The sequence below is a fragment of the Gouania willdenowi genome, chromosome 3 (assembly GCF_900634775.1).
Source record: "Gouania willdenowi chromosome 3, fGouWil2.1, whole genome shotgun sequence".
NCBI lineage: Eukaryota > Metazoa > Chordata > Actinopteri > Blenniiformes > Gobiesocidae > Gouania > Gouania willdenowi.
The window spans coordinates 6,629,502-6,693,239 of record NC_041046.1 but is presented as its reverse complement, the minus strand read 5'-3'; the positions used below and the strand labels follow the sequence as shown (position 1 = coordinate 6,693,239).

The window sequence follows — 63,738 nt, the reverse complement described above, 5'->3', positions numbered from 1 at the left end:
CGATTTACAATAATACTGCTGCAAATTTATTTATTTATTTCATTTAGTTTAGTTTATTTTATTTAGTTTAATTAAGGACCTGAAAATAATTTATTTAAAGTAAAAGGCTTATTGTGATGCCCCGTTTGCTCTGAAGACACTTGATGTCATTGACTCACTAAAAAATAATAAATCTCCTGGCACAGATGGCCTAACTGCTGTATTTTACAAATGTTTCTCCAGTCATTTCGCTCCATTTTTACTACAGGTGTTCAGAGAAAGTTTTGAAAATAATACACTTCTACCAAGCCTCACCCAAGGTATCACTGCTGATTCCTAAACCGAATAAAGATGTGCTTTTTATAGATATTTGGACACCCATGTGTCTGCTTAGTAATGATTACAAGAATTCTTGTTAGATTTCTACAAGGCCTTTGATACTGTACAACGGTGATTCTCAACTGGTGGGTCGGGACCCAAAAGTGGGTTGCGAACCTATGCTTGGTGGGTCGCAGACAGCTGGTCAAAAATAAATAAATACTTAATGTCTCATGTTGGACTTGTCTTTTAATTTGAAAGAAGCTTTACTTTTGACAGACATGCTGTGAAATGCATGTTGCACAGGAAAATGTATGATTTACATACATTTTACAAAATGTGGGTCCCAGGATGAGACCAGTTGAGAACCCCTGCTATAGAACATCAATTAATTTTTTATTATCTAGAAATATTGGGATTTGGTAATTATTTCTGCAAGGCTATTAAAACTCTATATGCTAATGGTTAATAACTCAATCAAATAAAAAAAAAAATGGCACAACCTCTTGATTTGACCTTAAACGAGGTATCCGATAGGGTTGTCCAATCTCACTCTACTTGTTTTTACTCTATACACAATTTTTTTCCACACACATTATTCACCGTAATTTAAAAGGAATCTTCATAGCTAATAAATATATTTTTATTAGTCAGCTGGCTGATGATACTACACTTTTTCTAAAGGATGCTCTTAATATTGTTCATGACTTTTCTAAAGCTTCTGGTTTATGCCTAAATATTAATACATGTGAGCTGTTAAAGGGCTCGACCCTGAGACCAAATTGGTCGCATATGCAAGTTTTTTTTCCTTGTGTGCGAGTGAAAAGTGTGTAGGATGACCTTATTTTGGACGGAGCAGCTGAGCGCTTCGTCACATCCCACAGAGTGCACTTCTCTCTCTCTCACTCCGCGCTGCGGGTGAGGAGACAGCGCGCACTCACGCAACTTGGCTGTGGGTAATGCAACGGTGAATGCGCCGAGTATAAACACCAATATGCTCCAGCGATAGCGCGTACACGTACATCAGAATCAGCATGGAGGGGCCAGAACTGATGGACAATGATGCCAGGCCAGATGTTCAGCTGTGTTTTTTCTGGGGGAAGAGGGTTAGGAAACCCCACTATAAAAGCTGGACCCTCTGAATTGAATTCCATGGGGTGAAGCAATGCAGATGTTGAGTTGGTTATGCTACTGTTAAGTTAATTTAAGTACAGCAATTCTGCAAAATAAAAAAAACAGAATACATGTAACCTGTTGTTATGCTTTACTGTTATTTAAAAAAAAAAAAAATGTTACCTGTTGTTATTGCAATTTTATATATTCATCATCATATTGTCAAATGTATGTTCATGTGTACAATTTGTCATGTTTTAATACATGATGACTCCATTACTCTTTGCACTTTTGAACAGCTGAATCATGTTTAATCTACAGATCGTATTGTACTCAGTGCAACACAGAGTCTCTGCTGAAGGCCAAAACTCAAACTCACATGCAGATCTACACGAACGCACACACTATCAAGGATAGATAAGAGTGGCGCCCAATCTTCCTCATAATATACACGTCTTCATCATCCTCAAATGTTTCCACTGTTGGGCATCTGACTCCCCCTTCTCCTTACCTCAGGGTGGAACTTTTTCTGTTATCTATATAAAAGCTTAAGCTGTGAAACTGTTAGTTAAAGCGGGTCTCGGTCCTCGGATCGCCTGGCCGGGCGGTCACTAATTTTGTCCGTCTTTGTACTCTTTTTTACTTAGTTTTATAATAAACCTTTTTTATAAAATCATCAATGCCTCGCCTGGACTCCATCACTCAACCAGAGCAATAAATCATGTCTCCAAATGAGGTCAACCGCAAATTTGCCGTGACAAATTGGCAATCACGAACAGGATCCATCTTCTACTCTGGGGGGCTTCTGCCGTGGACCAGCACCGGAGAGTGGACGCACTTAAAACCCCAAAGCTGCCCCACGGTGGTCTGCCCCTCGGACAGAGACTGGACCACAAACCATCGGTTGAACCTCAAACACCAATTCGGACTATTAAGGTAAAGCTGCCTTTATATATATATATATATATATATATATATATATATAAATTTTAATTTACATATATATATTCCCTCTGTGTTGATAGAAAGGCAACCAGTCGAGCACTGTATTGATTTTCATCATTCTGGAGGTTCTCTCCTCCTTCAGCTGTTCTGTGTTTTGACGCAGTGAATAGACTGCCATGAGAGAGGGTCAAATGGTTGAAGTTCTTTGCTTTTTAATATTATAAGTTCCCTATATTTTTCTTTGGGCTCGGATATTTTTGTTCAGGCATCTAGTATGGCTGGTCATTATTTACTTTGGTTTTGTCCAGGCACCTCCACGGACAGCCTGTGAGGTCCTGACCATAGGATAGGCAGGCAACCAAAGTTTCCAAAACACCCCGGTACCATGTACTGAGTTCACCTCTGTACCGATATAAAAATAGATTAAAACCCCAACCCTAACCTAAACTGTAGTGAAAACTACAGGGAGTAAAACACTAATAAACACCAACAATCTTGGTATGATGTAAACTCAGATTATGCTTTCGGTGAGTTTTACTTCTTTTTTATCTTTGTTTTTATTTTGTTTAAACGTGTGAATGGAATCAGATTTCTCCCTTTGGTTGTTTGGCTTTAATGTTTTCATTTTGGACGAGAGTCAGCTGCTGTGTTTTCTGTGCGTTTTTTTTGTTTTGTTTTTTTTCTCTCAGCTGAACGTACGTGTGGCACGGGGCACAACGACACACACACACACACACACACACACACACACACACACACACACACACACACACACACACACACACACACACACACACACACACACACACACACAGAGACAAAGAGACAGCCACACCCACACACACAGAGAGAGAGAGAGCCACACCCACACACACACAGAGAGAGAGAGGGAGGCACACACACACAGAGAGAGAGCTAAGCCATTACAACACAGACACTATTTTTATTTTTATTTTAAATTTTATTTGATTTCATGTTTGATATAACTGGGGTCCACTCTAAGACTATGAGCAACACACACTCAAACACACACACAGATGAATACAGTATTTCATTTTATTTTATTTTAATATTACTGTTATCATCATTATCATTTTTTATTATTTTATTGTTATTTTCTGTTGGCTTTGCGGTTGTCCCTGAAGAAACAACATCTTCAATGAAAACTCTTAATGAATGAAATCACCTCCAACCCTTATGCTAATGAAATGTCAACATCATACAAAGGACCAAGCTTCAGAAGGAAATCGACTATCAAGGGACTCAACTCTCCCATTCAGCAAAGCAATGCTGCAACGAAATAACTCGCTCAGTCGCAAGTCAACTCTTCATCGTCTATGGAATGGGCCGCAATCCAATGCTGGGATTAACACATCCTGCCCCATCATCAAAGACTGAGAACCTGTGGGCGTCGGAGTTGGTTGGACACTCCCCCACCAATGAGTTGCGGGTTAAATGCCACGATTACTGCCTGAATGATGGGCAGCAACTGCAGACTGATCACACGTCTGCTGGAACATCTTCACCAAAAAAGACTGTTTCAAAAGCCACGAGGATACCAAGCCATAAGAAGTCCACCACAGCCTTTGGTGGTAGTGCTATATCACTTTAGCCTTGAACTTTGGCATGGGGGGGGGGGACAACTAGCAAATAGCCAACAAGCTTTTCCTTCGATAGGACAATACTAACCCCTCTTTTTTCTGACTGTATGCTAGATTGTTTTGTTTTCATTTATTCTCTCACACGCTTTGAGATGCACTTAAAAGAAGGTGCTCTAAGCAGACAGACCAGACATGCCAGTCACACACTCACGTTCATAACTATGAGCTGAAACACAGGACCACCATAACTTCACACAGAACCCTTCTGTTTGCCACATGAGACCATGTGTGCCCATCATTTATCTTTGCTTTTATTCATTATGTTGCTCATTTATTTACACTGCTTGTGCCTTTATGAAAAAAAAAAAAAAACAAACAAACAAAAGGGAAGAAAATAGTGTTACTGATAGGTTTGTTTTTGTTTGCTTTTCTTTCCTTTTATTTTCTTGTTGAGGGGAGAACCCCCCCACAATGCAAGATATGGTTACATCCGTTGAAAAAAGAGCCCTCTGTTGCCTCAGCTTTTGGAGCTGAAGTTTTAATTTTTTATTCTTTTATTGGCCATGATTTTTTTTGAGCTCACAGGTTTTTTCTCCTTTGTTATTTCTGAACGATTCTTCTTTTACTCTTTTGGTTTTTACTCAATTTCAGGAAATTGAGACAGAGATTGAGGACTGCAGCCTCAACCAAGTTTACATTTTGACATTTTTTGACCGATACCCTCGTAAACAATCTGTACCTTACCCTTTTGAAGCTGCTTGCGACAGACAGCCGAGTTCAACATTCATCGTTTTCATTTTGCGCGCCTCCTCCTTACCGCGTCGGACTGTCTTGCCGGCCCGAAGCCACTGGACAGCAGGGGGGGTACCAAATTTTTCCTGAGAAAACTGTCCCATTAGTTGCTATGAGTACATAGGCAATTACTTTTCAAACAAGAAGTCCTGGTTTAATGTGCAGAAAAAAAAGGATAAACATTGCTAGGGGAAGCGCTCTTTGGGGGATACTGGTCCACCTGATTTGATACATGCTTGGTAACCAAATACTGTTCTGAACAAATTTCTACGTTCTCTTAGAGTGAGGGTGATTAGAGGTGGCTCCGGTCCAGTTAAAGTTGAATAATATTAGAGGTGCCCAATAAAGTCCTGACAGTTGTGCGAAATTTTCCCTCGGTAGGGGACCGAGGTTGAGTTATTCCCAAGCCCCTCATTCTTTAGGGGTGGCGGTTGAGTTCCTGCTGATTCGGAGGTTTTTCTTAACTTTCTGGAGACGAACGGCGGTTGAGTTTTCCCTCGGTAGGGGACCGAGGTTGAGTTATTCCCAAGCCCCTCATTCTTTAGGGGTGGCGGTTGAGTTCCTGCTGATTCAGAGTTTTTCTTAAATTTCTGGAGACGGACAGCGGTTGAGTTTCCCCCGGTTGCAGACCGGGGTTGAGTTTGGTTATTAGTGCACGGCCGTGCCAATTCTGCCTGATCAGCAGCTAGGAGACTGTCAGTACTACCATGGGCAATAATCTAAGTGTAGACTCTGCCAAGACGGAAGTAAAAAGGAGCGTACCTCTTATTAATCAGATGATACCAGTGAAAAAGCAATTAATTAACGCTAAAAGGTTGCCAAGCATGGGGGGCAATAAGAGCTCATTGACCCCGAGAGAGGAGGTGGACTGGCTATCACCACTGGTGGGGTAGATGAGGCCTGTATTCTACTTAGACACTATGCAGCAAAACCTTGTGAATGCATGGACGTGAAAATTGAGGCATGAACGTGTGCGGTGCATGAATGACTGAATGATGACACGTTACGTATGCCTGAGAGAACCGCGTTGTGAGTGCGAATGTGCCGTGGACGTGTCATTGAGTGATTGACCGATGAATGGCTGTTTGACTACACATGTTCCTCTGTTTCACCTTCCTTTCCTCCTGGGTTTTGATGCACTAGATCTTCTCCCTGTTTTTGCCAATTATGTAGTGGGGTGTTCGGATCTCACTGCTGCTTGCTAAAAGAATTATGGTTTTAGGCCTTGGGCCTTCTAAAAAGTTTACCAGGTTTTAAAGGTTATTTTTCTGGGTGTTTAAAAACACCAAACGACATTTTTAATATATAATACCACTTTCAGTGGAATGATTGGCTTTGACCTTGACTGACCTTACTGTTCATGTTCAGTGTCCATGTTTTTGTTGTTGTATGTGTATACTCGTTGTTGTGTACACTTGTCTATGTCTTCATCTTAGTTGTTGTTATTGTGTTGTTTTTTCCAATATACAGGTCGCTGGCTGTATACTCAAAGGAGACGAATCAAATCCAACTAAAGAAAAGGGATATTTTAAATTATTCATTTAAGTCTTAATGTTTTCCTCTCTTTCTGTTTTTGAGTGTTTCCTAACAGAAAATGCCACCGCCTTTTCGACTCCGATCCTGCCTCCTTCAGCCGTCATGCCTGGTCACTGCTTCTTATGATGAAGGATGAGAATTAAAGGGAAGTATTGTCCATAACTATAACTGGGAAGCAAAGGGGAAATAGATTGAAATAGACACGTGACAATATGACATATTGTGGATGTTCTAACATAATATCTATTGTTACGGCTGAATTTACGGTTGACCTCATTTGGAGACATGATTTATTGCTCTGGTTGAATGATGGAGTCCAGGAGAAGCATTGATGGTTTTATAAAAAAAGTTTATTCTAAAACTAAGAAAAAAGGTACAAGATGGAACAAAAGAAGTGACCGTCCCGGCCGGAGGTCCGATGATTGAGTGAGACACAGTTCTGATCCAATACGTATATTCCCCTCAGTCCCCCTCCCTCCTCCCCCCAGGAGATTGAGATAGAGGCAGAGGGAGGAGGTGAGGACAGAGGGTGAAAAGGAAAGACAGTTTGTTCTTTTGGGTCTAAACAACCAGTTCTGTTATCTGTCGGTTGTCATAGAGACGGAGGAGTGTGTGTTTGTGTTTGTGTGTGTGAATGAATGTGTATGGCGTGTGTGTGTGACATGTGACTGTGTGAGCATGTGAGTGCGCACACAGAGTGCCTATGCGTCCTTGTGCGTTTATTGTTTTGGGGAGATAAGGTGGTGGCTTTTGACAAGGCAGTTTGACCCAGCAAAGCTGAAGACATGAAAATCACACAATGGAAAGTTACCCAAGGCTTAAGGATTAAAATATATGAACTAATAATTTCGCCCCCCACAATCCACTCTTTTTGGACAAAGTCCAACACAAAAAAACGAAATTAGTTAGTAAATTGTTTAACTTTAGCACAGCCCAAAACACATAAAACATTAATCAAAATTAGTGTAATTCTAGCGCAACCTCATGGTCCGTAGGACTAATGATATTGACACCGTTATAACACTATGGATATAAGCATTATTTTTTTTCCCAGGGGACACAGGCATCCCTCAAAGTCGGAGCAAGAAAAAGGAGGAGAAGGCATAGAACCTCATGAACACATAATGAATATTACGTGAGACAAGACCATCTGCACAATAAAATCAAATATCCTTAGCAACTAACATCATTGGTAATCAATGAATATGGAATATATATCACTAGTAGCAAAAACACACATGGTATAAATGTCAGCACAGCACAGCAACAAAAACATATGTAGGTGTCCTCAGTAAGCAGAGTCATCATCTGAGACATCAAAAACACTCATCATAAACACTTCAGGCTGGGCTTCCGGCGGCGGAAGGGTTATAGGACGTGGCGGTCTTTGTTCATGGCGTCGCGTGGCAAGATGCACCTACCATTGCGCAAACGCCTCTTTTGGCCACGGTCTGTAGGTCTAGGACCATTCTACTTTGTGGAACCATTAAGCATATATTTGTGATTTCCCCCCTCCGAGAGGCCAGTAAGGGCCAAAAATGACGTGTTAACAAAGGACTTAAACCTGTATTCTAAGGTTTCGACGCGCAGCCGTACCCCAAATTGTCGTGTGGATTAAAGTCCAAAGGAGTGTAGGATTTGCATTTACTTCGTGACAAAAGGGGAATAGTTGAGCATAGTCAAAACCGTTCGCTAAATTAAACGTGCTATTAGTCCCGGGTGTATGAACGTGGGCACATGTGTGCGAATTATGTGCGGTGTCGCATTCAGGACTAAGTAAAATTGCAATTATGACCGAGAATCTGGCCTAGTTTGCGAGTTCCGTTTCTGGCGAAACAGAAGGGAAAAAAGTGTGGATCGCGTGTAATCTACATACATAGCGGAGGATGTGTCATCGCGTAGTGTAGTCAGTTTTTTTACTGGCGGTTTAGAACAACGGTTGGGGTCCCCCATGCCAAAGTTAGAGTGAGACAAATAACAAAAGGAGTCGGAAGCATCCATTGGTATCGCGGTTAAGCGGGGGTGTGTTGATGACACAGGCATGTAAGAACAAAAACAGTTGGATAGGCCCCTACTTTTAGCTTGATAGAGCGCGTATCGGTACCAGGTGTTTGTGAAAAACGGATGAGTAACATTGGTCGCAGCTAAAGTGTCGTGCAGGACGATATCGTTTATCCAGCGTCTATTTCTGCTTGCATTAGTCACCCTGTAAAAAGAATCATTCACATGAGGAACAACACTTGCATTCATTGGTTCAAGTCCAGTGTCCTCGATTGTCCCCCTGGAGGCCAGGAGCCAGAGGAGTACTGGAACCGCGGACAGGACCATCGCGCCAATCGATGACCAGAACACGAGTGACATGAAACGACAGAATAGTGGCATAATTCCAGCCTGCTCCTGGGGCATAAACAGAGGGGCTCGTGACCTCTTCATCACAGCGAGAAAATGCTTGTGATCTCCCACGATGTCCTCAAGGTTGGATTTCAAAGGTTTCAACAGACCATATGCCCCGTTAGAAAGATTAGCTTGTAACCCCGGGGGCTTTTCTTCTGCCTTTCGTTGCAACTTTCAAGGCAAACAAAGGCTCCTCAAAACACTGCTCCTAATCCAGAAAAGAGGAAACGCTCCTTACTGCGGTTCCACGATCAGTGGTGTTGTTGGCACCTTCCTGGAGTGTGATGCGTGAATCCACGTGGCTCGCTCCGCGACCTTCACTGCCGTGTGGGTCGTAAGTTGAATTCGGAAAGTGTCGGTCCACCTTCGGTCGTTCATTTCTAGGTCGGCGTTGTAGATGAGGGGTGTTAGGGTTAGTTAACTAACTAAATGAATAGTTAGTATGGCCAGGAATGCAGAGACAGGTCAGAGGTCAGAGGTCAGGATCTGAGAGCTTTTCAGATCCTGAAAGGTGCTGCTGCACAATCACACAATGGTTAGGTGTGGGTTAGTGAGCTAGCTCAATGTTATCTGTAGCATTCGCACGCGAGTGGGAAAATATGAGGCTGAAAGGAAAGCAGGAAGTATTAATTCAATTCTCTTTTCCTGGAGCAAGAAGAAGCATAGCTGGAGTTGCAGTGATTATCTGTGGTACGTCTACTTACCTGGTGAGAAGCAACAATTTGAGAACCACTGTTTACAAGGACATGCAAGTCGGACGGAGAAGGACATGCAAGTCGGACAGAGAAGTGTGGAGTGTGATTACATGTCTTCTCAAGATGAATACATACAATTGAGAGACATGGAGATGTGAGAAAGCCAAATAAATAAATAATGTTATTTATTTATTTAAATTGTTTGTTTATTTTTTCTTTGCTATCTCTTATTTGTGAAGGAGAAATCTTATTCTATCCTTTATTTATTCTGAATAATGTTAACACTCCACACCTAATTACATAGCCTAATTCTTTTATAGAGCTGAATTTGTCAGTTCATTTATTTCATTATTTTCCCTCATAATTATTATTTGAGATGTAATTTACTTAATTTTGAAGGTCAATTGGTGGCAAAAGTGTCTCCTATTCTGTGTCTGAGTTAGAGTTAAGCAAGATTATTGGCCCTTTAAGGTTAGACAGAATTAAAGTTAAGTTGAGTCGAACAATCATATTGTCTTTTGCTCTCTGTATTTATCCCATTCGTAGGGGTGACGAGCCCCAGCACGGTTTGGAGAGCTTCCTTAAATGCTTGGAAGTTACTTAACTTTAAACTATCTCTTATTTCAATCAATTATCAAGAATTTCAGGAGGACCCTTTTTAAATCTCAGGCGACCCAGATTGGGCCGCCAACCCAATGTTGAGAACACTTAATTTTTCCCTTAAACGTGTCTAAACCCAGTGAAGGTGTTTTATGGTCTTGCACGCTAAGTGCTGTTGGAACAAGAAGAAAATGGTTGGAGGGTTTTGGGGTATATTATTTTCCTATGATAAAATATAAATCAAAAAATCAGAGGGACGTTGGCCCGCTCCCTTCCCTTTTTTACATAAGAATACATTTGGATTCTTAAAACCATATGATAAATATCATTGGAAAATCACTTATCTGATCATTTTGGATGTGTCTCCGTTTTCCTCTCTCTTGTGTCTGCCTGCCTTTGTGCCCTCCAACCTCCTCGACCTCCTCCTCCTCAGCCTTAAAAGGTCAAAGCCAGGGTCAACTGTACGCTCCTTTTGGAAATTTGAAGATCTGTCCCCACTTTCGCAGTTGGATTGGAAGTCTCTGTAGTCTCTGGAATAGATATTATGTTAGAACATCCACAATATGTCATATTGTCACGTGTCTATTTCAATCTATTTCCCCTTTGTTTCCCAGTTACAGTTATGGACAATACTTCCCTTTAATTCTCATCCTTCATCATAAGAGCAGTGACCAGGCATGGCGGCTGGGGGAGGCAGGATCGGAGTCGAGAAGGCGGTGGCATTGTCTGTTAGGAAACACTCAGAAACAGAAAGAGAGGAAAACATTAAGACTTAAATGAATAATTTAAAATATCTCTTTTCTTTAGTTGGATCTGATTCGTCTCCTTTGAGTATACAGCCAGCGACCTGTATTTTGGAAAAAGCTACACAATAACAACATCTAAGACGAAGACATAGACAAGTGCACACAACAACGAGTATACACGTATAACAACAAAAACATGGACACTGAACATGAACAGTAAGGTCAGTCAAGGTCAAAGCCAGTCATTCCACTGAAAGTGGTATCATATATAAAAAACGTTGTTTGGTGTTTTTAAACACCCAGAAAAAACCTTTAAAACCTGGTAAACTTTTTAGAAGGCCCAAGGCCTAAAACCATAATTTTTTAACAAGCAGCAGTGTTTTCTGAACACCCCACTACATAATTGGCAAAAACAGGGAGAAGATCTAGTGCATCAAAACCCAGGAGGAAAGGAAGGTGAAACAGAGGAACATGTGTAGTCAAACAGCCATTCATCGGTCAATCACTCAATGACACGTCCACGGCACATTCGCACTCACAACGCGGTTCTCTCAGGCATACGTAACGTGTCATCATTCAGTCACTCATGCACCGCACACGTTCATGCCTCAATTTTCACGTCCATGCATTCACAAGGTTTTGCTGCAGTGTCTAAGTGGAATATAGGTCTCATCTAACCCACCAGCGGCGATAGCCAGTCCACCTCCTCTCTCGGGGTCAATGAGCTCTTATTGTCCCCCCATGCTTGGCAACCTTTTAGTGTTAATTAATTGCTTTTTACTGGTATCATCTGATTACTAAGAGGTACGCTCCTTTTTACTTCCGCCTTTGCGGAGTCTACACTTAGATTATTGCCCCTGGTAGTACTGACAGTCTGCTCATCTGCTGATCAGGCAGGAATCGCATGGCCATGCCTAACAACAAACTCAACCCCGGTCTGCAACCAGGGGAAACTCTCAACAGCTGCAAATTCCAGAAACTTAAAACAAATATCTGAATTAGCCGGAGACCCTCTCAACCTGGCCTTATGAAAATATAAAGTAGGGAGAATTTCCAGGGGAACCTTCCAACTTCTGACTTTATGAAAAATATAAAGTTGGGAGGAGTATGGGGGAAGGGTAACCTCTCGACCTGTGTCTTTATGCAAATATAAAGCTAGGGAGAATTTCAAACTCGACCACTCGTTACTCCGGAGATTAAAAAAAAACCCTCCGAATTAGCAGGAGAATTATAAACAACACCAACGCAGACTGTCAGGACTTTTTTTGGGCACCTCTAAGATTGAACGGAGCACGCAACCTCTAATAACCCTCACTCTAAGGGAACGTAGAAATTTGTTCAGAACGGTCTTCGGTTACCAAGCATGTATCAAATCAGGTGGACCACTATCCCCCGAAGAGCGCTTTCTCTAGCAAGGTTTATCCTTTTTCTGCACATTAAAACAGGACTTCTTGTTTGAAAAGTAATTGCCTATGTACTCATAGCAACTAATGGGACATTTTTTCTCAGGAAAAATTTGGTATCCCCCCCTGCTGTCGAGTGGCTTTGGGCCGGCCAGACAGTCCGACGCGGTAAGGGGGAGGCACGCAAAATGAAAACAATGAATGTTGAACTAGGCTGTCTGTCGCAAGCAGCTTCAAAAAGGGTAAGGTACAGATTGTTTACGAGGGTATCGGTCAAAAAATGTCAAAATGTAAACTTGGTTGAGGCTGCAGTCCTCAATCTCTCTCAATTTTCCTGAAATTGAGTAAAAACTAAAGAGAAAAAGAAGAATCGTTCAGAAATAACAAAGGAGAAAAACGTGTGAGCTCAAAAAAAATCATGGCCAATAAAATAATAAAAAATTAAAACTTCAGCTCCAAAAGCTGAGGCAACAGAGGGCTCTTTCTTCAGCGGATGTAACCATATCTTGCATTGTGGGGGCCTCCCCTCAACAAGAGAATAAATGAAAGAAAAGCAAACAAAAACAACCTTATCAGTAACACTATTTTCTTCCCCTTTGTTTGTTCTTTTCTCATAAAGGCAAAAGCAGTGTAAATAAATGAGCAACATAATGAATAAAAGCAAAGATAAATGATGGGCACACTTGATCTCATGTGGCAAACAGAAGGGTTCTGTGTGAAGTTCTGGTGGTCCTGTGTTTCTCATAGTTATGAATGTGGGTGTGTGACTGTATGTCTGGTCTGTCTGCGTGTGAGAGAATAAATGAAAACAAAATAATCTAGTGCACAGTCAGAAGATAGAGGGGTTAGTATTGTGCGAAGGAGAAGCTTGTTGGCTATTTGCTAGTTGTCCCCCTCCATGCCAACGTTCAAGGCTAAAGTGATTTAGCACTACCACCAAAGGCTGTGGTGGACTTCTTGTGGCTTTTGAAACAGTGTCTTTTTTGGTGAAGATTTCCAGCAGACGTGTGACCAGTCTGCAGTTGCTGCCCGTCATTCAGGCAGTAGTCGTGGCGTTTAACTCGCAACTCATTGGTGGGGGAGTGTCCACTCCGACGCCCACAGGTTCTCAGTCTTTGATGATGGGGCAGGATGTGTTAATCCCAGCATTGGCATGCGGCCCATTTATAGACGATGAAGAGTTGACTTGGGACTGAGCGAGTTATTTCAGCATTGCTTTGCTGAATGGGAGTTGAGTCCTTGAGTCCTGAAAGGTCACAGACCTTTGATTGTCCATTTCCTTCTGATGCTTGGTCCTTTGAATGATGTTGACATTTCATTAGCATAAGAGTTGAAGGTGATTTCATTCTTTCATTGAAGATGTCGTTTCTTCAGGGGGCAACCACAAAGCCAACAGAAACTAACAATTTAAATAATAAAAAATGATAATGATGGTAACAGTAATATTAAAATAAAATAAAATGAAATACTGTATTCATCTGTGTGTGTGTTTGAGTGTGTGTTGCTCATATTCATTTTAGAGTGAACCCATCAAACATGAAATCAAAATAAAATTTAAAATTAAAATAAAAATAGTGTCTGTGTGTAATGGCACTATTCTGTAGGCAGGGGGAGAAGTGAGAAATCACAATGTTGTGTCACAAGTGTGTAGTGCACTAAACTGGCCAGTGAAGGGCGCCACCTCTCTCTCTTGTGTGTGTGTGTGTCTTTTCCCTCCCTCTCTGTGCGTGGGTGTGGCTGTGCGTGTGCGTGTGCGCCCGTGCGCGTGTTTCCCTCTCTCTCTCTGTGCGTGGGTGCGTGGGTGCGTGTTTGTCTCTCTCTCTGTACGTGTGTGTGTGTGTGTGTGTGTGTGTGTGTGTGTGTGTGTGTGTGTGTGTGTGTGTGTGTGTGTGTTCACACGTCTGTTCTGAGAGAAAAAAAAAAACAGAAACACAGCAGTCGACGTGTGTGTGTTTCTCACTGCGAGAGAAAAACAAAACAAAAAAAAACCCAAAGCCGGCTCTCTCCAAAATGAGAGCCTTAAAGCCAAACAACTACAAAAAAAAAAGAAGTAAAACTCACCGAAAGCATGATCTGAGTTCACATCATACCAAGATTGTATATGCGTATGCATATATTATTTGTTTATTGGATTCTTCATCTGTTTGATTCACAGAAACACTATTTTGCTTTCGGTACAGAGGTGAACTCAGATCATGGCACCGCTGGGATGTTTTGGAAACTTTGGTTGCCCGTCTATCTATGGTCAGGACCTCACAGGCTGTGGGTGTCCGAACAAAACCAAAGTAAATAATGACCAGCCGTATTTTATGCCTAAACAAAATATCCGAGCCCGAAGAAAACCAGAGGGAACCTACAGCATTAAAAAACAAAGAACCTCAACCATTTGAGCCTTTCTCATGGCACAGTTCACTGCATCAAAACACAGAACAGCTGAGGATCAAAATCAAAGGTCAAAGCTGAAAATCAATACAATGCTTGACTGGTTCCAAAAAAATCAACACAGAGCGAATATATATGTAAATGAAAATTTATATATATATGTTTATAAAGGCAGCTTTACCTTAGTCCGAATTGGTGTTTGAGGTTCAACCGATGGTTCGTGCTCCAGTCTCTGTCCGAGGGCGGACCACCGCGGGCCAGCCCTGGGGCTTCAAGTGTGTCGACCCAGTGCTGGTCCACGGTCGACGCCCCACAGAGCAGAAGATGGATTCAGTTCGTCGACGCCAATTGTTACGGCTGAATTTACGGTTAACCTCATTTGGAGACATGATTTATTGCTCTGGTTGAATGATGGAGTCCAGGAGAAGCATTGATGGTTTTATAAAAAAAGTTTATTCTAAAACTAAGAAAAAAGGTACAAGATGGAACAAAAGAAGTGACCGTCCCGGCCGGAGGTCCGATGATTGAGTGAGACACAGTTCTGATCCAATACGTATATTCCCCTCAGTCCCCCTCCCTCCTCCCCCCAGGAGATTGAGATAGAGGCAGAGGGAGGAGGTGAGGACAGAGGGTGAAAAGGAAAGACAGTTTGTTCTTTTGGGTCTAAACAACCAGTTCTGTTATCTGTCGGTTGTCATAGAGACGGAGGAGTGTGCGTTTGTGTTTGTGTGTGTGAATGAATGTGTATGGCGTGTGTGTGTGACATGTGACTGTGTGAGCATGTGAGTGCGCACACAGAGTGCCTATGCGTCCTTGTGCGTTTATTGTTTTGGGGAGATAAGGTGGTGGCTTTTGACAAGGCAGTTTGACCCAGCAAAGTTGAAGACATGAAAATCACACAATGGAAAGTTACCCAAGGCTTAAGGATTAAAATATATGAACTAATAATTTCGCCCCCCACACTATTCCAGAGACTACAGAGACTTCCAATCCAACTGCGAAAGTGGGGACAGATCTTCAAATTTCCAAAGGGAGTGTACAGTTGACCCTGGCTTTGACCTTTATGGCTGAGGAGGAGGAGGTCGAGGAGGCTGGAGGGCACAAAAGCAGGCGGACACAAGAGAGAGGAAAACGGAGACACATCCAAAATGATCAGATAAGTGATTTTCCAATGATATTTATCATATGGTTTTAAGAATCCAAATGCATTCTTATGTAAAAAAGGGAAGGGAGGGGCCAACGTCCCTCTGATTTTTGATTTATATTTTATCATGGGAAAATAATATACCTCAAAACCCTCCAACCATTTTCTTCTTGTTCCACCAGCACTTAACGTGCAAGACCATAAAACACCTTCACTGGGTTTAGACACTTTTAAGGGAAAAATTAAGTGTTCTCAACATTGGGTTGGTGGCCCAATCTGGGTCGCCTGAGATTTAAAAAGGGTCCTCCTGAAATTCTTGATAATTGATTGATATAAGAGATAGTTTAAAGTTAAGTAACTTCCAAGCATTTAAGGAAGCTCTCCAAACCGTGCTGGGGCCCGTGACTCCTACGAATGGGATAAACACAGAGAGCAAAACACAATATGATTGTTCGCCTTAACTTAACTTTAATTCTGTCTAACCTTGAAGGGCCAATAATCTTGCTTAACTCTGGTTCAGACACAGAATAGGAGACACTTTTGCCACCAATTTACCTTCAAAATTAAGTAAATTACATCTCAAATAATAATTATGAGGGAAAATAATGAAATAAATGAACTGACAAATTCAGCTCTATAAAAGAATTAGGCTATGTAATTAGGGGTGGAGTGTTAACATTATTCAGAATAAATAAAGGATAGAATAAGATTTCTCCTTCACAAATAAGAGATAGCAAAGAAAAATAAAACAAACAATTTAAATAAATAAATAACATTATTTATTTATTTGGTTAAACTTATTTAGCTTTCTCACATCTCCATGTCTCCCAGTTGTATGTATTCATCTTGAGAAGACATGTAGTCACACTCCACACTTCTCCGTCCGACTTGCATGTCCTTCTCCGTCCGACTTGCACTTGTAAACAGTGGTTCTCAAATTGTTGCTTCTCACCAGGTATCAGCGTACCACTGGTAGTAGACGTACCACAGTTTGAGAATCACTGCAACTCCAGCTATGCTTCTCCTTGCTCCAGGAAAGGAGAATCGAATTAATACTTCCTGCTTTTCTTTCAGCCTCATATTTTCCCACTCACGTGTGAATGGGCTACAGATAACATTGAGCTAGGCATGGCTAAAAGCTCACTAACCCACACCTAACCATTGTGTGATTGTGCAGCAGCACCTTTTAGGATCTGAAAAGCTCTCAGATCCTGACCTCTGACCTGCCTCTGCCTTCCTGGAAGCTATAACTGAGCACCAGAGCCACACTAACTATTGATTTAGTTAGTTAACTAACCCTAACACCCCTACTCTTTAAACTTTTTATTTTATTTTATTTTATTTTATTTTATTTTATTTTATTTTATTTTATTTTATTTTATTTTATTTTATTTTATTTCATTTCATTTCATTTCATTTCATTTCTTTTGTTTTGTTTTGTTTTGTTTTTTTCCCCCCCTCTTTTCTTCTGTTCAGGTACCAACCGATCCCAAGAGAGGTTGCCAGGTGTGTGGAGACTACCCTTCCTCAGACAACAACCGATCATCTACACGCCGACCGGAAATGAACGACCGAAGGTGGACCAACACTTTCCGAATTCAGCTGACGACCCACACAGCAGTGAAGGTCGCGGACACCAGCTGATGCTGAGACGGAGGCTGACCGAACAACGAAGGGGGAACCGACAAGGCCACAGAGTGAGGCGGCGTAATAGCAACTACACCGTCTAAGCTGGCTTCTCAGGTGCGGTGCACAAAGAAGCGTTCCTTTGCCTTGTGGGATCACAGGAGCTGATTTTCTTTTTCACGAGACACACACTCTGTTGAAAAAAAACGCTCCAGAACAAGAGCCTAGACCAAGCCCTGAGGACCCCGCCGACGTGGGATTTTGTTCTTCCTTTGCTTTGTTTATAAGCCACACCAAAGGCTTATAGCTAGGTGGAGGGTGTACAACCTCACACCTAGCTGCAGGAATACAGTCATAAACCCTTCTGCTGCGATTGAGGAAAACACTCAAGGTTCTTCACTCATGATGCCGCCAATCAAGTGCGGTGATTCTAACCATGGTTTCACTATTCTTCTAGCTGTTGGTGACCCCAGTTACCACTGAACTCAGTCAATGAGGACGAGTAATGTCTTTGATGCAAATGATGATTTTTGCTTATCTAGATAGTAATAAAGGATGATTTTTGATGATTCATGCCATTGATAATAATGATGAAGTTTTTTTTAAGGTTTATTTCCACATTTTTTTTGATATATCTGTGCCTCACAAAAGAAGAATATATCCAATGTATGACAATAACGATGATAATGGTTAACCCTGACAGACAGCAAAGGTGGAATAAAATAATTTTGTTTTGTTTTGGGGAATGTTATGGCAATTTTTATATTCATCATCATATTGTCAAATGTATGTTCATGTGTACAATTTGTCATGTTTTAATACATGATGACTCCATTACTCTTTGCACTTTTGAACAGCTGAATCATGTACAGATCGTATTATACTCAGTGCAACACAGAGTCTCTGCTGAAGGCCAAAACTCAAACTCACATGCAGATATACACGAACGCACACACTATCAAGGATAGATAAGAGTGGCGCCCAATCTTCCTCATAATATACACGTCTTCATCATCCTCAAATGTTTCCACTGTTGGGCATCTGACTCCCCCCTTCTCCTTACCTCAGGGTGGAACTTTTTCTGTTATCTATATAAAAGCTTAAGCTGTGAAACTGTTAGTTAGAGCGGGTCTCGGTCCTCGGATTGCCTGGCCGGGCGGTCACTAATTTTGTCCATCTTTGTACTCTTTTTTACTTAGTTTTATAATAAATCTTTTTTATAAAATCATCAATGCCTCGCCTGGACTCCATCACTCAACCAGAGCAATAAATCATGTCTCCAAATGAGGTCAACCGCAAATTTGCCGTGACACTGTTCTTTTAAAATTATATAAAAGAAATGACCTGGTATTTCAGCCACTGCTTGTTGCAGAAAAACTTAATATTGACACCTCTGTAAAATCTGAAAACATTGAGCAAATATATCTCGAGGCATTGGCAGTCTTTACTTCATACAAAACTACGGTAAGCCAGTTAAGTCAACTAACCATCAGCATGCAACCCCCACTCCCCCCGAAAAAAAGGAAAAAAGGGTGCAACCAAACTCTGTGCTGGTCGCACCAGTGCCACCACTGAAAAAGTTAGTGTAGAGCCCTGTCTTGGCCCACACCATTCATCACGCTGACTCCAACCACCTCTGCTGTTATAGATGCCAAAAGCATAGTAAACCTCCAAAACTTGTCTTGGGGTTTTCCTTTAAATTAGCTCCCAAAAGTCTCTGGGTTTATGGGAATTGCCCAATGTATATATTGTATATTTTATCTGTACATAACTGGTGTTTGATTTATATTGCATTCTGTCTTCTTTTGCATGTTTTGTATTTTGTTTAGGTTTGAGTTTATTTTGTTTAGTCTATCTACACCATTTTAAAGAAATCTGTTCAATAAAAACTATACTTGTTATCAGTGACGTGCCGTCAGGGTAGGCAAGGTAGGCAGTGCCTACCCAAGGCTGAATTGATATTTTGATTATTTGTTTTAATTATAATATAATTATAAATAATTTATTTTTCCATTTCCAATAGCCTACAGTACCTATAAGTTAGAAAGTGTCAGCATTTTGTGCGTTTCATAGCCTAAATTACTAAACAGCGCTATTTCCTGGAACAGCTGCACAGTCTCAATCCGCTGTAAGGCAGAGGGAGCCCACGCCCCCTCCCAAAGGCACGTTGCTCCTCCACCTCCGTTCCCATTGCATGTATTTACGTGTGTTATGGTCATTTTTATATTCATCATCATATCCTCAAATGTATGTTCATGTGTACAATTTGTCATGTTTTAATACATGACGACTCCATTACACTTTACACTTTTGAACAGCTGAATCATCATTAAACAGTACAGAGCGTACTCAGTGCAGCACAGTCTCTGCCAAGGCCAGAATCTCTGCTCGCATGCAGCACACACTATCAAGGAGATAAGAGTGGCGACACATCTTCTTCATAACATACGTCTTCATCATCCTCAAATCTTTCCACTATTGGGCATCTGACTCTCCCCTCCTCCTTACCCCAGAGTGGAACTTTGCTCTTATCTGTATAAAAAGCTTAAGCTTTGAAACTGTTGAGCGGGGCGCGGCACTTCCTTCGGACGTCCGCCTGGACGGACGCTAATTTTGTTTCACTTTGTTCCATTTTGTACCTTTTTTCTTAGTTTTGAATAAACATTTTTTATATAAAATCATCAATGCTTCTCCTGGACTCCATCATTCAACCAGAGCAATGAATCATGTCTCCAAATAAGGTCAACCGTAAATTCAGCCGTAACAATTGGCGATCACGAACAGGACCATCTTCTGTCCACCCCTCGGACAGAGACTGGATCACGAACCATCGGTTGAACCTCAACACCAATTCGGACTAAGGTAAAGCTGCCTTTATATATATATTCGCTCTGTGTTGATTTTTTTTGGAACCAGTCAAGCATTGTATTGATTTTCAGCTTTGAGCTTTGATTTTGATCCTCAGCTGTTCTGTGTTTTGACGCAGTGAACTGCCATGAGAAAGGCTCAAATGGTTGAGGTTCTGTGCTTTTTAATGCTGTAGGTTCCCTCTGTTTTTCTTCGGGCTCGGATATTTTGTTTCGGCATAAAATACGGCTGGTCATTATTTACTTTGGTTTTGTTCGGACACCCACAGACAGCCTGTGAGGTCCTGACCATAGATAGACGGGCAACCAAAGTTTCCAAAACATCCCAGCGGTGCCATGATCTGAGTTCACCTCTGTACCGAAAGCAAAATAGATTAAAACCCCGAATCTAACCTAAATTGTGTTTCTGTGAATCAAACAGATGAAGAATCCAATAAACAAATAATATATGCATACGCATATACAATCTTGGTATGATGTGAACTCAGATCATGCTTTCAGGTGAGTTTTACTTTTTTTTATCTTTGTTTTTATTTTGTTTAAACGTGGAATCAGATTTCTCCCTTTGGCTTGGCTTTAATGCTTTCATTTGGACGCGTGTCAGCTTTTGAGAAAGGGAGAGAAAGACAGAGAGCCAAACACACACACACGTCGCTGCTGTGTTTTTCTTTTTTTTTGGACGTGTGAACACACACACACACACACACACACACACACACACACACACACACACACACACACACGTACAGAGAGAGAGAGGGAAAAGACACACACACACACAAGAGAGAGAGGTGGCGCCCCTCACTGGCACAGGCACGCGCACGCACAGCCAAACACGCACGCACGCACCCACGCACAGAGAGAGAGGCACACACACAGATGAATACAGTATTTCATTTTATTTTATTTTAATATTACTGTTACCATCATTATCATTTTTTATTATTTAAATTGTTAGTTTCTGTTGGCTTTGTGGTTGCCCCCTGAAGAAACGACATCTTCAATGAAAGAATGAAATCACCTTCAACTCTTACGCTAATGGAATGTCAACATCATTCAAAGGACCAAGCATCAGAAGGAAATGGACAATCAAAGGTGTGTGACCTTTCAGGACTCAAGGACTCAACTCCCATTCAGCAAAGCAATGCTGAAATAACTCGCTCAGTCCCAAGTCAACTCTTCATCGTCTATGAATGGGCCGCATGCCAATGCTGGATTAACACATCCTGCCCCATCATCAAAGACTGAGAACCTGTGGGCGTCGGAGTGGACACTCCCCCCACCAATGAGTTGCGAGTTAAACGCCACGACTACTGCCTGAATGATGGGCAGCAACTGCAGACTGGTCACACGTCTGCTGGAAATCTTCACCAAAAAAGACACTGTTTCAAAAGCCACAAGGATACCAAGCCACAAGAAGTCCACCACAGCCTTTGGTGGTAGTGCTAAATCACTTTAGCCTTGAACTTTGGCATGGAGGGGGACAACTAGCAAATAGCCAACAAGCTTCTCCTTCGCACAATACTAACCCCTCTATCTTCTGACTGTGGACTAGATTATTTTGTTTTCATTTATTCTCTCACACGCAGACAGACCAGACATACAGTCACACACCCACATTCATAACTATAAGAAACACAGGACCACCAGAACTTCACACAGAACCCTTCTGTTTGCCACATGAGATCAAGTGTGCCCATCATTTATCTTTGCTTTTATTCATTATGTTGCTCATTTATTTACACTGCTTTTGCCTTTATGAGAAAAGAACAAACAAAAGGGGAAGAAAATAGTGTTACTGATAAGGTTGTTTTTGTTTGCTTTTCTTTCATTTTATACTCTTGCTGAGGGAGGCCCCCACAATGCAAGATATGGTTACATCCGCTGAAGACAGAGCCCTCTGTTGCCTCAGCTTTTGGAGCTGAAGTTTTAATTTTTATTGGCCATGATTTTTTTTGAGCTCACACGTTTTTCTCCTTTGTTATTTCTGAACGATTCTTCTTTTTCTCTTTTGTTTTTACTCAATTTCAGGAAAATTGAGACAGAGATTGAGGACTGCAGCCTCAACCAAGTTTAAATTTTGACATTTTTTGACCGATACCCTCGTAAACAATCTGTACCTTACCCTTTTTGAAGCTGCTTGCGACAGACAGCCTAGTTCAACATTCATTGTTTTCATTTTGCGCGCCTCCCCCTTACCGCGTCGGACTGTCTGGCCGGCCCAAAGCCACTCGACAGCATGGGGGAGGGTACCAAATTTTTCCTGAGAAAAAAATGTCCCATTAGTTGCTATGAGTACATAGGCAATTACTTTTCAAACAAGAAGTCCTGGTTTAATGTGCAGAAAAAGGATACACCTTGCTAGGGAAAGCACTCTTCGGGGGATAGTGGTCCACCTGATTTGATACATACTTGGTAACCGAATACCGTTCTGAACAAATTTCTACGTTCCCTTAGAGTGAGGGTTATTAGAGGTTGCGTGCTCCGTTCAATCTTAGAGGTGCCCAATAAAGTCCTGACAGTTGAGTTTCCCCCAGGTTTGGTACCGGGGTTGAGTTTGTTTCCCTCAGGTTGCAGACCGAGGTTGAGTTATTCCCAAGCTCTTATTTTTCAAGAGTGTAGGTTGAGTTTCCTGCCGATTCAGAGGTTTTTTCCTAGACTTCTGGAGTTTATGGTGGTTGAGTTATTCCCAAACTCTTATTTTTCAAGAGCGGTGGTTGAGTTTCCTGCTGATTCAGAGATTCTTTTTTACATTTCTGGAGATGGACAGCGGTTGAGTTTCCCCCAGGTTGGGTACCGGGGTTGAGTTTGGTTATTGTGCACGGCTGTGCGATTGCTGCCTGATCAGCAGCTAGTAGACTGTCAGTACTGCAAGGGACAATACTCTAAGTGTAGACTCCGCCAAGGCGGAAGTAAAAAGGAGCGTACCTCTTAGTAATCAGACGATACCAGTAAAAAGCAATTAATTAACACTAAAAGGTTGCCAAGCATGGGGGGGCAATAAGAGCTCATTGACCCCGAGAGATGAGGTGGACTGGCTATCGCCATTGGTGGGTTAGATGAGACCTATATTCCACTTAGACACTGCAGCAAAACCTTGTGAATGCATGGACGTGAAAATTGAGGCATGAACGTGTGCGGTGCATGAATGACTGAATGATGACACGTTACGCATGCCTGAGAGAACCGTGAGTGCGAATGTGCCGTGGACGTGTCATTGAGTGATTGACCGATGAATGGCTGTTTGACTACACATGTTCCTCTGTTTCACCTTCCTTTCCTCCTGGGTTCTGATGCACTAGATCTTCTCCCTGTTTTTGCCAATTATGTAGTGGGGTGTTCAGAAAACACTGCTGCTTGTTAAAAAATTATGGTTTTAGGCCTTGGGCCTTCTAAAAAGTTACCAGGATTTAAAGGTTTTTTTCTGGGTGTTTAAAAACACCAAACGACATTTTTTATATATGATACCACTTTCAGTGGAATGACTGGCTTTGACCTTGACTGACCTTACATGTTCAGTGTCCATGTTTTTTGTTGTTATATGTGTATACTCATTGTGGTGTGCACTTGTCTATGTCTTCGTCTTAGTTGTTGTTATTGTGTAGCTTTTTCCAAAATACAGGTCGCTGGCTGTATACTCAAAGGAGACGAATCAGATCCAACTAAAGAAAAGAGATATTTTAAATTATTCATTTAAGTCTTAATGTTTTCCTCTCTTTCTGTTTCTGAGTGTTTCCTAACAGACAATGCCACCGCCTTCTCGACTCCGATCCTACCCCTTCGCCGCCATGCCTGGTCACTGCTCTTATGATGAAGGATGAGAATTAAAGGGAAGTATTGTCCATAACTGTAACTGGGAAGCAAAGGGGAAATAGAAATAGACACGTGACAATATGACATATTGTGGATGTTCTAACATAATATCTATTCCAGAGACTACAGAGACTTCCAATCCAACTGCAAAAGTGGGGACAGATCTTCAAATTTCCAAAGGGAGCGTACAGTTGACCCTGGCTTTGACCTTTTAAGGCTGAGGAGGAGGAGGTCGAGGAGGTTGGAGGGCACAAAGGCAGGCGGACACAAGAGAGAGGAAAACGGAGACACATCCAAAATGATCAGATAAGTGATTTTCCAATGATATTTATCATATGGTTTTAAGAATCCAAATGTATTCTTATGTAAAAAAGGGAAGGGAGGGACCAACGTCCCTCTGATTTTTGATTTATATTTTATCATAGGAAAATATACCTCAAACCCTCCAACCATTTTCTTCTTGTTCCAACAGCACTTAGCGTGCAAGACCATAAAACACCTTCAGTGGGTTTAGACACGTTTAAGGGAAAAATTAAGTGTTCTCAACATTGGGTTGGTGGCCCAATCTGGGTCGCCTGAGATTTAAAAAGGGTCCTCCTGAAATTCTTGATAATTGATTGAAATAAGAGATAGTTTAAAGTTAAGTAACTTCCAAGCATTTAAGGAAGCTCTCCAAACCGTGCTGGGGCTCGTCACCCCTACGAATGGGATGTTCGACTCAACTTAACTTTAATTCTGTCTAACCTTAAAGGGCCAATAATCTTGCTAAACTCTGGTTCAGACACAGAATAGGAGACACTTTTGCCACCAATTGACCTTCAAAATTAAGTAAATTACATCTCAAATAATAATTATGAGGGAAATGAATGAAATAAATGAACTGACAAATTCAGCTCTATAAAAGAATTAGGCTATGTAAATAGGTGTGGAGTGTTAACATTATTCAGAATAAATAAAGGATAGAATAAGATTTCTCCTTCACAAATAAGAGATAGCAACGAAAAATGAAACAAACAATTTAAATAAATAAATAACATTATTTATTTATTTGGTTAAACTCATTTAGCTTTCTCACATCTCCATGTCTCCCAATTGTATGTATTCATCTTGAGAAGACATGTAACCACACTCCACACTTGTCCGACTTGCATGTCCTTCTCCGTCCGACTTGCATGTCCTTGTAAACAGTGGTTCTCAAATTGCTTCTCACCAGGTAAGTAGATGTACCACAGATAATCACTGCAACTCCAGCTATGCTTCTTCTTACTCCAGGAAAAGAAAATTGAATTAATACTTCCTGCTTTTCTTTCAGCCTCATATTTTCCCACTCGCGTGCGAATGGGCTACAGAGCTAGCATGGCTAAAAGCTCACTAACCCACACCTAACCATTGTGTGATTGTGCAGCAGCACCTTTCAGGATCTGAAAAGCTCTCAGATCCTGACCTCTGACCTCTGACCTCTCAGATCCTGACCTCTGACCTGTCTCTGCCTTCCTGGCCATACTAACTATTCATTTAGTTAGTTAACTAAACCTAACACCCATAAACTTTTATTTTATTTTATTTTATTATTTTTTTTTTTGGGTGAGTGTTTTCCCCCCCCCCTTTTTTTCTGTCCAGGTACCAGCTAAAGCCTACCAGGTACCAGGTACCAGCTGAAGCCTCAGTAGTGGGATCGCGCATGTGTTCAGGTACCAGCCAATCCCAAGAGTTCTGTTTTGGTGTTTTTCCCCCTCTTCTGTTCAGGTACCTTCCGATCCCAAGAGAGGTTGCCAGGTGTGTGGAGACTACCCTTCCTCAGACAACAACCAATCATCTACAACGCCGACCGAAATGACCCACACGGCAGTGAAGGTCGCAGAGCGGGCAACATGGATCCAAGATGATTGCCGACACCAGCTGATGCTGAGACGGAGGCTGACCGAACAATGAAGGGGGAACCGACAAGGCCACTGAGACACACACAAGAAAACGCTCTAGAACAAGGGCCTAGCTTTGTTTATAAGCCACACCAAATGCTCATAGCTAGGTTGAGGGAGGACAACCTCACACCTAGCTGCAGGAATACAGTCATAAACCCTTCTGCTACGATTGAGGAAAATACTCAAGGTTCTTCACTCATGATGCCGCCAATCAAGTGTGATTCTAACCATGGCTATTGGTTACCCCAGTTACCACTGAACTAAGCCGATGAAGACGAGTGATGTCCTTGATGAAAATGATGATTTTTGCTTATCTAGATGTAATAAAGGATGATTTTTGATGATTCATGCCATTGATAATAATGATGAAGTTTTTTTTAAGGTTTATTTCCACATTTTTCTTGATATATCTATATCCGTGCCTCACAAAAGAAGAATATATCCAATGTATGACAATAACGATGCTAATGGTTAACCCTGACAGACAGCAAAGGTGGAATATAATAATTTTGTTTCTTGATTTGGTCGTTGAGGCGACCAAAAGTGGGGAATGTTATGGTCATTTTTATATTCATCATCATATCCTCAAATGTATGTTCATGTGTACAATTTGTCATGTTTTAATACATGACGACTCCATTACACTTTACACTTTTGAACAGCTGAATCATCATTAAACAGTACAGAGCGTACTCAGTGCAGCACAGTCTCTGCCAAGGCCAGAATCTCTGCTCGCATGCAGCACACACTATCAAGGAGATAAGAGTGGCGACACATCTTCTTCATAACATACGTCTTCATCATCCTCAAATCTTTCCACTATTGGGCATCTGACTCTCCCCTCCTCCTTACCCCAGAGTGGAACTTTGCTCTTATCTGTATAAAAAGCTTAAGCTTTGAAACTGTTGAGCGGGGCGCGGCACTTCCTTCGGACGTCCGCCTGGACGGACGCTAATTTTGTTTCACTTTGTTCCATTTTGTACCTTTTTTCTTAGTTTAGAATAAACATTTTTTATATAAAATCATCAATGCTTCTCCTGGACTCCATCATTCAACCAGAGCAATGAATCATGTCTCCAAATAAGGTCAACCGTAAATTCAGCCGTAACACGTGTTTGCGCATGTGCAGTCAGGTCCCCAAGATGACAACTATTTACGTCCCAAAGGCAGCATAGAGAGCTGCCTTTGGACGTAACTGTGCTATGCTAAATGCTATACTACGTAAGTTCACAGTAAATTGATGCCATGCTGCTACGTTCTCTAGCGAGTGGGCGGGATAACACTACAATCAGGATGACAGCGCCAGAGATGATAGACAAACTTTTTTTGAGGAAAAACGACAGCTTTTAAAAGATGGGAGACCAACACCTGAGCTACCAGAGCTTCAGCAAAGGTAAGGTCAGAACATTGTTGGTACTTTCTACAGTGAATGGAACAAAAGGAAGGATTGGCTTTGTGGATGCTCCTCACTGAGGCTGTTCCGAGTTGTTGTTGTTGTCTTTTTCTCTGTTTCTGTGTTTCCAACACAAACAATGGATGTACTGCCGTGTCATGAGATATATCTTGTTGGGAGAGTATGGAGGCTATATTAAATAATTGTTTATGTTTCTTTAATGGTGTTTTACGATGTTGATTTTGTTAGATGGCTTGTTGGTTTTTTTCTTTCTTATTATGAATTTTATATTTTGATAAGTGCATTGAGATGACTTTGTTGGAAATTGCTTTATACAAATGAAATTTATTTGAATTGAATTATCACTTGCCAGCAGAAACATATGAAAGTAACATTAGTGGTCTCAATTTGCAACGTGCCTACCCAACCCTAGTGGTACGTCAATGCTTGTAATCATTAAAGATCCTGTCTCTGCCCCATGATTAAAAGGTAAAACGAACCTTGTGCAAGGTCCTAGGCCTACCCTAAGTGGCCTTGTTGACAACCCGTAGCTACTCAATAACCTGCAGTTCCCTAGTCGTGCCACATAAAAACGGTTTTGAGTTATTTTATTTTGTAATTTACAGTAATTGAATAAATATTTGTATTTATTGTACAATAATTAAAAGTTAAACATGTTATTGTGTTATAAGTGCTGATTTTAGTAAGCGGTGGGAACTGTAAAGAGCTAAGCGGAACCTTTGTGTGGCAGGTGTTCCCCTCAGGTTTGATTTGACGGTGTAACTTCCTGTTTCCTCTCTGGATGTTAGTCCATCGTCATCATTGCTTTCACCAAATACTGCATTTTTCAGGTCAGTTCACGCTGAAATTCGTCACACATTCTGCTGTAATGTCATTATTACCTAATGAGTTATCAGTGTTACATGTTGTAGAAACCACTGGTGATTCTTGGACAATGTTCGGAGGTTTGTCGCTGGGCTGAGATCAGACTTGTCAAGTTTTGGATTTGAAAATATGGGAAATTTTCTGTTTCCCGCTACGAGCCGTCCCACCACCCCAACCAAGCTCCAGTATCCCTTATATTTTAAGACAAGTGTACAAGAAATCTATATCAGCCACTTGTCAACCACTTACTGAACACAATTCGGTGATTAGAATCTGGTAGGTTTACCTTCGTTGACGTTGAAATATTCCTGCTAGTGCTGGACGATATGGAGCAAAACCCACATCTCAAATTTTTTTTTTTTCTCAAAATGACGATATACAATATATATGTCGATAATATTATTTCAAATTAAGTCTGACCAAAAAGACACAGTTATTAACAATCAGCTGCACAATATGTGCCACTTTTGACTTTTTCACCTGTAAGGGACAGCACGTGTGAGTGAGTTCTGTCGTGTAGCTAATTTTGGGAAGGTCTGGATTTTGATACACTCAGAAATCCATTTAACTGAGCTTTACTTGCTGTTCTGAGGAGTAAAAGCAGTAACTCCTAAAATGAGTATTTTGATACAAAATAAGCCATAAAAATATATGTATCAATATATGCGATATTGTAGTTTTCTATATTGCCAAAATAGAAAACTCGATATACTGTATCTTGAATCTTGATACATCTCCCAGTCCTAATTCCTACATTATTATACAGCCTAAATGAAAACATAAATGGGTGTTTGAATCACATGTGTTTACTGATTATACTTAGTTTATATTCACGCCAACACATTGCATTTTCTTTTTGTTATATTTATTTTATTGAAGAATTTTACCATGTTAATACAATAAATACAAATTCTTACAGTACAGAGATATGTGAAAGCGAAATAAAGGTGCAGTAACAAAAAACGAATTTGAACAATGGCTTCTCTTGCTTCTTTAGCTTTGGTAGTCATATTTAAACGGTAGCACTTACTGCAGGGTACTTAGAAATTAGTCGTCATCACAAGAGTCCAAGTCCTTAACAAAATTTATAAATGGTTCTCAAATGTTTTCAAATAGGTGGTGTTTGGTCTTATAAATATACGGGATTCTCTCCAATGACAGACTAGACAGCATTTGTTTTAACCACTGGGAGGCGCTGGGTCTAATGACATTTTACCAGGTCAGAGCTATACATTTTTTTGTGATCAATGAGCTGAAAGCAATAGATGTAGTTTCAGACATCTTAAATTTATGTTTTCGTGGCTATAAAGACAATACAAATAATTTTAGTATTAAAACAACGTATTTTGAAATAATCTTCACAATCAAATCTTTAGGGCTGTAGTCAACCAAGGAAATGGTTAGTCGACCAAGACTATGGCACACTTAGCTATTAGTCGACCAAAAAAAAAAAAAACTGAGAATGAATGAGCAGGTGCAGAGGAGGACGAGGAGAAAGAAAAAGAGAGAAAAATATTTGGTTTTGGTGTTTTGTGGTGCAGATTTGCTTTTATACACAGACCATTTATGATATGGACCCTTATTCAAGCTTTGACCAGAACCCGACAAAGCAAAAGTGAAACGACGGGTATTTATATCAGAGCCCGACCTGATTAAAGGAAAAAAGAATCAAAATAAAAAAAAACATCCATTCGGATGTATGAATACACAAATAAAAAAAAGGTAATAATGATAGCATGTGCATGGAGGAAGTAGAAGCCAATAGGTTTACAAATTTAAAAAGCTGTTGGGTTAAGATAATGTTAAGAGTTATATTGGTTTATTAAATTAAATTTCTAATATATACATTTATGTCATATGAGTGTTTCAATTGTCTTTCATAATCAATATGCTTTAAAAAAAAAAAAAAAAAAAAAAAAAAAAAAAAAAGTATATTGGCCTGAATTATCAGCTTCAGATATTGGCCATCGGCTGAATTTTTTTTAAAAAGTCGGTATCTGCATCGGCCTTTGAAAATCCCAAATTGGTCGACCTCTACACTACATAGACGCGACAAACATAGATGCGACAAACAGAGCACGGAGGGCAGCGCTGCTGCGGGTGGAAGAGGTGGATTCTCCGCGATGGACAGCAAACTATATGGTGGAAGGAACTTCGCTTGGTGCTAGCATAAACACACAATATACAGGACCTGGAGGAGTTTATCGTTAGGTATTTGTGACGTAAGAGGAACCGATAAGCGGAATTGACAGGCAAGCAAACAAATGAATTCCTAGGAATTGGATTACTGGGAGCCGGTTCTCAAAGAACCGGTTTTCGATTCCCATCCCTATATAGGTGACCAGGATTAAATGTTAAATATGATTTATTCAATGCCTAAACATGATTCCATGTCCAGGAGCACCTATGTGTTGAATGGGTTGTTATGTGACAGCGTAGATTACGTTCAAATCAATGTTGACGCAACCTCAAGTTATCTCCCCTCAAGCGATGTGACTTGCGTGATTTGAGCGACTGGGTCAAGCAACAAATCCCCCATCCTTCACTGTCTGTATAGAGTCGAGGCAGCAGCCCCTCCTTCCCACGATAGTGAGACGGCTGCTGCAGCAGGAGGCTGCCGCTAGACACTTCCTCAATACCTGGGGAAAATTAAAGCGGTTAACTCCTAGAATAAGCCTCCATTCTGAGTGAAATCATCCTTTATAACTCCGTAAGTTGATCATTTAAAACGTAAAAGCGGTGCTGGTTATGATAAGTGCTGTAAACATACGGCTGGAGTAAGAAGGAAGAGAAGTCACTCGGCTCTGTAGACACACACACACAGTCGTGTTGAGTGTGAACGCACCCTGAGCCTTACGTCATATTTTTTAATTAGTCACAGTAATACCGCATACCACGATAAAATAGGGAGGAGTTTTGACGGTTTCAAAATTTGGATTCTGCCCAAGCCGAGTTCAGAAATTGAGCGACACTGCCATGTTGATTTGTTTAGGTGTTGTTTCGTATTTTTGTGGGTTTTATAGAAAATGTACTTTAGTGGTACTGTATTAACATTGTTTATGAACAAAACATGAACACAAGTTGGATGTGAATGGAGTGAATAGTTCATTGTTCTCACTAAATGCTGCATTTTTCAGATTGCCCACTTCATTGCTACGGCAGTCCCATTGCTTGGGGCCCGTAACACTAGCAGAGGAGCTGGCAGAGAGAAGTTTCAGTGGATGCTGAGATTAAAATGGTCCTTCCTGACAAAAATCTCCACCACAGTAACACCAGTGAGAGGAAGAATGTGGAGCAGCTGCTCCCAGAGCGTCTCCACATAAAGGAGGAACCAGAGATGCTCAGTGAAGGTCAGGAGGAAAACCAGCTTTGTGTGCAGCAGGAGACAAACAGTGCTGCTTGTCCTGTTAAATATGAAGATGAAGAGGAGAAGCCTCAGGTCTCCCAGCTACACTGGAGACAACTAACAGAAATTAACATGAAGGAGGAACCTTCAACCTACAGTTTAAATGAATTAAATAAAAGACAAACTGTGGTAATTAGCAGCAAAGGACCAGAAGCAGCCCAGAACCCAGATCCAAGCAGTTTAGTACGACAAGGTCCTGATGGAACGGAAACAGACTCGTCTCAGACAGAATATAGTAGCGAGGATGATGATAATGATGTTGATGATGAAGACTCTGATAGATGGCAGAAACCTCTGTCAGAGTCTGAAACTGATGCTGAACCTGACGTTGACTCCACCAGGAAAAAGAGAAAGATGTCTGACTCTAGGAAAAGTGCTGAAATGGGATGTAAAGCTTTCAAAACACAGATTAGTTCATTTCAACAAATTTGTTCAAAGAAGAAAGTTAAGGTAAAAATGACATCTGAATGTGTGGGTGGTAAGAAAGCATCACTCAGTAAAGCTTCAAAACTGAAAATCCACACTAGAGAGAAACCATTCAAATGTGATGTTTGTTTTAAAGGTTATTCCAAAAAGTGTTCTCTGCAGTCACACATGAGAATCCACACAGGAGAGAAACCATTCAAATGTAATGTTTGCAGTAAATGTTTTACCCATCAGTCTACCCTGCGGTTACACATTACAATCCACACAGGAGAGAAACCATTTAAATGTGATGTTTGTAGTAAATGTTTTAGCTTTAAGTCTAACCTGAAGTCACACATGAGAATCCACACAGGAGCGAAACCCTTTGAATGTGATGTATGTAGTAAATGTTTTACCCATAAGTCTACCCTGCGGTTACACATTAGAATCCACACAGGAGCAAAACCATTCAAATGTAATGTTTGCAGTAAATGTTTTACCCGTAAGTGTAACTTACAGTCACACATGAGAATCCACACAGGAGAGAAACCATTCAAATGTGATGTTTGTTTTAAAGGTTATTCCAAAAAGTGTTCTCTGCAGTCACACATGAGAATCCACACAGGAGCGAAACCATTCAAATGTAATGTTTGCAGTAAATGTTTCACCCAGAAATGTAACCTACGGACACATATGAGTAACCATTAAATGGTGATGTTTGTAGTAAATGTTTTCCTCAAAATGCTTCCCTGCTGACAAATGTGAAAATGCACAAAAGAGAGAAAGCCTGTTTGTAAGAAATGTTTTAAACAAAAACGGGAACTCAAGGTCCACAAGTGAATCCATATAAGACATCAAATGTGATGTTTGTAGTATAGAATATAATATAATTTACTTCATTGTCATACATGTTCAGCTACATACACAAAATTGGTTCTCTGTGTTGAACCTGTCCCTGGTGAGCAGCAGCCACGGTGTAGTGCCTGGGGAGCTGTTGGGTGTTACTTTTTAGCAACATAAGTTTAAGTAGTAGAAGTTAGAAGTATTGGGATTTTCAGCAAGTTAACAGATTTTTGCATCCCACAGTAATGGCCCAGGAAATTTGAACCAGTGACCCTCCAATAACTGTGTTGCACTGTTGTGTTGCGGGAGTGTACTGTGAAGGGCAGCTCGTCCACCTGCCATGACAGCGCGCTCGATATCACCGCACAGAGAGAACCAGCCATAATCACCCAGGCAGGCATCGGTGAAGAGGTGGGTGGGATAGGCTGTGTGTGTGTCTGCTTGTGTATTGGTTGAGGTTACAAGGGGCGGGGTCAATTAGCATATGTGCAAAACATTTAAGTTCGGCATTTAGATTTAGATTTAACATTTAGATATAAGATTAAGCATTTAGAAATGATTTGCAAGATTTAGATTTAAATATTTAGATTAAACATTTGACATTTCGATTTAACATTTATATATAAGATTTAACATTTAGACTTAGATTTAACATTTAGATAAAACATTTATATTTAAAATTTAGATATAACATTTAGATTCAAATATTTAGATTTAATGATTTTTTCTCCCCTCTATGTATGTGGTTGAATGTAGGAAAACGTGCTAAATATGAAAAAAGTGAAATAAATAATGAAAATGTGTTTGCTCCAACTTTCATACAAAATTTTTACATTTGGCACCCTATTACTACGCTGTGAAAATCCTCTGCAGATTAAAGGAAATAGTCTTCTGGTCCACACTCCAGTATAGTATGTGGAGGTAATGCTAGTTGCACCCACCATTAAACAAACTGAAGAAGAAAACAATTTAACTGAACTGTCCCATCGCCCTAGATTTATTATTTATTTTTTACAGACTTAACATTTGGTGCTATGTTTAACCCTAATCCAGATTTATATTTGTATAGTTATGTATAACTCGCATCGATTTTTGTTTTTTTTGTTTTCCTTACATGCACCCCATTTTGTTTTGGTTATTGTTTTACTTTTGAATAATTTGGAAGTTGGGCTTATTATCCTCATTGAGAGTTTGCATTTTTTTGCAAATGTTATTTTCTTGTTTTGTAATTCACAGTAATCAAATAAATATTTGCATTGAGAGTACAATAAAACAAAGTTAAATATTTAATGACGTTATTGCGTTATAAGTGCTGATTTCAGTAAGTGGTGGGAACTGTAAAGAGTGAAGCGGAACCTTTGTGTGGGAGGCGTTCCCCTCAGGTTGGGTTTTACGGAGCAACTTCCTGTTTCCTCTCTGGATGTGAGTCCATCGTCTTCATTGCTTTCACTAAATACTGCATTTTTCAGGTCAGTTGACGCTGTAATTCGTCACACATTCTGCTGTAAGACCATTATTACTTAATGAGTTATCAGTGTTTCACTATTATAGAAGCCACTGGTGATTATTGGACGGTGTTTGTCGCTGGGCTGAGATCAGACTTGTCAAGTGGGAAATTTTCTGTTTCCCGCTACGCGCCGTCCCACCACCCCAACCAAGCTCCAGTATTCCAAGTATACAAGAAATCTAAAATAGCCACTTGTCAACCACTTATTGAACACAATTGGGTGATTAGAATTTGGTAGGTTTACCTTTGTTGACATTGAAATGCTGTGAATATTCCTATTAGAGCTTGGCGATATGGACCAAAACTCATATCTCGATATTTTGTTCTGAAAAAGGCGATACGATACAAATCTCGATAATTATTATTTCAAATCAAGTCTGACCAGAAAGACATTTCTTGGTTAAATATGCTGATTTAAAATGCCACACAGGCCCATTTATTAACAAACAGCTGCACAATAAGTTCTGTAGTGTGGCTTGTTTAAGGGAAGGTCTGGGTTAGGACGCACTCAGAAATCAATCTCACTGAGCTTTACCTGCTGTTCTGAGAAGTAGAGAAAGCAATGACTCCTAAAATGAGTATTTTGATACAAAATGATTCATGTATATGCAATAGTGTAGTTTTCTATATCGCCAAAATAGAAAACTCGATATATCTTGGATCTCGATAGATCTCTCAGCACCAATTCCTACATTATAATACAGCCTAAAATGATAACATAAATGTGTAAATAATGCACATTTGTTTATTTAATATACTTACAGTTCATATACAAGTCAACAGATTGCATATTTACTGTTAATTTCACATTGCGTGTCTTTAAGTTAGACATTTACGTTTTATTTTCATTACATATTTTCTTTTAATTTCTCATGCTCATTCATGTGGTTCTCTGGTATTCCCTATTGACTTATTAGACATATTTTTAGCAGACTTTGCATCCTTTAACACTTTTTGGAAGGGGTGTACAGAGATGTCCAGAAGAAAAAGTAGTAAGCTTAAAAAAAAGTAAAAGGCTAAAACTCGCGGCGAGTTGCCGCCGCTACACGACAATGACCTGCAGCACCTAGGATGGTGGGTTTACCTCTTTCCAGTTGAAAATGTACCAACTTATAGTATACCAGTTGTATGGGCGCTTGGTCTCTTAGTTGTCCTTTGTAGAATGCTGTCTGGCACTGTAACATTTCTGCATAATTAACATTTTTGTGTGCTTTGCTTGTAGTTGATTTTGGTTAATATATTTAATGTATCAATGCACATTAACATTCATAATATATCTAACACAAGCACATTAATATTCATAAAAATCTTATATATACTCTTAACATTTGTAATTATTTTAACCACGGACGCAGGACTTTATTCATGATTCATGATGATATAGATCATGAATGTTTAAAAAAATTCATATTCAGTTCCATAGAGAATAATTAAAAACCTCTTCAAAATCTACTTTTTCGTGAATTATTTTTTTACCAGTGACTTTTTTTTGTTGAATGTTTTTTAAAGGGGAGGTATTATGTAAAATCGACTTTTTCAAAATTTTATTTCAAATACTTTTTAAAAAAAAAAAAACCCATAACTTATGTTGTCTGTACTCATTAATGTACACATTAAAATAAAAATGTAAATAAAACTCGTACCCCTCCCCCGCTTCCAACTCCGTCATCAGCTGCAGTAATAGCTGATAGATAACTGCGTGTCGATGGGTTTACTCTGCTCATCGTAGTAGCTGCCTGCCTTTTCAGATGACTGCTTTAAAACAAGAGCTAATTTGAAAGATGATTAATAGGTTTTTTACCGCTCCTTGCATGCTGGGGGTTCGATCCGTTCCACACATATTTAGCATACACAAACGGATGTAATTTTCTACATATTACTCCATGGCGGACTAATATGTGAGCGCATAGCGCTCGCGCACCGTACGGACCTGCTTGGAACAGGTCACAGGAGTGGATTAAACTGGTTTTTCACTTGAACGGGAGAACACGCAGATGCTTATCAGGTATGTAGATCCCTATAACTTCCACTTAAACTCATTCAGTGCCATTTACGAGATAATTAGTCAATTTAAATCCAAACACTCACTGCCATTGAGGAGAAAACTCATTTTTTCACAGAGATTACTAGAATACACCCTGGTGGAGGTCCCTCATCAATATCGAAGCTGTAATATGATGTAGTAACCAACTGGTGCCCTGAATGTGGCAGCAACACACCTTTAGATGTGAGATTAGCCACTGATGCACCATTAGCTAAGGAGGAAGAAGCAGGGACGAAGGAGATTATGGCACTATGAAGTGATATTGTGATGTATCCAACAGCTCACAGCACCATACTAACAAAGAACATGTGTGGACCTGAGTGGATTATCTATAATGTTGCGATCGTGAGATAAAACCAATTAATTGGGCTAAACGGGTCATTGCTGCGTGTCGGGAGGAAGAGAATGTTAGGTCTGTGTGATTGCCGGGGGGAGCAGATACAAAATACAGTAAGAAAAACATTCAGCTATAAGCCAGATAGCAAAATAATAATAATTTTGCAATCAAAAGCCTTGTCTCAGTGTTGTTGTTATTTATTTATTTTTTTTTAGAAGGAAACCAATGTTCAGATGTCATAGTTACAATAAAGCAAAAAAAAAAAATCTTCAAAGTCACTGACAGTTTTTTTATATAGAAAAGGCCTGTTTTCTCAGCTTTTTGCTCTGGTACTGAGAGAACGAATTTACTCAGTTCCAATAGTCATTTTCCAGTTAGTGATTCAGATTCACACACAGTTCACATCATTTTTACTCTCAAGGCAAATCGCTCCGGTATCATCAGTCCTCATTCACTGGTCCAGGTTTCCCTCTCAGTGAATCAGCAAAGCGCTGTGCCCCCTCGGGGCTATCAAACAACTTACTCGATCCACGGAAAGTTCACCCGGCTTCAGCAAAGCCGGGTGTGCCTGTACTCAGCGCCAAGTGAGCAAAGCTGCTTTTTCACTGCGTCGTATCCTTTCCTCTTACGTATCACAGCGGCCGATAAATCTTGGAAAAACATAACCCTGTTACCAGCGTGTTTCACAGCCTGGTTCTTTCGTCCCATCTCCCACGAATCATTCATCACCCTTTGTTTATCCCGGTAGTTGTGGAAGCGCACAAGCACGGGTCTTGGTCTCTGTGAGGCGAGGGGTTTGGGGCCGAGGGTGCGGTGTGCTCTCTAAAGTTTGAGTAGCCCTTTTGTAGCATCAATGTGTAGCACTCCGGGGAGCCAGCACTCGAAAAACCGGGTCGGCTCAGTCCCCTCCGTCCCTTCGGGGAGCCCCATGATCCGAACATTCTTCCTACGGCCCCTATTTTCCAGGTCGTCGAGTCAGCTGTATCTTCGAGGGTTGTGACACGCCACTCAGACTCGTTCAGCCTGCTTCCATGGTTTTCAAGCATATCGCCCTGTTTCCTGAGCTGCTCCAGTAGCGGTGCTAGCTACTCGTCGATCGCTTTGGTAACATTGGCTGTCATTTCAGTCATTGTCTCCTGTATAAATTCACGCATACTAGCGTCCAAGCTACCCCGATCAGTGCTAGCCTGGCTAGTCTGCTGCGCCTCCACGTTAGCATCCTCTTTGGAAGTGTGTCTCGCGGCGGTTTTCTTGCGTGGCTTATCTTCCTGTCTTAAAAAATAGTTGTTCAGGCTCATTTTAAATTAATCTACTGATCAGCTCTTGGTTCTGTGGTTCTTAGTTGGGGTAAGTGATAGTGTAAGTGAAAAGTCTTGCCAGCACCCACGAGCACAACCTATCCTTACGCCACCATCTTGGGAACCCCTGAAAAATGAATAGTTAGATTCATCGATGCATTGAAAAAATAATCTCTCGATTAATTGTTTAAAAAATAATCGTTTATCCCAGTTCTATTAGAAATAGCAATATTTATGTATCAACTTCAGTGCAGTCACAAATATGAAAGTTCTTTATTTTCTGTTTTAGTAAAGTTAACACATGTTCAGACTTTCCAAACAGACTTCTACAATTTAGGATATCTACAAAGAATATAGCTTGGGACACATGAGAAAAAAATATTATTAGACTTGAGTGATTCATGAAAGTAAACATACTTGATTTTACTGTGCATTTATTAGGGCCCGAGCACTAATTGTGGTGCAAAGGCCCTAGGTCGTTTGTGTAAAAAAATAACTTTATTTCAATATTTTTTTTTTTTAAGCTATAGGGAGCCATTGCAAAAGAGTCAAAGATCCACATGAGGCTCCCGAACCGCAGGTTGCAGACCACTGCCCTGGGAGAACCACAGCTGAACATCTGGCCTGGCATCATAGTCCATCAGTTCTGGTCCCTCCATGCTTGTTCTGATGAGCGTGTACACTATCGCTGCGCTCTGAATGTTCTTCCGTTTTACTGCTGCCCTCAATGTGAGCGTGCACTCAGTGAAGGGCTCGTATGCCTGGCTCTGGCCCCCGCTCTTTCTGCTGGCCTGGCTGCATCTGCGGGCCCGGGGCAGTTCCTGGGTTTGCGGTAGCGGTTTTGGCGTTGCCTGCCAATAACTTCCGGGTCCCATCCGTCCACGCTCGCACGCATACCTTTCTTAGATAGATGTTTTACATTGTTTTGTACAAAAGATAAATATGCTATTGGTTGACAAAAAATTGGGATTTCAAATATGAGTAAAATATTTCTGATTATAATTCACAATTATGAATTAAAGATAAAGATATTTATCTTTTGTACAAAAGATAAATATGTTATTGGTTAACAAATCATCGGAATTACAGTTATGAGTTAAATAATCTTGATTATAATTTTTTCTATAATTGAGCAGCTCCGCAGTAAACAATGTTTTGTGTTTTAGGCATCTTAAAAATGCTATTTATTTTTGGATTATTACTGATCTACCTAACCATGTGTGTATTGTTTGACACAAACATGAAAACAACAGTTTCAAACGTGCATTTTTATTCTTCAATGTGAGAATATGCAACATTAAAAGTCATTCTTTGCCTCACGGTGACGGCGTTCCACATTCTGTCAGTTTCTGCATTCAACAGTGGATGCTGTTTTTATTGGTCGATTCCGTGATGCTATCTGTGATTCCGTTAGCATGGAGATTATAGGGCCCTACTAACGTGCCACGTCTCCTCGACGTGCAGTCAGGATTTCTGGGAGACACATGTCAGGTTACGGCGTCGGGGTCTAGTTGACGTAGAGAGCTACGTGTAGCATTGAGATTAACTGCCGAGTTACCTGTGCTGGTAAGGTTACATAATATGAAATATAGCAAAGTTTTGGAAGCTCTGGTTTTGCCTTTTTAGTTTCCGTTTATGGCAATTCACATGCACTTTACTTTTGTAACTAGAAAGAATGACCTATAAGTATCTGTGGTATTTTAGTTCAAGCTTGAAATGGTTGGGTGCGCTTTTTTGCCCATGAAAAACATTTGTTCAGAGATTGAGCGACACTGCCATGTTGATTTGTACAGATGTTTTGTATTTTTGTGGGTTTTATAGATATATTTTAGATTAAAGAAATGTAAAATGTCCTTTTGCGGTACTGTATTAACTAGGGGTGTCCCGATCCGATATTAATATCAGATATTGATCCGATATCAGCCAGAAGACGAATATCGGATTTTATCGGACTGCATCTAAAATCTCTGATATACGCGCTCTGGTAAGTTTCTGTCCCCGTCCTCAGTTGTTCCCACCATATACTGACAGTAAAAAATAACTGAAGTAAACTGGAGTTGTTTGCACTTTAAAAGTATAATGTAACATCACATGATCAAGCCTATTCTAATATTCCACACTACGAAATAAGTAATAAAAGTATGTATGATGCATGCTGATATCGTATCGATATTGGCCAACACCCAAGGCTGCAATATCGGTATTATATCATAAATGAAAAAGTTGTATCGGGACATTCCTAGTATTAACATTGTTTATGAACGAAATAAGAACTAAATATGGATGAAAGACAGTGAATAGTCCATTGTTCTCACTAAATGCTACATTTTTCAGATTGCCCACTTCACTGCAACGGCAGTCCCAGTGCTTGGGGCCTGTAACACTAGCAGAGGAGCTAGCGGCGGCGAGACGCTACTGGAAAGAAAAATGGAGAGGAGCAGTTCAAACACCGTTACCACTGTGTCTTACTGGTAACCCTGTTGGGAACAAAGCTTTCTGCTTCTGAGAGAAATTCCAGTGGATGCTGAAATGAAAATGATCCTTCCTGACTAAAGTATCCACCATAACACCAGTAAACAATTAGGTTCCAACTTCCCAATCTTTTCCAAATATGGATCCAGCAGAAAAAATTGCGGCGTCTGCCTCCATTTCCAAAGTTCAGCTGCACAGATTACAGGTCCAGCAGCCGTCAGTCACTGATTGTGTTTTCAGTGAGAGGAAGAATGTGGAGCAGCTGCTCCCAGAGCGTCTCCACATAAAGGAGGAACCAGAGACGCTCAGTGAAGGTCAGGAGGAAAACCAGCTTTGTGTGCAGCAGGAGACAAACAGTGCTGCTTGTCTTGTTAAATATGAAGATGAAGAGGAGAAGCCTCAGGTCTCCCAGCTACACTGGAGAACACAAACAGAAATTAACATGAAGGAGGAGCCTTCAACCTACAGTTTAAATGAATTAAATAAAAGACAAACTGTGGTAATTAACAGCAAAGGACCAGAAGCAGCCCAGAACCCAGATCCAAGCAGTTTAGTACGACAAGGTCCTGATGGAACGGAAACAGACTCGTCTCAGACAGAAGATAGTAGTGAGGATGTTGATGATGAAGACTCTGATAGTTGGCAGAAACCTCTGTCAGAGTCTGAAACTGATGCTGAACCTGACTTTGACTCCACCAGGAAAAAGAGAAAGATGTCTGACTCTAGGAAAAGTGCTGAAATGGGATGTAAAGCTTTCAAAACACAGATTAGTTCATTTCAACAGATTACTTCAAAGAAGAAAGTTAAGGTAAAAAATACATCTGAATGTGTGGGTGGTAAGAAAGCATCACTCAGTAAAGCTTTAAAACTGAAAATCCACGCTCGAGAGAAACCATTCAAATGTGATGTTTGTAGGAAATGTTTTAACTTTAAGTCTATCCTGCAGTCACACATGAGAATCCACACAGGAGAGAAACCATTCAAATGTGATGTTTGTTTTAAAGGTTATTCCAAAAAGTATTCTCTGCAGTCACACCTGAGAATCCACACAGGAGAGAAACCATTCAAATGTAATGTTTGCAGTAAATGTTTTACCCATCAGTCTACCCTGCGGTTACACATTAGAATCCACACAGGAGCAAAACCATTCAAATGTAATGTTTGCAGTAAATGTTTTACCCGTAAGGGTAACTTGCAGTCACACATGAGAATCCACACAGGAGAGAAACCATTCAAATGCGATGTTTGTTTTAAAGGTTATTCCAAAAAGTGTTCTCTGCAGTCACACATGAGAATCCACACAGGAGAGAAACCATTCAAATGCGATGTTTGTTTTAAAGGTTATTCCATAAAGTGTTCTCTGCAGTCACACATGAGAATCCACACAGGAGAGAAACCATTCAAATGTAATGTTTGCAGTAAATGTTTTACCCATCAGTCTACCCTGCAGTCACACATGAAAATCCACACAGGAGAGAAACCATTCAAATGTGATGTTTGTAGGAAATGTTTTAACCAAAAGGGACACCTTCAATCACACATGAAAATCCACACAGGAGAGAAACCATTCAAATGTGATGTTTGTAATAAATGTTTTAACCTAAAGTCTAACCTACAGGTACACATGAGAATCCACTCAGGAGTGAAACCTTTTGAATGTGATGTTTGCAGTAAATGTTTTACCCATAAGTCTACCCTGCGGTTACACATTACAATCCACACAGGAGAGAAACCATTTAAATGTGATGTTTGTAGTAAATGTTTTAGCTTTAAGTCTAACCTGAAGTCACACATGAGAATCCACACAGGAGCGAAACCCTTTGAATGTGATGTTTGTAGTAAATGTTTTACCGATAAGTCTACCCTGCGGTTACACATTTTAATCCACACAGGAGCAAAACCATTCAAATGTAATGTTTGCAGTAAATGTTTTACCCGTAAGTGTAACTTGCAGTCACACATGAGAATCCACACAGGAGAGAAACCATTCAAATGTGATGTTTGTTTTAAAGGTTATTCCAAAAAGTGTTCTCTGCAGTCACACATGAGAATCCACACAGGAGCGAAACCATTCAAATGTAATGTTTGCAGTAAATGTTTCACCCAGAAATGTAACCTACGGACACATATGAGTAGCCATTAAATGGTGATGTTTGTAGTAAATGTTTTCCTCAAAATGCTTCCCTGCTGACAAATGTGAAAATGCACAAAAGAGAGAAAGCCTGTTTGTAAGAAATGTTTTAAACAAAAACGGGAACTCAAGGTCCACAAGTGAATCCATATAAGACATCAAATGTGATGTTTGTAGTATAGAATATAATATAATTTACTTCATTGTCATACATGTTGAGCTACATACACAAAATTGGTTCTCTGTGTTGAACCTGTCCCTGATGAGCAGTGGGCAGCCACGGTGTAGTGCCTGGGGAGCTGTTGGGTGTTACTTTTTAGCAACATAAGTTTAAGTAGTAGAAGTTAGAAGTATTGGGATTTTCAGCAAGTTAACAGATTTTTGCATCCCACAGTAATGGCCCAGGAAATTTGAACCAGTGACCCTCCAATAACTGTGTTGCACTGTTGTGTTGCGGGAGTGTACTGTGAAGGGCAGCTCGTCCACCTGCCATGACAGCGCGCTTGATCTCCACCGCACAGAGAGAACCAGCCATAATCACCCAGGCAGGCATCGGTGAAGAGGTGGGTGGGATAGGCTGTGTGTCTCTGCTTGTGTATTGGTTGAGGTTACAAGGGGCGGGGTCAATTAGCATATGTGCAAAACATTTAAGTTCGACATTTAGATTTAGATTTAACATTTAGATATAAGATTAAGCATTTAGATATGATTTGTAAGATTTAGATTTAAATATTTAGATTAAACATTTGACATTTAGCTTTAACATTTATATATAAGATTTAACATTTAGATATAACATTTATATTTAAAATTAAGATATAACATATATATTTAGATTTAATGATTTTTTCTCCCCTCTATGTATGTGGTTAAATGTAGGAAAATGTGCTAAATATGAAAAAAGTGAAATAAATAATGAAAATGTGTTTGTTCCAACTTTCATACAAAATTTTTACATTTGGCACCCCATTACTAGGTAATGCTAGTTACACCCACCATTAAACAAAATGAAGAAAACAATTTAACTGAACTGTCCCATCGCCCTAGATTTATTATTTATTTTTTACAGGCTTAACATTTGGTGCTATGTTTAACCCTAATCTCCTACAGATTTAGATTTGTATAGTTATGTATAAATCGCATCGATTTTTGTTTTTTTATTTTCCTTACATGCACCCCATTTTGTTTTGGTTATTGTTTTACTTTTGAATAATTTGGAAGTTGGGCTTATTATCCTCATTGAGAGTTTGCATTTTTTTGCAAATGTTATTTTCTTATTTTGTAATTCACAGTAATCAAATAAATATTTGCATTGAGAGTACAATAATACAAAGTTAAATATTTAATGACGTTATTGCGTTATAAGTGCTGATTTCAGTAAGTGGTGGGAACTGTAAAGAGTGAAGCGGAACCTTTGTGTGGGAGGCGTTCCCCTCAGGTTGGGTTTTACGGAGCAACTTCCTGTTTCCTCTCTGGATGCGAGTCCATCGTCTTCATTGCTTTCACCAAATACTGCATTTTTCAGGTCAGTTGACGCTGTAATTCGTCACACATTCTGCTGTAAGACCATTATTACTTAATGAGTTATCAGTGTTTCACTGTTATAGAAGCCACTGGTGATTATTGGACGGTGTTTGTCGCTGGGCTGAGATCAGACTTGTCAAGTGGGAAATTTTCTGTTTCCCGCTACGCGCCGTCCCACCACCCCAACCAAGCTCCAGTATTCGAAGTATACAAGAAATCTAAAATAGCCACTTGTCAACCACTTATTGAACACAATTGGGTGATAAGAATTTGGTAGGTTTACCTTTGTTGACATTGAAATGCTGTGAATATTCCTATTAGGGCTTGGCGATATGGACCAAAACTCATATCTCGATATTTTGTTCTGAAAAAGGCGATACGATACAAATCTCGATAATTATTATTTCAAATGAAGTCTGACCAGAAAGACATTTCTTGGTTAAATATGCTGATTTAAAATGCCACACAGGCCCATTTATTAACAAACAGCTGCACAATAAGTTCTGTAGTGTGGCTTGTTTAAGGGAAGGTCTGGGTTAGGACGCACTCAGAAATCAATCTCACTGAGCTTTACCTGCTGTTCTGAGAAGTAGAGAAAGCAATGACTCCTAAAATGAGTATTTTGATACAAAATGATTCATGTATATGCAATAGTGTAGTTTTCTATATCGCCAAAATAGAAAACTCGATATATCTTGGATCTCGATATATCTCCCAGCACCAATTCCTACATTATAATACAGCCTAAAATGATAACATAAATGTGTATATAATGCACATTTGTTTATTTAATATACTTACAGTTCATATACAAGTCAACAGATTGCATATTTACTGTTAATTTCACATTGCGTGTCTTTAAGTTAGACATTTACGTTTTATTTTCATTACATATTTTCTTTTAATTTCTCATGCTCACTCATGTGGTTCTCTGGTATTCCCTATTGACTTATTAGACACATTTGTAGCAGACTTTGCATCCTTTAACACTTTTTGGAAGGGGTGTACAGAGATGTCCAGAAGAAAAAGTAGTAAGCTTAAAAAAAAGTAAAAGGCTAAAACTCGCGGCGAGTTGCCGCCGCTACACGACAATGACCTGCAGCACCTAGGATGGTGGGTTTACCTCTTTCCAGTTGAAAATGTACCAACTTATAGTATACCAGTTGTATGGGCGCTTGGTCTCTTAGTTGTCCTCTGTAGAATGCTGTCTGGCACTGTAACATTTCTGCATGATTAACATTTTTGTGTGCTTTTCTTGTAGTTGATTTTGGTTAATATATTTAATGTATCAATGCACATTAACATTCATAATATATCTAACACAAGCACATTAATATTCATAAAAATCTTATATATACTCTGACATTTGTAATTTTTTTAACCACGGACGCAGGACTTTATTCATGATTCATGATGATATTGATCATGAATGTTTAAAAAAATTCATATTCAGTTCCATAGAGAATAATTAAAAACCTCTTCAAAATCTACTTTTTTGTGAATTATTTTTTTACCAGTGACTTTTTTTTGTTGAATGTTTTTTAAAGGGGAGGTATTATGTAAAATCGACTTTTTCAAAATTCTATTTCAAATACTTTTGTAAAAAAAAAAAAACCCATAGCTTATGTTGTCTGTACTCATTAATGTACACATTAAAATAAAAATGTAAATAAAACTCGTACCCCTCCCCCGCTTCCAACTCCGTCATCAGCTGCAGTAACAGCAAACAGCTGATAGATAACTGCGTGTCGATGGGTTTACTCTGCTCATCGTAGTAGCTGCCTGCCTTTTCAGATGACTGCTTTAAAACAAGAGCTAATTTGAAAGATGATTAATAGGTTTTTTACCGCTCCTTGCATGCTGGGGGTTCGATCCGTTCCACACATATTTAGTATACACAAACGGATGTAATTTTCTACATATTACTCCACGGCGGACTAATATGTGAGCGCATAGCGCTCGCGCACCGTACGGACCTGCTTGGAACAGGTCACAGGAGTGGATTAAACTGGTTTTTCACTTGAACGGGAAAACACGCAGATGCTTATCAGGTATGTAGATCCCTATATCTTCCATTTTAACTCATTCAGTGCCATTTACGAGATAATTAGTCAATTTAAATCCAAACACTCAATGCCATTGAGGAGAAAACTCATTTTTTCACAGAGATTACTAGAATACACCCTGGTGGAGGTCCCTCATCAATGTCTAAGCTGTAATGTGATGTAGTAACCAACTGGTGCCCTGAAGGTGGCAGCAACACACCTTTAGATGTGAGATTAGCCACTGATGCACCATTAGCTAAGGAGGAAGAAGCAGGGACGAAGGAGATTATGGCACTATGAAGTGATATTGTGATGTATCCAACAGCTCACAGCACCATACTAACAAAGAACATGTGTGGACCTGAGTGGATTATCTATAATGTTGCGATTGTGAGATAAAACCATCAACTAATTGGGCTAAACGGGTCATTGCTGCGTGTCAGGAGGAAGAGAATGTTAGGTCTGTGTGATTGACGGGGGGAGCAGATACAAAATACAGTAAGAAAAACATTCAACTATAAGCCAGATAGCAAAATAATAATAATTTTGCAATCAAAAGCCTTGTCTCAGTGTTGTTGTTGTTATTTATTTATTTCTTTTAGAAGGAAACCAATGTTCAGATGTCATAGTTACAATAAAGCAAAAAAAAAAATCTTCAAAGTCACTGACAGTTTTTTTTATATAGAAAAAGCCTGTTTTCTCAGCTTTTTGCTCTGGTACTGGGAGAACGAATTTACTCAGTTCCAATAGTCATTTTCCAGTTAGTGATTCAGATTCACACACAGTTCACATCATTTTTACTCTCAAGGCAAATCGCTCCGGTATCATCAGTCCTCATTCACTGGTCCAGGTTTCCCTCTCAGTGAATCAGCAAAGCGCTGTGCCCCCTCGGGGCTATCAAACAACTTACTCGATCCACGGAAAGTTATCTTCAGCAAAGCCGGGTGTGCCTGTACTCAGCGCCAAGTGAGCAAAGCTGCTTTTTCACTGCGTCGTATCCTTTCCTCTTACGTATCACAGCGGCCGATAAATCTTGGAAAAACATAACCGTGTTACCAGCGTGTTTCACAGCCTGGTTCTTTCGTCCCATCTCCCACGAATCATTCATCACCCTTTGTTTATCCCGGTAGTTGTGGAAGCGCACAAGCACGGGTCTTGGTCTCTGTGAGGCGAGGGGTTTGGGGCCGAGGGTGCGGTGTGCTCTCTAAAGTTTGAGTAGCCCTTTTGTAGCATCAATGTGTAGCACTCCGGGGAGCCAGCACTCGAAAAACCGGGTCGGCTCAGTCCCCTCCGTCCCTTCGGGGAGCCCCATGATCCGAACATTCTTCCTACGGCCCCTATTTTCCAGGTCGTCGAGTCAGCTGCATCTTCGAGGGTTGTGACACGCCACTCAGACTCGTTCAGCCTGCTTCCATGGTTTTCAAGCATATCGCCCTGTTTCCTGAGCTGCTCCAGTAGCGGTGCTAGCTACTCGTCGATCGCTTTGGTAACATTGGCCGTCATTTCAGTCATTGTCTCCTGTATAAATTCACGCATACTAGCGTCCAAGCTACCCCGATCAGTGCTAGCCTGGCTAGCCTGCTGCGCCTCCACGTTAGCATCCTCTTTGGAAGTGTGTCTCGCGGCGGTTTTCTTGCGTGGCTTATCTTCCTGTCTTAAAAAATAGTTGTTCAGGCTCATTTTAAATTAATCTACTGATCAGCTCTTGGTTCTGTGGTTCTTAGTTGGGGTAAGTGATAGTGTAAGTGAAAAGTCTTGCCAGCACCCACGAGCACAACCTATCCTTACGCCACCATCTTGGGAACCCCGGAAAAATGAATAGTTAGATTCATCGATGCATTGAAAAAATAATCTCTCGATTAATTGTTTAAAAAATAATTGTTTATCCCAGCCCTATTAGAAATAGCAATATTTATGTATCAACTTCAGTGCAGTCACAAATATGAAAGTTCTTTATTTTCTGTTTTAGTAAAGTTAACACATGTTCAGACTTTCCAAACAGACTTCTACAATTTAGGATATCTACAAAGAATAAAGCTTGGGACACATGAGAAAAAAATATTATTAGACTTGAGTTATTCATGAAAGTAAACATACTTGATTTTACTGTGCATTTATTAGGGCCCGAGCACTAATTGTGGTGCAAAGGCCCTAGGTCGTTTGTGTAAAAAAATAACTTTATTTCAATAGTTTTTTTTTTTTTAAGCTATAGGGAGCCATTGCAAAAGAGTCAAAGATCCACATGAGGCTCCCGAGCCGCAGGTTGCAGACCACTGCCCTGGGAGAACCACAGCTGAACATCTGGCCTGGCATCATAGTCCATCAGTTCTGGTCCCTCCATGCTTGTTCTGATGAGCGTGTACACTATCGCTGCGCTCTGAATGTTCTTCCTTTTTACTGCTGCCCTCAATGTGAGCGTGCACTCAGTGAAGGGCTCGTATGCCTGGCTCTGGCCCCCGCTCTTTCTGCTGGCCTGGCTGCATCTGCGGGCCCGGGGCAGTTCCTGGGTTTGCGGTAGCGGTTTTGGCGTTGCCTGCCAATAACTTCCGGGTCCCATCCGTCCACGCACGCACGCATACCTTTCTTAGATAGATGTTTTACATTGTTTTGTACAAAAGATAAATATGCTATTGGTTGACAAAAAATTGGGATTTCAAATATGAGTAAAATATTTCTGATTATAATTCACAATTATGAATTAAAGATAAAGATATTTATCTTTTGTACAAAAGATAAATATGTTATTGGTTAACAAATCATCGGAATTACAGTTATGAGTTAAATAATCTTGATTATAATTTTTTCTATAATTGAGCAGCTCCGCAGTAAACAATGTTTTGTGTTTTAGGCATCTTAAAAATGCTATTTATTTTTGGATTATTACTGATCTACCTAACCATGTGTGTATTGTTTGACACAAACATGAAAACAACAGTTTCAAACGTGCATTTTTATTCTTCAATGTGAGAATATGCAACATTAAAAGTCATTCTTTGCCTCACGGTGACGGCGTTCCACATTCTGTCAGTTTCTGCATTCAACAGTGGATGCTGTTTTTATTGGTCGATTCCGTGATGCTATCTGTGATTCCGTTAGCGTGGAGATTATAGGGCCCTACTAACGTGCCACGTCTCCTCGACGTGCAGTCAGGATTTCTGGGAGACACATGTCAGGTTACGGCGTCGGGGTCTAGTTGACGTAGAGAGCTACGTGTAGCATTGAGATTAACTGCCGAGTTACCTGTGCTGGTAAGGTTACATAATATGAAATATAGCAAAGTTTTGGAAGCTCTGGTTTTGCCTTTTTAGTTTCCGTTTATGGCAATTCACATGCACTTTACTTTTGTAACTAGAAAGAATGACCTATAAGTATCTGTGGTATTTTAGTTCAAGCTTGAAATGGTTGGGTGCGCTTTTTTGCCCATGAAAAACATTTGTTCAGAGATTGAGCGACACTGCCATGTTGATTTGTACAGATGTTTTGTATTTTTGTGGGTTTTATAGATATATTTTAGATTAAAGAAATGTAAAATGTACTTTTGCGGTACTGTATTAACTAGGGGTGTCCCGATCCGATATTAATATCAGATATTGATCCGATATCAGCCAGAAAACGAATATCGGATTTTATCGGACTGCATCTAAAATCTCTGATATACGCGCTCTGGTAAGTTTCTGTCCCCGTCCTCAGTTGTTCCCACCATATACTGACAGTAAAAAATAACTGAAGTAAACTGGAGTTGTTTGCACTTTAAAAGTATAACGTAACATCACATGATCAAGCCTATTCTAATATTCCACACTACGAAATAAGTAATAAAAGTATGTATGATGCATGCTGATATCGTATCGATATTGGCCAACACCCAAGGCTACAATATCGGTATTATATCAGAAATGAAAAAGTTGTATCGGGACATTCCTAGTATTAACATTGTTTATGAACGAAATAAGAACTAAATATGGATGAAAGACAGTGAATAGTCCATTGTTCTCACTAAATGCTACATTTTTCAGATTGCCCACTTCACTGCAACGGCAGTCCCAGTGCTTGGGGCCTGTAACACCAGCAGAGGAGCTAGCGGCGGCGAGACGCTACTGGAAAGAAAAGTGGAGAGGAGCAGTTCAAACACCGTTACCACTGTGTCTTACTGGTAACCCTGTTGGGAACAAAGCTTTCTGCTTCTGAGAGAAATTCCAGTAGATGCTGAAATGAAAATGATCCTTCCTGACTAACGTATCCACCATAACACCAGTAAACAATTAGGTTCCAACTTCCCAATCTGTTCCAAATATGGATCCAGCAGAAAAAATTGCGGCGTCTGCCTCCATTCCCAAAGTTCAGCTGCACAGATTACAGGTCCAGCAGCCGTCAGTCACTGATTGTGTTTTCAGTGAGAGGAAGAATGTGGAGCAGCTGCTCCCAGAGCGTCTCCACATAAAGGAGGAACCAGAGACGCTCAGTGAAGGTCAGGAGGAAAACCAGCTTTGTGTGCAGCAGGAGACAAACAGTGCTGCTTGTCTTGTTAAATATGAAGATGAAGAGGAGAAGCCTCAGGTCTCCCAGCTACACTGGAGACCACAAACAGAAATTAACATGAAGGAGGAACCTTCAACCTACAGTTTAAATGAATTAAATAAAAGACAAACTGTGGTAATTAACAGCAAAGGACCAGAAGCAGCCCAGAACCCAGATCCAAGCAGTTTAGTACGACAAGGTCCTGATGGAACGGAAACAGACTCGTCTCAGACAGAAGATAGTAGTGAGGATGATGATGATGAAGACTCTGATAGTTGGCAGAAACCTCTGTCAGAGTCTGAAACTGATGCTGAACCTGACTTTGACTCCACCAGGAAAAAGAGAAAGATGTCTGACTCTAGGAAAAGTGCTGAAATGGGATGTAAAGCTTTCAAAACACAGATTAGTTCATTTCAACAGATTTGTTCAAAGAAGAAAGTTCAGGTAAAGATGACATCTGAATGTGTGGGTGGTAAGAAAGCATCACTCAGTAAAGCTTTAAAACTGAAAATCCACGCTCGAGAGAAACCATTCAAATGTGATGTTTGTAGGAAATGTTTTAACTTTAAGTCTATCCTGCAGTCACACATGAGAATCCACACAGGAGAGAAACCATTCAAATGTGATGTTTGTTTTAAAGGTTATTCCAAAAAGTATTCTCTGCAGTCACACATGAGAATCCACACAGGAGAGAAACCATTCAAATGTAATGTTTGCAGTAAATGTTTTACCCATCAGTCTACCCTGCGGTTACACATTAGAATCCACACAGGAGCAAAACCATTCAAATGTAATGTTTGCAGTAAATGTTTTACCCGTAAGTGTGACATGCAGTCACACATGAGAATCCACACAGGAGAGAAACCATTCAAATGCGATGTTTGTTTTAAAGGTTATTCCAAAAAGTGTTCTCTGCAGTCACACATGAGAATCCACACAGGAGAGAAACCATTCAAATGCGATGTTTGTTTTAAAGGTTATTCCATAAAGTGTTCTCTGCAGTCACACATGAGAATCCACACAGGAGAGAAACCATTCAAATGTAATGTTTGCAGTAAATGTTTTACCCATCAGTCTACCCTGCAGTCACACATGAAAATCCACACAGGAGAGAAACCATTCAAATGTGATGTTTGTAGGAAATGTTTTAACCAAAAGGGACACCTTCAATCACACATGAAAATCCACACAGGAGAGAAACCATTCAAATGTGATGTTTGTAATAAATGTTTTAACCTAAAGTCTAACCTACAGGTACACATGAGAATCCACTCAGGAGTGAAACCTTTTGAATGTGATGTTTGCAGTAAATGTTTTACCCATAAGTCTACCCTGCGGTTACACATTACAATCCACACAGGAGAGAAACCATTTAAATGTGATGTTTGTAGTAAATGTTTTAGCTTTAAGTCCAACCTGAAGTCACACATGAGAATCCACACAGGAGCGAAACCCTTTGAATGTGATGTATGTAGTAAATGTTTTACCGATAAGTCTACCCTGCGGTTACACATTAGAATCCACACAGGAGCGAAACCATTCAAATGTAATGTTTGCAGTAAATGTTTTACCCGTAAGTGTAACTTGCAGTCACACATGAGAATCCACACAGGAGAGAAACCATTCAAATGTGATGTTTGTTTTAAAGGTTATTCCAAAAAGTGTTCTCTGCAGTCACACATGAGAATCCACACAGGAGCGAAACCATTCAAATGTAATGTTTGCAGTAAATGTTTCACCCAGAAATGTAACCTACGGACACATATGAGTAACCATTAAATGGTGATGTTTGTAGTAAATGTTTTCCTCAAAATGCTTCCCTGCTGACAAATGTGAAAATGCACAAAAGAAAGAAAGCCTGTTTGTAAGAAATGTTTTAAACAAAAACGGGAACTCAAGGTCCACAAGTGAATCCATATAAGACATCAAATGTGATGTCATACATGTTGAGCTACATACACAAAATTGGTTCTCTGTGTTGAACCTGTCCCTGGTGAGCAGTGGGCAGCCACGGTGTAGTGCCTGGGGAGTTGTTGGGTGTTACTTTTTAGCAACATAAGTTTAAGTAGTAGAAGTTAGAAGTATAGGGATTTTCAGCAAGTTAACAGATTTTTGCATCCCACAGTAATGGCCCAGGAAATTTGAACCAGTGACCCTCCAATAACTGTGTTGCACTGTTGTGTTGCGGGAGTGTACTGTGAAGGGCAGCTCGTCCACCTGCCATGACAGCGCGCTTGATCTCCACCGCACAGAGAGAACCAGCCATAATCACCCAGGCAGGCATCGGTGAAGAGGTGGGTGGGATAGGCTGTGTGTCTCTGCTTGTGTATTGGTTGAGGTTACAAGGGGCGGGGTCAATTAGCATATGTGCAAAACATTTAAGTTCGACATTTAGATTTAGATTTAACATTTAGATATAAGATTAAGCATTTAGATATGATTTGTAAGATTTAGATTTAAATATTTAGATTAAACATTTGACATTTAGATTTAACATTTAGATATAACATTTATATTTAAAATTAAGATATAACATATACATTTATATTCAAATATTTAGATTTAATGATTTTTTTCTCCCCTCTATGTATGTGGTTAAATGTAGGAAAATGTGCTAAATATGAAAAAAGTGAAATAAATAATGAAAATGTGTTTGTTCCAACTTTCATACCAAATTTTTACATTTGGCACCCTATTACTACGCCGTGAAAATCCTCTGCAGATTAAAGGAAATAGTCTTCTGGTCCACGCTCCAGTATAGTATGTGGAGGTAATGCTAGTTGCACCCACCATTAAACAAACTGAAGAAGAAAACAATTTAACTGAACTGTCCCATCGCCCTAGATTTATTATTTATTTTTTACAGACTAAACATTTGGTGCCATGTTTAACCCTAATCTCCAGATTTATATTTGTATAGTTATGTATAACTCGCATCGATTTTTGTTTTTTTATTTTCCTTACATGCACCCCATTTTGTTTTGGTTATTGTTTTACTTTTGTTTTTTTTGTTTTTTTTTTTTGTTTTTTTTTACCTTGTCTGCACATGCTGTCGAAGGTTAACACTACAAGAAGTTTTAACAGCAATGCATATTTTATTATTGCAATTAAATAAATGTATTTATTTCATTGCATAATTGTGACCGTCACCAGCCCTCCCTAGGGAAGGGTAAGAAATACTTTATTAAAGGGAGGATGTAAAAGAGAGAGGGCAGTGTTACACCAAGGTGAGGGGTTGGAGGGGGGTGGGGAAGTTAATAGGGAAGAGGGATACAAGATAGGATATAGAATGGGTGGGGAATAGTTGTTAGGTTTTAAGTGATGCGATGTGAAATTGTGGTTGTGTATATTGTGCTTATTGTTGTGTTGTCAAGCCAGTTTGGTGACCAGTGTGCGGTTTAGGAATAATGGTGGTGGCTGTGAACAGAGGAAGAGGTGAGTGGAAATTCCATAAAACAGGTATTTGGGAACAACGTGTCTAAGGTTGAGCCCAGTATGAGTGTTATCCCACAGCCCAAGGCCAGTGCATCCATGACAAATGTATTTCCAAGAACCGCCACTGCAAAACCCAAGAGCCGCCCCCGGGCCCGAAGAAGCAGTCAGGCCAGCAGCAAGAGCAGGCAGCCTAAGGGCCCCCGGCGACCACCCCACGGCCAAGCAGCCCCCCGAACGCCCCCAAGATCCCAAGCCGAGAGGCAGCCATCGCCCCCCCCCATACACACCCGAGAAAGCCCCAAGGAGCCAAGGACCCAGCGCACCACGCCACCGATCCCACCCCCAACCCCCAGACCCCCCACCCCATCGGCCCCCCCACCCCCCCACCCCACCCCATGCGCCCAACCCCCTGAGGGGAGGGCCCAGAGAACTCCCTGCCCGAGGCCCCAGCGGAGGAGCCGAAGCCCACGCCCAGCAGACGACCAGAGCCGCGCCGAACAGGCAGCCAGCGGGCACCCGCCGGCGAGCCCAGAGCCAGCAGGGGCCCGACCCCAGGCCGGAAGGACCCGGAACGGATGCAGCACCAGGAGCAGCCCGCCCAGGGAGGACGACCACACCCCAAGCCGCATAAGGCACCAGGGGGCCGCCGGGAGTCCCCCCGCCGGCCCCCAGGCACCCCAACCTAGCCCCCCATGGCGCCCCAGATCACCCTTCGCTGATGCCGCCCGCGCCACAAGCTTCAGTTTTTTTGTTTTTTTTAAAGCCAGGGCCCCCCCCAAGGGCCAAGCCAGACCGCCCCGCCGGGATGTGGCCCCCTATTCCGGCCCCCGACACCCTACCTCACGGGGCACTGCCCAAGCAGGGGCCGTACCAGTAGGTACGCAAGGGCGCGGCACGCACCACCCGCCCCGAAAGACCCCCGCCAGGACCGGCCCGGCCAGCAGGCCAAGCACCCCGGGCCCCAGGAGCACCCCCCGGGACCAGGACCCCCCAAGGGCAAGCCCCCCGGGACGCACCCCCCACCCCCGCCCAGGACCCAGCCACGGCCCAGCAGGACCGCACAGCCCCGGACAGCCCAAGGCCAGCAGCCCAGGGCCCGCCGCCCCCCGGACAGCGCCAGCCACGGAGCAGCGCCCCCCACCGGCCCGTGAGCAACCGGCGACCCCCACCGCGGGGACGGAGGCACCCCAATGGCACACATCAAGTGCGGGACAGCAGCCCCCAGCCAAAGATGCCCCGGACCCACCCACCAGTCCGCAAACGGCAGGACAGACCCACCAGGCGGCCGACAGCAACCTCCACCACCGGAACAGCTAGCGCCGCCCCCCAGTAAACAGCATCACTCCGAGGCGCCAAGCAACCCCACCCCAACCCCGGCGAGGACATCAGCACACCCCCAGCACACCCACCCCCCAAACCGGCGAGGCAGGCCGCCCCGGGTCCGCACACCGCGGGGCCCGCCCCCAAGGCCACCAGGAGACGAAACAAGCACCCAGCCACACCCAAGGGGAGGAAGCACCCCCGCGCCCCACCAGGCCGACACCGCCCGGAAAGACCCCGCAAGGAGAGACCCCAGCAAAGCCCCCCCGAGACCCACCGCCACGCCCGACCGCACCATCCTGATGTATTTTTACTCTAAGCAGTGGCCCGGCCACCAACAGAGGAGCCAGGCCCCCACCGGAGAGGCCCAAATATGTGAACCAACCCACCACCCTGTTATGGTGCCTCTCCATTCCCCAATGGAGAGGCACTTCCCTATCCCCTGTGTGAATGTGTGTGTTTAGTGAATGTATGGGGTGTAATTAAAAGAAGGGGGAAGGAGGGGAGCGGTGCTCCCCATCCTGCCTCTGTGGATATATGTGTATGTGGTGTAATAGGCCGGAGGGTGTAGGTGAGTACACCCCGGGGGGTGGCATGTTGAGGTGCGATTAAAATTGGAGGGATTAGTATGGTAACTAGAGGTGGGAGTGCCGCCCCCACGCCACTACATAGTGACACAGGTGGCGGCCCCCTCCACCCCCAGTCCCACCATCCAGCCCCCCAAGGGTTGGGTATGGGTGTGTGGTGCATTCTGTGAATGAGCCAGACCAGCTGGGAGTGAGGTGAAGTGTACATGTAGGAGGCCTGTCTGGTGTGAGCCGGGCCCGTCCGCATAGCGGGCCACGCGAGAGGGTAGATGGTGCAGACGGGCAAGCGGCACTGCGGGCCCCGGAGCAGCAAGGCCGGAGACCCCCCCCACGGCACCCCCCCAGACCGCGACGGCCCCGCGGAGCACGGCGGCACCCCCCACCCCCGGGCGCAGCCAGGCACCAACCCCATCCCCCGGTGCTCCAGGGGGCGACCCCCGCCGCACGCCGGCCCAGAGCGACACCCCCCCGCCGCCAAGGAGGGCGGCCGAGCAGGGGGGAGGCCCGTGCCCGCACCAGGGCCAGCACAGGCCCACCCAGCGCCACGATATAACACTCTCCACCGGGAGGCGGCCCCGGCCCCCCCGACGAAAGAGGACACCATCTACCGCCAAGCAGGGCCACCCCGCCAGCCACGGACCGGCAAGCCCGAGTACCGAAGCACCCCCAGCCCGGTACCGCCATCCCACACCAACGGCGCCAGTAGAGCCCCCCCCCCCCCCCCACGGAGGCGATCCCCGACGACCCACGCACTGGCGCGAGACACCCCCCCGACGCCAGCACACCCCGGACGACAGCGGGCCCCAGGCCACCAGCCCCGCCCCGCCCAAGGCTGCGCAGCGCCGCCACGCGCCGCGGCCGGTCCCCGGGCAGATGACAGGAGAGCACGCCCCCGGACACCCAGACCACGGATCCACCCCCGTGACGCCCCCGCCCCGGAATGGCGCCCACGGCGCCCGGTGCACCCAGCCAGCAGACCAGCCAATCCCGACGCTGATCCACCAGGCCAAGAGCCACGCGCCGCGCCCCCGCACACCCACCCAACACGACCCCCGGGGAGGCCCCATAGCACCCCCCACCCCTAGCCGTAACGGCCACACCCCGGCCATTGCGGTCAAACAAAAGCCCCGGAGGGGGCCCCGCCTGGCTCGTCGCGCAAGCGACATCCCTGGCGAGGGCGCGCCCTAGGGAGCCAAGCCGAGGACCCGCAAGGGCCGACGGAGCAACCCACAGCCACACCCCGCCACCCAGCGACCCAGGAGGCAATCGCCGACCCCGGGCAGCAGCCATCCCCCAAAGCCACCCCCACCCCGGATCCCCCCGGACCGGAGCCAAGGACCCCACCACCCCAGGCCCCCCAACGAGACCACCCCCCAGCCAACCCACCCGGCACGGCACCGCCCGCCCCCCAGGCGGGAGCCACAGCCCCCCCACCAGTGCCCCAGACCAACGGGAGCCCCCCAAACCCAACAGGATGGCGAGCGCAAGAGCAAAGGAGGAGGAGGGGAGGACGAGACAGGGGGACAGGGAGCAGGAGGAAGGAGCGGCAGGGGAGCACGCAGGGCCCCAGCCCCAGCCCCAGAGACCAACCAGATGCGTATGCAAGGGGCAACAGCGCCAAATCAAACAGCTCCGGGACCTCGTGAACACCCAGAAGGAATGCACACCCGTGCCGAGGCAACAAGACACCCCGGCAACCCACCCCAGCCATCCTGGCCAAGACCACCCCAGAGGCCCAAGGCGGCCCAGGCCTACAGTTGGGCTAGTGCGTTAGTAAAGAGTGGTGCTGGCAGTCGCTTGCAGGCTAGATCATCAGGTTTTTAAAAATTTAGATTTAATGCAATTAAAAAAGGAGTCCAACGCTCCTCAAAGCACATTATTTTTTTTTGTTTTCTGAGAGCAGACATCTTTTCCATGGAAATAAATTCTGTGAGGAGATTTTGCCATTGGTTTATGTTTAAGGATTTTTTGTCTTTCCAATTTAGTAATATTGTTTTTTTTGCTATGGCTAGTGCCGCAAGGATTGATTGTGATTGGTTTGCTGGAAGTTGAAGCATTGTCAGGTCTCCAATCAAACAAAGATTTGGAGATAAAGGAATCCTGCAGTCCAAAATGGAGGACAGTTTTTCAGTGATTAGAATGCAAAAGTGTTGAACTGGGGAGCAAAGCCATAAGGCATGTAGATAGGAATCCGCTGTATTCTGGGTGCACTGAGAGCAGATGTCTGTTGCTGAGAAGCCCATTTTATGCATTTTCTGTTGGGTAATGTGGGATCTGTGGAGGACCTTGTATTGAATTAGCTGAAGGTTTGTGTTTTTTGTCATCTTAAAAGTATTACAACAAATTTCTGTCCAGAAATCAGTGCTCGGGGTGATTGAGAGTTCAGCCTCCCACTTCGCGATTGGTAAGTAATTACAGTTAGTGTTCGAGAGCGCTCTGTATATTTTTGAGAGTTTTTTTGATTTTGTTGAGATTTTTTTCATATATATAGCCAGTTCTGGAGGTTGTAAAGTAGTTAAGTCTAGTGGAGTAGTTTTCTTTATTGTCTCTGTTACTTGTAAGTACTGTAGAAAGTTACATTTATTTATATCGAATGCTTGGGTTAGATTGTTATATGTCCTGAGCTTATCATTTTCGAAGAGGTCTTGGAGATGAATAATTCCGCTATCTTCCCATGTTTTTAGATAGAGTGGTGTTTTTCTGTTTCTAAAGTCAGGGTTGTGCCAGATTGGAGACAGCATGTTAGTTTTTAATTGAACATTTGTTATGTCCAGGGCTTTCCACCACGCAGTCAGGGTGGAGGCAATTTGTGTTTTACTTTTGAATAATTTGGAAGTTGGGATTATTATCCTCATTGAGAGTTTGCATTTTTTTGCAAATGTTATTTTCTTATTTTGTAATTCACAGTAATCAAATAAATATTTGCATTGAGAGTACAATAATACAAAGTTAAATATTTAATGACGTTATTGCGTTATAAGTGCTGATTTGAGTAAGTGGTGGGAACTGTAAAGAGTGAAGCGGAACCTTTGTGTGGGAGGCGTTCCCCTCAGGTTGGGTTTTACGGAGCAACTTCCTGTTTCCTCTCTGGATGTGAGTCCATCGTCTTCATTGCTTTCACTAAATACTGCATTTTTCAGGTCAGTTGACGCTGTAATTCGTCACACATTCTGCTGTAAGACCATTATTACTTAATGAGTTATCAGTGTTTCACTGTTGTAGAAGCCACTGGTGATTATTGGACGGTGTTTGTCGCTGGGCTGAGATCAGACTTGTCAAGTTTTGGATTTGAAAATATGGGACATTTTCTGTTTCCCGCTACGAGCCGTCCCACCACCCCAACCAAGCTCCAGTATTCCAAGTATACAAGAAATCTAAAATACCCACTTGTCAACCACTTATTGAACACAATTAGGTGATTAGAATTTGGTAGGTTTAACTTTGTTGACATTGAAATGCTGTGAATATTCCTATTAGGGCTTGGCGATATGGACCAAAACTCTTATCTCGATATTTTGTTCTGAAAATGGCGATACGATACAAATCTCGATAATTATTATTTCAAATGAAGTCTGACCAGAAAGACATTTCTTGGTTAAATATGCTGATTTAAAATGCCACACAGGCCCATTTATTAACAAACAGCTGCACAATAAGTTCTGTAGTGTGGCTTGTTTAAGGGAAGGTCTGGGTTAGGACGCACTCAGAAATCAATCTCACTGAGCTTTACCTGCTGTTCTGAGAAGTAGAGAAAGCAATGACTCCTAAAATGAGTATTTTGATACAAAATGATTCATGTATATGCAATAGTGTAGTTTTCTATATCGCCAAAATAGAAAACTCGATGTATCTTGGATCTCGATATATCTCTTAGCACCAATTCCTACATTATAATACAGCCTAAAATGATAACATAAATGTGTATAAAATGCACATTTGTTTATTTAATATACTTACAGTTCATATACAAGTCAACAGATTGCATATTTACTGTTAATTTCACATTGCGTGTCTTTAAGTCAGACATTTACGTTTTATTTTCATTAAATATTTTCTTTTAATTTCTCATGCTCATTCATGTGGTTCTCTGGTATTCCCTATTGACTTATTAGACACATTTGTAGCAGACTTTGCATCCTTTAACACTTTTTGGAAGGGGTGTACAGAGATGTCCAGAAGAAAAAGTAGTAAGCTTAAAAAAAAGTAAAAGGCTAAAACTCGCGGCGAGTTGCCACCGCTGCACGCCAATGACCTGCAGCACCTAGGATGGTGGGTTTACCTCTTTCCAGTTGAAAATGTACCAACTTATAGTATACCAGTTGTATGGGCGCTTGGTCTCTTAGTTGTCCTCTGTAGAATGCTGTCTGGCACTGTAACATTTCTGCATGATTAACATTTTTGTGTGCTTTGCTTGTAGTTGATTTTGGTTAATATATTTAGTTGTATCAATGCACATTAACATTCATAATATATCTAACACAAGCACATTAATATTCATAATATATCTAACACAAGCACATTAATATTCATAATATATCTAACACAAGCATATTAATATTCATAATATATCTTATATATACTCTGACATTTGTAATTTTTTTAACCACGGACGCAGGACTTTATTCATGATTCATGATGGTATTGATCATGAATGTTTAAAAAAATTCATATTCAGTTCCATAGAGAATAATTAAAAACCTCTTCAAAATCTACTTTTTTGTGATTTATTTTTTTACCAGCGACTTTTTTTTGTTGAATGTTTTTTAAAGGGGAGGTATTATGTAAAATCGACTTTTTCAAAATTTTATTTCAAATACTTTTGTAAAAAAAAAACCATAGCTTATATTGTCTGTACTCATTAATGTACACATTAAAATAAAAATGTAAATAAGACTCGTACCCCTCCCCCGCTTCCAACTCCGTCATCAGCTGCAGTAACAGCAAACAGCTGATAGATAACTGCGTGTCGATGGGTTTACTCTGTTCATCGTAGTAGCTGCCTGCCTTTTTAAGATAACTGCTTTAATTTAAAACAAGAGCTAATTTGAAAGATGATTAATAGGTTTTTTATCGCTCCTTGCACGCTGGAGGTTCGATCCGTTCCACACATATTTAGTATACACAAACGGATGTAATTTTCTACATATTACTCCACGGCGGACTAATATGTGAGCGCATAGCGCTCGCGCACCGTACGGACCTGCTTGGAACAGGTCACAGGAGTGGATTAAACTGGTTTTTCACTTGAACGGGAAAACACGCAGATGCTTATCAGGTATGTAGATCCCTATATCTTCCACTTTAACTCATTCAGTGCCATTTACGAGATAATTTGTCAATTTAAATCCAAACACTCACTGCCATTGAGGAGAAAACTCATTTTTTCACAGAGATTACTAGAATACACCCTGGTGGAGGTCCCTCATCAATATCTAAGCTGTAATATGATGTAGTAACCAACTGGTGCCCTGAAGGTGGCAGCAACACACCTTTAGATGTGAGATTAGCCACTGATGCACCATTAGCTAAGGAGGAAGAAGCAGGGACGAAGGAGATTATGGCACTATGAAGTGATATTGTGATGTATACAACAGCTCACAGCACCATACTAACAAAGAACATGTGTGGACCTGAGTGGATTATCTATAATGTTGCGATCGTGAGATAAAACCAACTAATTGGGCTAAACGGGTCATTGCTGCGTGTCGGGAGGAAGAGAATGTTAGGTCTGTGTGATTGACGGGGGGAGCAGATACAAAATACAGTAAGAAAAACATTCAACTATAAGCCAGATAGCAAAATAATAATAATTTTGCAATCAAAAGCCTTGTCTCAGTGTTGTTATTTATTTATTTTTTTTAGAAGGAAACCAATGTTACAATAAAGCAAAAAAAAAAAATCTTCAAAGTCACTGACAGTTTTTTTTATATAGAAATAGCCTGTTTTCTCAGCTTTTTGCTCTGGTACTGGGAGAACGAATTTACTCAGTTCCAATAGTCATTTTCCAGTTAGTGATTCAGATTCACACACAGTTCACGTCATTTTTACTCTCAAGGCAAATCGCTCCGGTATCATCAGTCCTCATTCACTGGTCCAGGTTTCCCTCTCAGTGAATCAGCAAAGCGCTGTGCCCCCTCGGGGCTATCAAACAACTTACTAGATCCACGGAAAGTTATCTTCAGCAAAGCCGGGTGTGCCTGTACTCAGCGCCAAGTGAGCAAAGCTGCTTTTTCACTGCGTCGTATCCTTTCCTCTTATGTATCACAGCGGCCGATAAATCTTGGAAAAACATAACCGTGTTACCAGCGTGTTTCACAGCCTGGTTCTTTCGTCCCATCTCCCACGAATCATTCATCACCCTTTGTTTATCCCGGTAGTTGTGGAAGGGCACAAGCACGGGTCTTGGTCTCTGTGAGGCGAGGGGTTTGGGGCCGAGGGTGCGGTGTGCTCTCTAAAGTTTGAGTAGCCCTTTTGTAGCATCAATGTGTAGCACTCCGGGGAGCCAGCACTCGAAAAACCGGGTCGGCTCAGTCCCCTCCGTCCCTTCGGAGAGCCCCATGATCCGAACATTCTTCCTACGGCCCCTATTTTCCAGGTCGTCGAGTCAGCTGCATCTTCGAGGGCCGTGATGCGCCACTCAGACTCGTTCAGCCTGCTTCCATGGTAGGGATGTAACGATTAATCGCAAGGCAGTTAAAAATCGATTCATAGGTATCACGGTTGATATCGATTTTCTGAAAATTGAATCGCAGTACTTTATTTAACCAGCAGAGGGCGCTATCCACAAGTGTAGGCGGCGGGCGGAGTCTGCTAATACTTTCTTTCTGGCCGCCTTCTACTCTTAAATATGTTAATAAATGATTCATTGCCCCTTTAGCACCGAAAGAATATCTGTAATATTACTTGAATATCTGTAAAAGTCACGTTTTTCTATTAGCTCTGTCTGCTAGCATAGCTTCTCTTCTTCACTGCAATATATATGCATGCCAACCGACCACTGTGTTACCAGCGCCCTCTGCTGGTCCAAACAAATATGATGTAAATCAGTGTAATCACGGTTTTTTTTTTTTTAAGTCCAAATGTTAAGGCACAAAATACATTTTCAGTTGCACTTTTAAAAAGAAAAAGAACTATTATGTAGTTTTGCATTGTTTATTATAGAACCAGAATTTAAATTAATAGGCTTCATTTTCATTTGTATTATTCCTTTATTTATTTCATTCAAGATTTATTTTTAGTTAAATTGCATTGTTTTGAATAGTTTATCAAGGAATTCTTTTGACAATGAAAATTAAAAGGAAAATAGTACAGTATTTTCTAGTTTTTTTCCCAAAAAAAAAAATTTGTCAACAGTCCCATTTTGTAAAATAAATCGTGAGAGAATCGTATCGTGAACCCAGTATCGTGAATCGAAGCGTATCGGGAGTTGAGTGAATCGTTACATCCCTATTCCATGGTTTTCAAGCATATCGTCCTGTTTCCTGAGCTGCTCCAGTAGTGGTGCTAGCTACTCGTCGATCGCTTTGGTAACATTGGCCGTCATTTCAGTTATTGTCACCTGTATAAATTCACGCATACTAGCGTCCAAGCTACCCCGATCAGTGCTAGCCTGCTGCGCCTCCACGTTAGCATCCTCTTCGGAAGTGTGTCTCGCGGCGGTTTTCTTGCGTGGCTTATTTTCCTGTCTTAAAAAATAGTTGTTCAGGCTCATT

At 41.7% G+C, this 63,738-nt stretch overlaps 3 protein-coding genes across 4 annotated transcripts; all 3 read left to right on the top strand.

Annotated features, from left to right (window-relative positions):
* Window positions 1-28,033: 28,033 nt before the first annotated feature.
* On the top strand, window positions 28,034-32,688 carry LOC114460177 (zinc finger protein 836-like). The gene is made up of 2 exons (XM_028442210.1): window positions 28,034-28,120; window positions 31,292-32,688. Exon 2 carries the CDS (start codon window positions 31,390-31,392, stop codon window positions 32,671-32,673), a length of 1,284 nt encoding a protein of 427 aa, XP_028298011.1. The 5' UTR covers window positions 28,034-28,120; window positions 31,292-31,389; the 3' UTR covers window positions 32,674-32,688.
* A 1,521-nt stretch (window positions 32,689-34,209) lies between these two features.
* Window positions 34,210-42,864, top strand: LOC114460114 (gastrula zinc finger protein XlCGF26.1-like). Its single transcript, XM_028442159.1, has 2 exons — window positions 34,210-34,277; window positions 40,329-42,864. Exon 2 carries the CDS (start codon window positions 40,606-40,608, stop codon window positions 42,607-42,609), a length of 2,004 nt encoding a protein of 667 aa, XP_028297960.1. The 5' UTR covers window positions 34,210-34,277; window positions 40,329-40,605; the 3' UTR covers window positions 42,610-42,864.
* On the top strand, window positions 41,163-52,478 carry LOC114460120 (gastrula zinc finger protein XlCGF26.1-like). Of its 2 annotated transcripts, none has more exons than XM_028442178.1 (2): window positions 41,163-41,274; window positions 50,183-52,478. In XM_028442178.1, exon 2 carries the CDS (start codon window positions 50,460-50,462, stop codon window positions 52,461-52,463), a length of 2,004 nt encoding a protein of 667 aa, XP_028297979.1. In that variant the 5' UTR covers window positions 41,163-41,274; window positions 50,183-50,459; the 3' UTR covers window positions 52,464-52,478. The 2 variants fall into 2 exon arrangements, with proteins under 2 accessions (XP_028297979.1, XP_028297972.1); XM_028442171.1 differs by lacking the exon at window positions 41,163-41,274 and adding an exon at window positions 44,050-44,122.
* Window positions 52,479-63,738: the final 11,260 nt, after the last annotated feature.

Bases quoted from the DNA above. Each gene is read 5' to 3' on its own strand.
- LOC114460177 (XM_028442210.1), top strand. From the start codon at position 31,390: ATGGTCCTTCCTGACAAAAATCTCCACCACAGTAACACCAGTGAGAGG.
- LOC114460114 (XM_028442159.1), top strand. From the start codon at position 40,606: ATGGATCCAGCAGAAAAAATTGCGGCGTCTGCCTCCATTTCCAAAGTT.
- LOC114460120 (XM_028442178.1), top strand. From the start codon at position 50,460: ATGGATCCAGCAGAAAAAATTGCGGCGTCTGCCTCCATTCCCAAAGTT.